This window comes from Stenella coeruleoalba (genome assembly GCF_951394435.1).
Source record: "Stenella coeruleoalba genome assembly, chromosome: 7".
Lineage (NCBI taxonomy): Eukaryota > Metazoa > Chordata > Mammalia > Artiodactyla > Delphinidae > Stenella > Stenella coeruleoalba.
Window position 1 is genome coordinate 108287095 of NC_137153.1, and position 72089 is coordinate 108359183.

Below are 72089 nucleotides of genomic sequence, written 5' to 3' on the forward strand. Positions count from 1 at the left end.
AAATAGGAAGCTTTAATTACTATAATTAGCTCAGCCTCTGGCTCCTTAACAAGAGTGGTCACACCTGACTCTCCAAGGCAACTGACTCTGAATCTGGCCATCTGAGCCCTTGGAGGAAAAAACATAAAAGTAGGAACGATGGAGGGAACTGGGTTGATCAGTGTTGCCAAGTGGTCAGGGAAGCAAATATCTGCCTCCAGCTGGGGGCAGCACAACAGGGTGGAAAGGCAAAGCCCACCACTCAGTCATTGTTGATAATTCCTCATGGCAGGGGACACCTGATGACTGATAAGACATCTGGATGACCGCAGCACAAGTTTCATGCTGCAGGAGATGCCCAGAATCAAGCAGTTAAAAGCTCTGGGTTCAGACTTGCTCCCAATTTGCATACAAGCTCTGCCACTTACTAGCTGCGTGTCCTTGAGCACGTCATCACTTCTCTGAACATTTTTCCACTGCATGGGGATGATAAGAAGATTCAATGAGAAAATGGATGCAAAGGGCTGAGCACAGCACGTGGTCTCTGGAAATGATGTTGTGCATCACTTTATTTAATCTTCACAGCAGCCCTCTCAGTGGGGACCATCATTCCTATTTTACAGGCTAGAAAACAGGCTCAGAGAAGGTTGTAAGTTCCCTTGGCCACAGCTTGGGTAAGGTTCCAGTATCCACTGGGCATGCCTCCAGGTGATGGGACTAGAGAGGACAAGGACTGAGAGTAATGACCACAACAGAAAACACTAATGCTAGTTATAACCACCATCTGGGGGTAGTCCTCTCTGTACCAACCTCTGTTATAGTTGCTATATATAACTGCATCATTTAATCTTCCCAACTACCCTATGAGGATTATAGCACTTAAATCAGTACCTCTCTAACTTCAATGTGCAAATGAATTACTGGATATTTTAAAATAGAGTGGGTCTGGGAAGGACCTGAGGTTCAAAATCTCTGATAAGTTTTCAGGTGATTCTGATACTGCTGGTCTGAGGACCACACTTTGAGTAACAAGGGCTTTAAGTGACTAACCCAAACTCACCCAATTATCAACAAGCAGAGACAAGATGTGAACCTAGGTCTGACTCGAGTCTATGTTTTTTTCTCTACCTTAATAATCGTGGTAGATTTTACAGAGGAAGTGGCTCTGGAGACGGCCCTTGAAAGATTGCCCAAGAAGATAGGTCCCCAGCCCCCAAGACTGCTTTAATGGATAGACAAGACTTATTTTTAATGAAGAGCATCCATCTACTTTCTAATCATGTGCTCAGTTTCTTAAAAGCCATTGGTTTATGTCAGTGGGTGAACTGTCTCCTTTGCCACTTTCTTTACACATTTGCTTAGCAAGTCCTTTTACTTGCAGTGTTTACCAGAGTGAAAAGAAGGAACTTTTACCATACCCAGTGCAGGCTTGCTGCAACGCTGATGTCGGATCCCCTGTCCTAGCTCAGGACTGTGGGTGAGCTCTACAGGTCCAACCTAAAAGGTGGCATTTGATAGCTTATGATTTCAAGAGACTACTTTCTTAGTCAAAATCAGGGTGAACTTCACACAAAGACTGAAGCTCAGTCAGCCTTAAGCTCTTGTGCTTTTGTACCTTGCACACCTGCTGTGTCAGAACCAAGATAGTCTTTAAATAAGAGAATGTTAAACCAAGAATGGGCTTTAAAATGTGCCATCTATAAGAGGTATACGGTAAGCCCTAAAGCAAACACTAAGAAAATAAGAAAAAAAATTAAGAAAAAATACTTTAAAAATTAGAATATTCACTAAGTACAAAAGAAAGCCATAAAACAGGCACAGAGGAACAGAAAAGCATGATAAATAAAAGAAGTGGATTTAACCATGGCAGTGCCTTCATGGACTTACCTTGCAGTGATCAGGAAGAAAACTTTACCTTCTTTTGTTCTGATTTTTTGAGGAAAGTCTTATTATGCACGCTATCCCACTGGGATAGCAAACATAATACGTTCATCACTAATGAAACTTTATAAGAATAATCCTAAAGGTTAGTTGTACCCCCTAATATTCAATATGATCCTGAAAGATATTAGCCAATGCAATACTATGAGAAAAATAAGAGTCAAATGTTGGAAAGGACGAGACAAAATAATAACAGAGAAGCAAAGTGGCCTAAGTGGTAAACAGAATGGATGATAAAGCCACATTTATCAATAGATTTAAACCTTTGCTCTCCCACTTACTATCTGAGAAACCCTGGGCATGTTTCTTAACCTCTATGTCTCACCTGCTCCACCTATAAAATTATTATTTTGATGATGATAATAATAGGACCCACTCGTAAGATTTGTGTGTGTATTAAATACCTATAAAATGCTTGAAACGTAAGTGCATGCATAAGCATTTGCTCTTACTCAGAAAATGATTATCTTCACAATTCACATGAAAAATCCAAAGGATGCAATAACCTGATCACTAGAACTAATAACAAAGGACCCCAGCAAAATTTCCTGATACAACATCAACACGAAAGGACTGACTGTGTTTCTTTACGCTTGCAATAATTAATGCAATCACAATGCAATAACAAAAAGGACAAAAAAAGAGACATTGACCTGTTCATACTGGAAAGATGCTGGAAGAATCTGATTCTGAGTAATCAGAGAATGAGTTAAACTAGGAAGTGAGGAGAGAAAAACGGTGATGTTGCAGAGGTAGGTGTTCCCTGTTTATTCAGTAGAGACAGAAAAGGGAGTCCAGAGGGTCTGGACTGCATCTAACTTCTGAGGCTGTTTACCGGCAAGCCAAGCTCACATGGCCAGTGAGTGTGTCAATAACTGGAAACTGTCCTCGCCATCCCCAAGGCAGAAACCATAATAGGAAATGTGTATGTCTTACCTCGCTGCTTTCACTGTCCCCATAACCTCATCCTATCCATCCCCCACACACCACACATCCTTCTTCTTACCCTGATTGTTTCCTTTTCTCCTTGGCCATCTGACAAACTCCTCCTTATCTTCCAAGATCGCAAATGACACCTCCTCTGCAAATCCTTCCCTGGCTCGCCCATGCAGAGTCCAAAATGCTCTGCCTTGCTCTATGCCATATTATATTTGTATTTGGCTGAAAGAGGAATTAGAGCCTGAAAAACCTGAACAGACATTTCTATTCACCAACTAATTGCTCGATTTATTCCCTGACTTTCCTTCTTCAGATTAAACCAGAGAGATCCAGAAAGCATCTCCTATTTCTCCCAGAGAAAGCATAAGTATTTGGCGTGAGGCCAATCTCTCAATACCCCAGACAAGAGAATTCTCCCCTGAATTCCTTCTGCAACCAACTCCCAAGATGAGGATTTGCAGAATGTTCTTAGCTTCATGGGAACACAATGGGAAAAGTCTTCAGTGAGGAAATGATGTAAACACAGATATAGAGACACAATATTGTCTTAAGTCCTGTTTCCCTAGGAATTTGGATTCAGAGCAGATGTTTGCAAAGTAATCTTCAGCTATGAGAACAGGAAAATGATGAACTATTCCTGCGCAACCCAAGGAAGACATGAAATGCCAAGGGATGTGCTCAGCTTATTCTCATGCTGCAGACGCTTGGGCCACGATTAGCAAATCCAAAATAAAAACTGCTTTGGCTTCAATAGTGAGAGCGCTGAGAATGGTGCAAGATAATGATGCTTTCAGCACCAAAAACTGAAATCACCTTGCCCTTTGAGTTAAATAATTAATCTACAAAGATCTGGATCCCAATATTCAGCTGTTCAAAAAGTTTCTCTTCTCCCTTCATTCACTCATTCAAAAAATATCTCACAACCTTATAATGGTATGTAAGGAGATGGGGATACAACACTCCTCGCTTAGCTTACTTACAGCTTAGTAGGGTCAGAAACAATGAAAGATCTAAAAAATAACTGGAATTACAAATATGATCAGTGTGATGAAAGAGAGGTACAGGGGGCAATAAGAGTGTACAATTAAGGGATTAGCCTAGTTCAGAGGTGGGGAGAGACTATAGAGGGACAGAATCCCTGGGAAATGATATTGAACCTGAGATTGCAGAATAAGAGGATTCATGCAGGTCAAGAGTGTGGTCAAGGTCATTCTAGGCCATGAGTAGCATGTAGAAAATCTCTAAGGTAGGAGGTAGTATGGCAACTTCAAGAAATAAGAGAAAGTCAGCATAGCGATAACAGCAGGTACTCGGTGTAGTGGCACAACTGAGGTTGAGATTATACCCATCAAAGCCTTAGAGACCTTGTTAATGATTATGGACATTATCCTTAGAGCACATAAAGCAATTAAGCTGGAAAATGACATGGTCAGAATTGCATTTCAGAATTTCTTCTTAACAATGTCCTATTGCAATGCTCAACTAGGGATCCCCATTCCTACTGAAGCCCCAAAACTATTCCTTTTCACACGTATATCTCAGCTTTATCACCTTCCATGGCACCTTTTTTTTCTCTTTTTCACTCCTCAACCCAATTCTTTAAATTATTCTATCTTATATTGTGTTATTTTTCAGTGTAATAGTTTTGCCTTTTTGTGAGATGTGAAATTTCCTTAAGAACAGGAACAACTGACTCTTTGAGTTAGAAAATACCTAGCAATCATTTAGCCCCAATACCCATGCAATTTTAAAAATGACCTTGAAACATTTCTGAGAAGAGATGACGTTTTCTCTGCTTGAATACTTCTCAATGATGGGACACTTCCTGCCTCTGACATCTCTGACTGAAACACTCCTTTTATGGTTTTGCTTTGCCATATTAACATTACATGAGAACACTACCCCATAATGCTATCTTCAACCCTTCTCCCATTGGAAGATGAAAAGATCCACTTTTTTTATATTGGAGTATAGCTGATTAACAACGTTGTATTAGTTTCAGATATACCACAAAGTGATTCATATACATGTATCTATTCTTTTTCAAAGTCTTTTCCCATTAAGTTTATAACAGAAAATTGAGCAGTTTCTCTTTGCTATACAGTAGGTCCTTGTTGCTTATCTAAATACAGCAGTGCGTATATCTATTTTAAATATAGCAGTGTGTACATGTCAGTCCCAAATTCCCAATCTATCCCTCCTCCCCACCTTTCCCACTGGTAACCATAAATTCATTCTCTTAAGTCTGTGAGTCTGTTTCTGTTTCATAAATAAAGTCATTTGTATCATTTTTTTTAGATTCCACATATAATAGATATCATATGATATCTGTCTTTCTCTGTATGACTTACTTCACTTAGTATGATAATCTCCAGGTCCATCCACGTTGCTGCAAATGGCATTATTTCATTCTTTTTAATGGCTCAGTAATACTCCATTGTATATATGCATCACATCTTTTTTTTTTAATTTATTTATTTCATTTATTTTACTTTTGGCTGCATTGGGCTCTTTGTTGCTGCGTGCAGGCCTTCTCCAGTTGTGACAAGCGGGTGCCACTCTTCACTGGGGTGCACGGGCCTCTCACTGCGGTGGCCTCTCCCATTGCAGAGCATGGTCTCCAGGTGTGTGGGCTTCAGTAGTTGTGGCTCGCAGGCTCCAGAGAGCAGGCCCAGCAGTTGTGGCACATGGGCCTAGTTGCTCCATGGCATGTGGGATCCTCCCAGACTTGGGCTCAAACCCGTGTCCCCTGCATTGGCAGGCGGACTCCCAACCACTGCGTCACCAAGGAAGCCCCACATCTTCTTTATCCATTCATCTGTCAAAGGACATTTAGGTTGTTTCCATGTCTTGGCTATTGCAGACAGCACTGCAATGAATATTGGGGTGCAGGTATCCTTTTGAAGCATGTTTTTTTCCAAATATATGCCCAGGAGTGGGATTGCTGGATCATATGGTAGCTTTATTTTTAGTTTTTTTTTGGAACCTCCATACTGTTCTCCACAGTTGCTATACCAATTTACATTCCCACCAACAGTGTAGGGGGGTCCCCTTTTCTCCACACCTTTCCAGTATTTACTGTTTGCAGACTTTTTTGGGGGAGGCATGCTACTCAGCATGCGAGATCTTAATTCCCTGACCAGGGATTGAACCCGTGCCCTCTGCAATGGAAGCTTGTAGTCTTAATCATGGACCGCCAGTGAAGTCCCTGTAGACTTTTTGATGATGGCCATTCTGACTGATGTGGGATGATATCTCATTGTAGTTTTGATTTGCATTTCTCTAATAATTAGCAATACTGAACATCATTTCGTGTGTTTGTTGGCAATCTGTATATCTTCTTTGGAGAAATGTCTATTTAGGTCTTCTGCCCATTTTTTGATTGGGTTGTTCATTTTTTTGATATTGAACCCCATATTTTGTAAATTTTGGAGATTAATCCCTTGTTGGTCACATCGTTTGCAAATATTTTCTCCCATTCTGTGGGCACTTACTCCGCAATGGGAGAGGCCACAGCAGTGAGAGGCCCGCGTACCGCAAAAAAAAAAAAAAAAAAAAAAAATATATATATATATGCTTAGTCGATTCAAGGTCTTTTGTGTCTCCATACAAATTTTAAGATTGTTTGTTCTAGTCCTGTGAAAAATGCCACTGGTAATTTGATAGGGATTGCACTCAATCTGTAGATTGCCTTGGGCAGTATAGTCATTTTTACATTACTGATTCTTCCAATCCAAGAACATGGTATATCTTTCCTTCTGTGTCATCTTCGATTTCTTTCATCAGCATTTGTTTTTTTGTTTTTTTTTTTTTTTTTTTTTTGCTGTACACAGGCCTCTCACTGTTGTGGCCTCTCCCGTTGTGGAGCACAGGCTCCGGATGCACAGGCTCAGCGGTCATGGCTCACGGGCCCAGCCGCTCTGCAGCATGTGGGATCTTCCCGGACCGGGGCACAAACCCGTGTCCCCTGCATCAGCAGGCGGACTCTCAACCACTGCGCCACCAGGGAAGCCCTCATCAGCATCTTATAGTTTTCTGAGTATGGGTCTTTTGCCTCCTTAGGGAGATTTATTCTTAGGTATTTTATTCTTTTTGTTGTGATGGTAAATGGGATTGTTTCTTTAATTTCTCTTTCTGATCTTTCGTTGTCAGTGTATAGAAATGCAACAGATTTCTGTGTATTAATTTTGTATCCTGCAACTTTATCAAATTCATTGATGAGCTCTAGTAGTCTGCAGGCAGCATCTTTAGGATTTTCTATGTGTAGTATCATTCATCTGCAAACAGTGACAGTTTTACTTCTTCTTTTCCAATTTGGATTCCTTTTATTTCTTTTTATTCTCTGATTGCCGTGGCTAGGACTTCCAAAACTATGTTGAATAAATATGGTGAGAGTGGACATCCTTGTCCTGTTCCTGATCTTAGAGGAAATGCTTTCAGCTTTTCACCATTTAGTAGCTGTAGGTTTGTCATATATGGCCTTTATTATGTTAAGGTAGGTTCCCTCTATGCCCACTTTCTGGAGAGTTTTATCGTAAATGGGTATTGAATTTTGTCTGCATCTATTGAGATGATCGTATGGTTTTTATTCTTCAATTTGTTGATGTGGTGTATCACACTAATTGATTTGTGGATATTGAAAAATCCTTGCATCCCTGGGATAAATCCCACTTGATCATGGTGTATGATCCTTTTAATATATTGTCGGATTTGGTTTGCTAGCATTCTGTTGAGGATTTTTTTGTCTACGTTCAACAGTGATATTGGTCTGTAACTTTCTTTTTGTGTGTGTGTGATCTTTGTCTGGTTTTGGTATCAGGGTGATGGTGGTAGCCTCACAGAATGAGTTTGGGAGTGTTCCTTCCTCTGCAATTGTTTGGAATAGTTTCAGAAAGATAGGTCTTAACTCTTCTCTAAATGTTCGACAGAATTAACCTGTGAAGCCATTGGTCCTGGACTTTTGTTCGTTGGGATTTTTAAAATCACAGTTTAAATTTCAGTACTTGTGATTGGTCTGTTCATGTTTTCTATTTCTTCCTGATTCGGTCTTGGGGGATTGCACTTTTCTAAGAATTTGTCCATTTCTTCCGGGTTGTCCATTTTATTGGCATATACTTGCTTGTAGTAGTCTCTTATGATCCTTTGTATTTCTGTGGTGTCTGTAGTAACTTCTCCTTTTTCATTTCTAATTTTATTGATTTGAGCCCTCTCTCTCTTTTTCTTATTGAGTCTGGTTAAAGGTTTATCAATTTTGTTTATCTTTTCAAAGAACCAGCTTTTAGTTTCATTGATCTTTCTATTGTTTTCTTTGTTTCTATTTCATTTATTTCTGCTCTGATCTTTATGATTTCTTTCCTTTCACCAACTTTGGTTTTGTTTGTTCTTCTTTCTCTAGTTGCTTTAGGTGTAAGGTTAGAGTGTTTATTTGAGTTTTTTCTTGTTTCCTGAGGTAAGACCGTACTGCTATAAACTTCCCTCTTAGAACTGCTTTTGCTACATCCCATAGGTTTTGGATCATCATGCTTTCATTTTCATTTGTTTCTGGATATTTTATTTCTTCTTTGATTTCTTCAGTGATTCATTGGTTATAGAGTAGCATAGTGTTTAGCCTCCACGTGTTTGTGTTTTTTTACAGTCTTTTTCTAGTAGTTGATTTCTAATCTTGTAGCATTGTAGTCGGAAAAGATGCTTGATATGATTTCAATTTTCTTAAATTTGCCAAGGCTTGCTTTGTGGCCCAGCATGTGATCAGTCCTGGAGAATGTTTCATGTGCACTTGAGAAGAATGCTGCTTTTGGATAGGATGCGCTATAAATACAAATTAAGTCCATCTGGTCTAATGAGTCATTTAAGGCCTGTGTCTTTATTGATTTTCTGTCTGGATGATCTGCCCACTGATGAAAGTGGGGTGTTAGAGTCCCCCACTATTATTGTGTTACTGTCGATTTCTCCTTTTATGACTATTAGTATTTGCCTTACATATTGAGATGCTCCTATGTTGGGTGCATATATATTTACAATTATTATATCTTCTTCTTGGAATGATCCCTCAATCATTATGCAGTGTGCTTCTTTGTTTCTTGTAACAATCTTTATCTTAAAGTCTATTTTGTCTGATATGAGTATGGGTATGCCAACTTTCTTTTGATTTCCATTCCCATGGAATACCTTTATCCATCACCTCACTTTCAGTTTGTATGTGTCCCTAGATCTGAAGTGGGTCTCCTGTTGGCAGTGTACACACAGGTCTTGTTTTTGTATCCATTCAACCAGTTTATATCTTTGGGTTAGAGCATTTAATCCATTTATGTTTAAGGTAATTATTAATACGTATGTTCTTACTGCCATTTTGTTAATTGTTGTGGATTTGTTTTTTAGGTCTTTTTTCTTCCCTTTTTCTTTTGTTCACTTCTCTTATGATTTGATGACTAACTTTAGTGTTGTGTTTAGATTCTCTATTGTGTATGTATCTACTGTAGCTTTTCGGTTTGCAGTTACCATGAGGTTTTGATATAGCAGTCTATATATAAACAAGATTGTGTTAAGTTGCTGTTCTTTTAATTTCAAATGCATTTCCAATACCCTGCATTTGTGCTCTCCTCTTCTCAAGATTGCTGGTTTTGATAACGTATTTGTGTGTGGATGACTTCCTACCTTTACTGTATGTTTGCCTTTACAGGTGAGCTTCCCATTCATAATTTTCTTCTTTCTAGTTATGGCCTTTTCTTTTCCACCTAGAGAAGTTCCTTTAATGTTTGTTGCAAAGTTGGTCTGGTGATACTGACCAACTTTTGCTTATCTGTAAAGCTGTTGATTTCTCCATCAAATCTGAATGAGAGCCTTGCTGGGCAGAGTATTCTTGGTTATAGGTTCTTCCCTTTCAGCACTTTAAATATATCATGCCACTCCCTTCTGGCCTACAGAGTTTCTGCTGAGAAATCAGCTGACAACCTTATGGGAATTCCCTTGTATGTTATTTGTTGCTTTTCCCTTGTTGCATTTAATATTTTTTCATTATCTTTAACTTTTGTCAACTTGATTACTATGTGCCTTGCATGTTCCTCCTTGGGCTTTTCCTGCCTGGGACTCTGAGCTTCCTGAACTTGGGTGACTATTTCCTTTCCCATGTTAGGAAAGTTTTCAGCAATTATCTCTTCAAATATTTTCTCAGGCCCTTTCTTTCTCTCTTCTTCTGGCACCCCTATAATGCTAATGTTGGTGTGGTTAATGTTGTCCCAGAGGTCTCTTAGACTGTCCTCATTTCTCTTCATTCTTATTTCTTTACTTTATTCTGAAGCAGTGATTTCCACCATTCTGTCTTCCAGCTCACTTATCCATTCTTCTGCCTCAGTTATTCTGCTAGTGATTCCTTCTCCTGCATTCTTCATTTCAGTTATTGTATTGTTCATCTCTGTTTTTTAGTCCTTTTAGTTCTTTGCTAAATATTTCTTGTTACCTTCTTGATCTTTTTCTGAGGTCTCAGATATCTTTACTATCATTACTCTGAATTCTTTTTCGAGTAGATGGCCTATCTCCACTTCACTTAGTTGTTCTTCTGGGGTTTTATCTTATTCCTTCATCTAGGACATATCCCTCTGCCATCTAATTTTTCTTTCTGTGACTGCAGTTTCTTTTCTGCAGGCTGCAGGGTTGTAGTCATTCTTGTTTCTGCTGTCTGCCCCCTGGATGAGGCTTGTGCAGGCTTCCTGGTGGGAAGGACTGGTTCCTGTGCACTGGTGGGTAGAGCTGGGTCTTGTCCCTCTGGTGGGCAGGGCTGTATCAAGGGGTGTGTATAGCAGCCAACTTTGTGCTCAGGAAGACTTTAAGCAGCCTGTCAGCTGATGGGTGGGGCTGTGTTCCTGCCCTGTTGGTTGTTTGGCCTGAGGCATCCCAGCACTGGAGCCTACAGGCTGTTGGGTAGGGCCAGGTCTTGGAGAGAAAATGGCAGCCTCCAGGAGGGCTCAAGCCAATGAGTAGTCCCCAGGACTACCACCGTCAGTATCTTTGTCCCTGCAGTGAGCAACAGCACCCTACCGCCTCCACAGGAGTCCCTCCAGTACTAGCAGGTAGGTCTGGCCCAGTCTTTTATAAGGTCACTGCTTTTTTCCCTAGGTCCTGGTGCTCACTAGACCTTGTGTATGCCCTCCAAGAGTGGTGTTTCTGCTTCCCCCCATCCTATGGAATTCCTATGATCAAACCCACCTGACCTTCAAAGCCAGAGTCTCTGGGGGCTCCTCCTCCCAGGCTCCCAGGCTGAGGAGCCTAACAAAGGGCTTATAACTTTCACTCCTGTGAGAGAACTTCTGTGGTATAATTATTTTCCAGTTTTTGGGTCACCCACCTGGGGGGTATGGGATTTGATTTTATCATGATTACACCCCTCCTACTGTCTTGTTATGGCTTCTTCTTTGTCTTTGGATATACGGTATCTTTTTTGGTAGTTTCCAACATTTTTTTGTTAATGATTGTTCAGCAGTTAGTTGTGATTTTAGTGTTTTCGTAAGAAGAGGTGAGCTCGCATCCTCCTACTCTGCCATCTTGTCTCTGTCTCTGAAGATATCCACTTTTACCCCACTCTAATCACATCTCCATACTGCCAGTAGTATAGCATTTCCTATACTCAGTTCTGATAAACCTCTCTGTGATGGATGTGTATTATGCCAACTTAACTGGCACTACATTTCCCAGAATTCCCTTTACTGGATACTTCAGGATGAACATGGGCCAGAAGACATATCTTGCACGATTTGGGAGGCAGAATTTAAGATGTATCCATATTCTTTTTATATTTGCAAGATCATTATAGGGTCCAAGGTGCTCTTGCAACTTTTGATAGTTAATTTTATGTGTCAACTTGACTGGGCCACAGAGCACCCAGACATTTGGTCAAACATTATTCTGGGTGTTTCTGGATCAGCAGACTGAGTAAAGCAGATTGCCCTCCTTAATGTGGGTTAGGCTTATCCAATCAGTTGAAGGCCTGAACACAACAAAAAGGCTGACCCTCCTGTGAGTAAGAGGGAAATCCTCCTGCCTGATAGCCTTAAGCTGGGACATTGGGCTTTCCCTGCTTGCTGGCTCAAACTGAAACATCAGCTCTTCCTGGGTGTTGAGCCTGCTGGCATTCAGACTGGAACTATATCATTGCATCTCCTGGGTCTCCAGCTTGCTAACTGTAGATCTTGGAACTGTCAGCCTCCATAATCCCATGACTCAATTTCTTATTTTATGTGTATATATACACACGTATGGTTCTGTTCATATACTCCTAATGGTTCTGTTTCTCTGGAGAACCCTAATACACAGCCCACTAATGTTGTGCTTGTCACCTCACCTGGTTAGTGTACGGTCACAGACAGGCTCCCACAAGCTCCTCCTGCTTTCATGGATTTCCTTCTCCAGCCTCTCCCATTCCTGGGACAGGTCTGTGTTACCTGGGACAAAGAATGTCATCCTCTCCCATCAGAGATGGAGACTAGGGGCTGTGAGAGGCTAACATGGTTTCCACCCTCTCCACTGGAAGCATCACTCATTCTCACAGGTTTCAGTTTGTCCTTGCCTCTTCTATTTTATGTTCATCTTTACTTCCCTGCTGCCTGCCCTATCAACTTCAGGCTCCATCAGCAGACACAAAAGGAAGAGTTTCACACAAACTGTTTAACCAGCTCCCAAGATTGCATAAGGTCCCATCCCTATAAGAAATATTCTGCTTCTCTGATCAAATCTTGACTGATATTTTATCTTAATGCATAAAGGCCAATATCCTGAATGTGGTCTAAAGAAGGACCTGCATGTGATGACCCCCATACCCTTCCTGCTTCATTTAATACTTCTCTTCAGCCATAATGGCCTTCTATTTTTCTGTTCCTTAAGTATATATGCCTCAACGGCCTCTGTGTTTCTACCCATGCTGTTCCTTCTGCCTAAAATATTCTCTCTTTTGTCTCCTTCTGCACCCTTCAGGTCTTAGCATAAACATCACTTCCCAGAGCAATCTCCAAAGAATGTATAGAATTAGGGGATTATCTCCTTATAACACTCTATAACATACCACCTTACCACTGTAATTACTTATGTAAACATATATAATTTTATTTTTTTATATCTTATAATAAGAAAAAGTTTTTGATGTATCCCCAAGTGTCAAAAAAAATGTTTTCAAACAGTTATAATTGGTATGTTTCATATAAGCACTAAACACACTTGAATAATGTGTCAATCAACTTTATACACACTCTGCTTTGTAATAATCCTACCAAAAACAATATCAAATACATCACTTAAGAGTAGGTACGTTAATATATTTTTTCCCAACTAGATATCTGACAGATGCTTCTGTTTAAGGGTCCTTCCCTAGATAAACAGGAACATGCCACAGTCCACCACAAAAAAAAAAAAGTTGGGAGGGAATTTGCACTCCACAAGGGGCAGCGTGCTGAGAGATAAGGGTTTTGTTCCACCCTCACCAACTAGCCCATTTGGAAAGAAAATGCTCCCAGCGGAACGGGAAGTACAGCTAAGATAAGTCTCACAAGCTGTTTAATTCCCACCTTCGCATCTTCAAATCCTTCAGGTATTACCTTTTAAAAGATCCAAACACACTTCCGAAATGACAGGATGGGTGAAAGAGAAAGATCCATTATGCAACACTTCCAAACAGACTACATGGAACAAGATCCATGAAGATGGAATCACACCCAGGCAGGAGTCCCCGCAGAAGGGGATGGCTTCCCAGCTGAGCCAGAAAACCTTCTCCATAAGGTTAGGCCTCTAAATGAAGATTCGCGGGCTGTGGTTCTGACTGGCTAACTGGGTGATCTCAGGCAAATCACCGAAGCTCTCAGAACCTCTGTGTCCTTGTTATTTTTAATGCAAGACAGCATCTATTTCATAGTGCAGACCTTAAGTGGGAATGTGCAGTAAGCCCAGGTGCTGGTCCAAATCACTTAGTCGCCAGTACACTATGGACAGCGTTCCTGCTGCAGACCGAGCAGTTAAAGGGCAACCCAAACCCCACTCCGCACTGGCTGAAATGCCAGTGGTCCCTATTACACGGCCAGTGCCCCATCACCAACAAGCAGAAAGAGTGGTTACTGGCATCAGAAATCCGGATCAAAAATACTCTTTGGACAATCTAAAAAGCCTCAGAAAAAGATTCCTAATAGGATCCTTTTCTACCGCAAGACAGTTTTCACTTGATAAAATTCTGACATATTCTATCACATCGTAGAAGTGTGGACTTTCGGCCAACTTCTCCTGTTGGGACCATCCTTCCTGCCCCGACACTGCCTGCTGCTGTCTGGTCACAACCTGCCGGGCACAGCTGCCTTTAGTACTTAACTCCTCTGTCCAGAGCCAGAACAGAGAAGGAAGTCCGAGCAACCAGAGCCAGAGGGGTCCGGCGTCCGCGTCCTGCCCAGTACCCTGGCCAACGACACAGAGCCGTCCCCTCCTGGCCCCCTGGGCGCCCCGCGCAGTGTCCCTGGTGCAGCCGGCCCCGCATGAGGGCCTGGACCCACTGCCTCGCGGACCAGCCCCAGGAACAGCCCGGACCCGGCCGAGGCCTCCCAGGAGCCGGGACTAGAGACCCGGGGACGGGAGGCAGCGGCCTAACGGTGGACTGCCTCCACCCCCAGTCTGGAAGGGCCGTACCCGCAGGAGACCCACATCTGACGGCCGCCCCCACCACGTCTAGCTGTGACCTGCCTGAGACGTGCACACTCACCGTCCGGCGGCCGTCTTGTCACAGAAATGCCTGAGGGGCGGCAGAGGGCGGGGCATCGGATCTGAGGCACGAGGGCGCTGGGCGCTCGGGCCTAGCGGGATCCGTCTTGGCCCCGGAGCACAGCTTTACGGGTGTCGGCGACGCCTGAGGTCCGGTTTACGTCTGGCACCAGGGTTTACGTCAGTGGAGGGGAATGACGGGAAGGCTTACCACACAGGTGTTTACGACTGGAGGAGTTTACGACTGGACGCCTGGGTTACGTCTGAAGGGTTTACCTCTGGGGGTGGGGGGGTTATGACTGCGAGGTTTACGACTTGCCCCGTGTTTACGACTGGCGTGTTTGTTTACGTCTGGTCTCCAGGTTTACGTCCGGAGGCGGGGTTTGCCTGGGAGGGTTTATGCCTGAGTGGTTTAGCGTTGGTTACTGCTGGTCCCTGTGATTAGCTGTGGGCCTGGGTTTACCTGTGGGCCTGGGCTAACTTCTAGTCGTGGGGTTACGTCTGGGCCCAGGGCCTATCTGGGGTGTTTACATCAGGCCCGGACCCGCTGGGTTTTGCACTGCCACCAGGGGCCGCTTGTAGGTCATCCAATTCTGTTGGGCTCGTGGGACTCACGCTTCTGCGTCCCTCGGCATTGTATAGATTTACACACTTTAAAAGCTCTGCCTGAGGATCCAGCTTCCAACCTGAATCTTGCTGCGGACTGAGATCCCCTTTTGAGGTGCTGACGGGACTTTGCACACCCTCAATCACTGGGCGCCACCGGAGGTGAAGTACACTGCTTACACAATCACAAAGCTTTTTTTTTTTTTAACATCTTTATTGGGGTATAATTGCTTTACAATGGTGTGTTAGTTTCTGCTTTATAACAAAGTGAATCAGTTATACATCTACATATGTTCCCATATCTCTTCCCTCTTGCATCTCCCTCCTTCCCACCCTACCTATCCCACCCCTCCAGGCGGTCACAAAGCACCGAGCTGATATCCCTGTGCTATGCGGCTGCTTCCCACTAGCTATCTACCTTACGTTTGGTAGTGTATATATGTCCATGCCTCTCTCTTGCTTTGTCACAGCTCACCCTTCCCCCTCCCCATATCCTCAAAATCACAAAACTTTGAGAGACACCCAAGGGCCAGGGCAGGGTGGAGCAACAGGGTTCATCTCCTACATCTACTCCTTCCAGATTGGGAAAAGAGCTGTTTCACCTAATGCACAGAAACCAACACAGTGAGTCCAGCAAAGTGCAGGAGGAACAGAGCTGCACTGATATCTTGGATGCCCTGGGAGTAAGACCCTGACCAAAGTGGGTGTAACTGCTTGTTCTTGCTTGCACTTCTGGGCCCACGAGCACGTCTTGACATCAGAATCTTGTAACAGCTTATATTTAACCTTTTTGTGTATAATGCAGGTGCTGAGGTCCTTGGGTCCAAGATGCTTCCAGTGACATCTGATGGATTCATCTTTGTGCAAGGTGAGGCCTGCCCCCACTGAGAACTGCTTCCTTCCGAGCTCAGTATCTTGAGCTTTTCATTGAGGAGTTTGAAGCTGGTAAAATGAGATGTAAATGAAAGGATATAACTCTGGAGAAGCCAGATGGAAGGGATGCATAGGACAAAATGTGGGGAAGGGACTCGGTGCTTCTGTGCTCTCCAGGTGCACCACTCTCCCCAAATCTCCACATGCTCACCATCCCGGAAGCACTCCAAACCCCTTCTTTTTGGGGGGCTTCATTACAAAAGGAAGATTGATTACGTCATTGGCCCTTGCTTATTGATTCAACCACCAGCTCCTCTCTAAATGTATATAATGTTACATATATATCTTCCTAAACAGTCATGTCTGTTCTTTCTTACTGCAGCTCTTCACATCCCCCTAAACACTCAGTACCCAGCACTGATGGAACAACTGTGGATGGCTAGCGCATTCATTGTTAGTCTTCTCCTTTGCTGGATAAGCTAAAAATACACCCTACAACTGTTCATAGTGAATTTTATTTATCATTTTTCTTCCATCGTGAACACATCATGGACTTACTGTTTACATTTTGTTGTTAACAATTTCATGATGAGAGTTGAACATTTTGTTTGCCAATTAACTTGGTCTTCCAATCAGTCCAATTTCTGAACTTCTGACCAGAAAAAAAAATTGTTGATTTACTCAACCTTGAACTCACAAGTTCATTGACCACTCTCCCCTGTACATCCTACCTAACCTTGAATAGTAGCTGTGTTGACTTCATCAGGAATGTTATGAGAATAATATTACTGCATTGCCTGTTTCTCTAGAGATTCAAAAATGTGTTTTATGGAGGAACATGCAAGAAATATGCCTGTGGCTCCATTAGCAGCCATTTTAATAGTTTATGATTATTCATAACAATTATATTTTCTCTATTTTATTTTTTAATTATGATCATCAGTAGAATGCCCAGATTCCATATAGTTTAAGTTATTTATTTTTTTTAACTTTGAGAGTGCTACTGGGAAGAGTAGAATTCAGTAGACAGTCAATGATTTCAGATATTTGGAAAGAAGAAAGAATTGTATAACCTTTTCAGCACGTCTTCAACTTTTTGTTTTTCCCTCACCTCGATTTCTTATACTCACGTTTCAAGGGATTTCTTTAAAAAAATAAAAAGCAATTGCTTTCTAAACGTTAACCATTGGGGAATTTGAAAACCCTTCCAGATGGGAAATATATATGAAAAATCTCATCTCAGTGAAAAATAAATCCCTCAAATAGAGGCATGTAATGAAACACCTAATTCACTCCAGCTATACCGGTCATATTGCTGCGGTATTATAATGCCAGATGACTCTTTTAGCACCGTGGACAACAGCTGGCCTTCCATCAGGAACGTCTGAAAATGAATGCAATACTATCATTTTCCTATAGAAATTTGGCTAGTATTTGAAGTCCACTTCATGGCATACTCTTCATATTCATGCCAGCAATTAGTGATTTTTAATAAGATGTTTTAAAAGTATTTTATTGTGTTTATTCTCCAGATATCTAGATTGCTATCAAACACTGAAAAACTCCTTCAAGAGTCATCCAATTGCAGCAGCAAAAATCATTTTCCCAGTCTTTTTCGTGACCTCTCTGAAACTTTGCCACTAACAATTGCGTCCCTTATAGCAGAATTTTTTTCCCTTTAGCTTTTTTCTCCCACAGCCATAATATACATTGTTAATCTGCACTCCTTCCTTTCACCCCAACTCCCTCCTCATCTTTTTTCATTCCTTTACTTATTTTAACCTCTTAAATGCATTGCCTTCCCCAAAGCATGTTATTTTTATTATTTTTCTCCTTCTAAGTACTCTTTTCTTTGGAAATCTCTTCCAGTTTCATGGTTTCCATCATCACCTCTGTACTGATGACTCTGAAATCTCCTTCTCTACCTTTGGCCATCCTTCTAAGCACCATTGTTACATTTCCAACAAGCTGCTGGATCGCTTCCAGCTGGGTGTGGCTGATACTGCAAATATGTCTAAACTGAAGCCTATCATAGTCACTAAAAAACCTGCACATCTTTCTCTGTTTCCCACTTATTTATTTGTGCTCTCCTCCTTTGATTAAACTCATTTTAGTGGCTAAAAGTTATTTTTTACTTTCTTCTCTCACATCCAAACAAATGTTAAGTCTTTTTCATGTGACTCCATAATAAGACTGTCCATGCTAACCAAAATAATTCATTAGTGACCTAGATTTCATTTTCCATAGGGAAAAGCATATATGCTTTACCATACTGTTATTGTTCACTGGGGGTTGTGTCTAGCTCCAAGGTCAGGGAACATCTCTGTCTCACAGAAGAACTGCTATATGCCCATCTTAGTGTTTCTACCTATTTCAGAGCTCAGTTCCTTTTGCCTGTTCTCTTTCAGTAAATCAGTATAGTAGAAGGAACTTAAGACGAGAACCCCCAATGTGAGTTCTAACCTCTTACACTGACTACGACTGTGTGAATTCTGTTGGCATCAAAATTGTCCCAGATATAGAAGTGGAGATGGGAATAAAAATATCATAGAATTGTCATAACAATGAAACGAATGGACACAGCAAAGTGATTAACCAAACGCCTAGTACATAGTACGGCTTCTACGAATATTACTTTCCTTCCCTTTCCCATTCTAACATGGATCTCTGTTTCCAGTCTTTGTATTCTAATCCATATTAAGCAGTATTGCCAAACTGATCTTTTCATACTGCTCTTCCAGTAGTGCTATTTTGGTCTCACTGGCTGCTGAATAACATTCAAATTCCTTAACTTCATTATCAGTCGACTAGCCCCAATCTGCACTTCCAACCTAACGTCCTATTCTATCTGGTTGAAAGTAAAATAAATACTAGCCTAAACTTTGCATTTCCTAACATCAAGCCTTATTCATGCTGCTTTTGTCTGTTTGTTTTCTTAAAACCAGAGATGCCCTTCACATCTCCAAATCCGTGTTTTAAGTCCGAGTGCAAAAACTACCTCCTTCATTATTATATCCAGGATCCTTTTGCTAAATAAGATCTCTTTTTATTCAAAATTTCCATAGTGATTCAAGTAAGCTTTTCACATGGCACTGAGTCTGTTTTACTTTCCTGACTTCATATTTATGGTCATCATTCATATTCCCAACTGGACTGTATGTTCTTGAAGAACAGGAAGCATGTGATCATCATTTCCGTATTACACACTCTACGTAACATGACACCCTTGCATTGTAAGCGTTCAGTAAATACTTGATATAACATGAATATTCTGTCAATTCTCTTCATACTTATTTATACCATCTCATTAGAGAGAAAGTCTTGCAATCAAGAAAGGGCCCCGAAGATGAAGACGCCTTTGAGGTAAGATATCAGTAATCCTGTAGACCCATACTTTTACAAGGAGCTCTAATAGCTTGAGGAATGGACTCTGAACTGCTGCCCTTCTCAGGTCAGGATGACTCTGGCTCAGACTGGTCATATATATACAAAAACCCTCCCTCTGATCCTTCCTTTCCCAGCTAACTGAATAAACTTCTTCCATTAAATAGACATGTTCCCCAACCTTAGAGCCAGATACAACCCTGGTGAACAAAACAGTGTGGTAAAGGGGAAGCGTGCGTGCTTTCTCCTATGGGGAACGAAATCTAGGTAAGAGATGAATTGCTTTGGTTAGCATGAACAATCTTATTTTTTTTTTATTGGGGTATAGTTGCTTTACAATGTTGTGTTAGTTTCTGCTGTACAGTGAAGTGAATCAGCTATATGTATACATGTATCCCCTCTTTTTTGGATTTCCTTCCCATTTAGGTCAGCACAGAGCACTGAGTAGAGTTCCCTGTGCTATACAGTAGGTTCTCATTAGTTATCTATTTTATACATAGTAGTATATATATATCAATCCCAGTCTCCCAGTTCATCCCACCCCCCCCCACCTTGGTGTCTATACGTTTGTTCTCTACGTCTGCATCTCTATTTCTGCTTTGCAAATAGGTTCATCTGTAGCGTTTTTCTAGATTCCACATATATGCATTAATATATTTGTTATTCTCTTTCTGTCTTACTTCACTCTGTACAACAGTCTCTAGGTCCATCCACGTCTCTACAAGTGACCCAACTACTTTCCTTTTTATGGCTGAGTAATATTCCATTGTATATATGTACCACATCTTCATTATCCATTCGTCTGTTGATGGACATTTAGGTTGCTTCCATGTTCTGGCTATTGTAAATAGTGCTGGAATGAACGTTGGGGTGTATTGCTTTTATTTTTGAAATGTCATTGGATACAATAGAATAAAAAATTATTATCCCAACTCTCCTTAGAATTTTGCCTTCTCCACTCCCATCTTTTTGTCTTCAGGAGCGTGCTAGTATTTTGTCTCGAGGAAGATTAAATTGGAAAAGGGGCCTCGAAAAGTTTAATTTAAGAAATCATGGTAAAGGAATGTCTCTTGAGACAAACTTGGACTAGGACCCAGTCTGGTTCTACAGAGTGGGAGACAAATAAAACCAGTAAAATCCCCTAGGATTTTGTTCAATCTGTATTTTTCAAGTACAGTCAGCCCTCTGTATCCACAGGTTCTCTATCCGTGGGTTACACATCTGTAAATTCAGTTAGTGCTTGGTTGACTCCGCGGATGCAGAACCTGCAGATGTGGAGGGCAGATTTACTAAGCCATTTTATATAAGGGACTGGGGCATCCACAAGTTTTGGTATCCATTGTGGTCACGGGACCAGTCCTCTGTGATTTCCGAAGGTCCACAGCCACAGGGATGAGGGTCCTAGTTGCTATATTATCAGAAGGTATTAATAAAGGTAGACGTAACCATCAAGTAAGTGCAGGGCAGTCTTCACAGTTGGAGGAGGAAGAAGAGGAGAAAATTACCTCATCCTTGGGCTAAAGGTTTAACCAACATTTTTTCCTTTCCTGCTTAGGTGCAGGAAATAAGACTGAGAGGCAGGGCCTATGGAACAGTAACTGAGAGCATGAGACATCCAGAAGCAGATAAGAAGTTCTGAAATACTTTGTTGAGATATTCTCAGCTATATATTCCATGGTACTTAAAGGTCTCTGGACAGGTCTTTTCTTTTTCTTTGTGCTGCCTTATTTTGGTCCAGGAATACCTTCAGTTTAGGAGGTACATTTACTTAGGGATGGGTGGAGACAATGCAGCTTTGTTTAGAGGACACAGGGAGCTGTATGCTGGGCTTATTGTGGGCCACAGATGGGGAGCACCTTGCCTTTAGGCTCCTTCTAGATGGCCCAGAACTGTCCCTAGGAAAGGAAGCCAGAATTGAAGTCAGGACTATGAAATGTTTTGTTTTTCTAACAGCATAGCCTAATGTTTAGAAGATAGGTTCAGAAAATAGCCTGCTAGCGTTTGAATTCTGAATCTGCCACTCATTAGCTGTGTGGCCTTGGTCAAGTCAGTTAGCCTCTCTGTGCTTCAGTTTCTTCAGGTGTAACATAGAAATAATAACAGTAACCTCCTTCTGTGAGTTGTTGTGAGGCTTAAATAAGCTACTTCATGTAAATCATTTGGAACAGCGTCTGGTCCTTAGTAAGTTCCATTAGATTTGTTTTCATTAGTTACTTTCCTCCTCATTATTCTTTGATGGTATATGGTTGGAGTTTAGCAAAACCAGGCTACAAAACAATCCAGCAGAAATTCTTATTACACTTGAACAATCATTACCAAATTTTGTGTGAGTATGGCTTTTCTATAGGTATATTAAATCAGGATCTGTTTGCAAATTTTCGACCCCTCATATCTTGCATTTTACTCAAGAGATGTGTTGATGTCCTCTCCCTTGTAATCAACACCAATTAAACGATGATCCTTGAAAACAGAAGCATAAATGAGACCCTCATGCATAAATTGGTAACAGTCCATCCATTCTGTGGACATATGGGCTTTAGTTGCAATCTAGTTCTTGGAAACTGATTTATAATTAAACCATTTTACTTGCCTAGAAAATATTTCAACCTGTGTTGACTTGAATCACAATATTTGGAAAGCACCAGTTAAAAAACAAACTGTGTTGTATGCAAGGGAAACTAAGTCTCCCTGGCATAAAAACAACACAGGGGTGGACAATTAATCTAGGGGTGTGGTCAGTTATATGCTCAGTATGACCCCTCTGGTGCCTAAATCCACATTTCCTGAACCATCATGGTAATTAGGCTAGTCTCTGAATTTGGGCTAAATGATGTGGGTAATGGTGACGGAAGCCTTTTCCTGAGGGCAGATTTACACTCTCATCTTGGCAGAATCAACTATTGGCTTTGTGATTGTGGAAACATTTGGAGAGAAACATTAATTTTCCATCCATTAACTTTGGTGGATATGAACACCCCAGAGGGAAAGATGTGTGAAGCCGCTTAACAACCTTTTGGCTGTTGGGAAGGTAAAAATGTTGTGAAAACATTTTTTCTTTGCAAAGGAAAAAATAGAAAAGGAAAAACAATGATTGAATCAGGGGATATTTTGTCTTTTAGTGTTTTTTTGTAAATGTTTGCACCACCTCAAAATGCATCACTTTTCTATAGGCATGACCTATTTGGTTTATTTTCTACCTAGGTATAAATTAACCCAATGGTCAGTCCAAGTACTTAGTAACAGGTCTGCTCTTTTTAATTATACATTTTTCTCCTCCCTAGGCCAGATACGTTATGTTAATAATGACTGAGCAAAGGAAAAAATGGTGGGTTGAGAAGAAAAATAAGTGGATAAAATAATAAAATTGATGTTATTTTTGCACTGCAACCTTTAGTCTAAGTAAAGCTGAATGCAAATCCATAGGGTCCTGGAACTGATTGTATGTGTATTGGAAAAGAAGATACTACAGTGAGGGAAGATGGGGTGATGGAGGCAGGTCAAATGATCTCTGTGCTCTGGGATGGAATGAAAAAGTCAAGGTAAAGCTGCATAACCTGAATATTTGTTCATTCCACCAACAAATAAATACAGCATCCTCAAACCGCCAGTGTATACTAAGCCCCATGCCCGACACGAAGGATGTTTTAGTTGAGGGAGACAGGTGTGGTCCTTCATCTCCCTATGGCTTACAGCTTAGTGGAGAAATTAAACAAATAACTAAACACACAGTAAAATAATAACCATTATGACAAGTGCTACAGAGAAGAGAAGACGCTATGTGAAAACATGGACCAGGGCGGCCTGGCCTAGCATGGATATTGGGAATGCTTCCCTGAGGAAGGGGTGTATAATTTGAGGTCAAGGGGTTCTTAAGTGTGGTTGAGTGTGTGGATATGGGAGGGGGTTGGAGAGGGTTGATGGGAAGAAAAGAATCTGAAAACTCCAGGGAAAGGGAGATCCACGCAAAGGCACTGGGGCAGAAAGGAACTTTACATATGGAAAAGGGCAATGGGAACGGAGACAAGAAGGACAAGAGAGAATTAAGTGGAGTTTGGGACCTGGTGCTGGGAAAAGGGTGTAAAAGCCCCCACCTGAACTCTGCTCCATTCTCCCAGAAATAGAACTAGGTTTTCCTTTGAAAACCCAACATATTACTGACTTTTACCCAAACCCTTTCCTATCTAAGTCACTTTACTCATCTGCCACCATGATATACCAGGAGGCTCACATACTCACTAATAATTCACTTTCAATTTTGTTTTCCCTTTATTGGTTTGTACAAAATTAGAAGTAAACTCCCTGTTTTCAGGAATGGCTAGGGAATACAAAGCTCTGGTTAATAGGGAAATGCAAAGCATGCCATATGAGTCTTACTGATTTTCAAAGACGTGTCAGAGAGAGAGAGCGAACAAAAGATTTAAAAGTACCAGGGGGCAGACTGATGGGTCTCGCTTGCAGCTCTGTCATGATGCTGGATTGAAACCTCGGACAAGTCACCAGTCAGGTTAGAAAGAAGTTGAGAACACGGGTTTGTGGAGTTCAATGATCCTGAGTGTGAACCCTGCTCTCCTAGTGAGCCTGAGCCTCTACCTTAACTGCTTTGAGATTCAGTAACGTCATCTGTGAAATGGAGATAAAATGCCCACCTCACTTGATCACTACAGCAATTAAGTGCAATCACGCATGGGAAGTGCTGAGTAACTTACCTCTAGCAATTATTTTTCTGTGAATTTTGTTTTCTTACCTGTACTCTAAAGATAGTAACGCTTTTCCTGCTTCGGGGAGTTGCTGTAAGGGTCTCAAAAGTGAATGCATGTAAAATGTTGTATAATTTTTAAAAGACATTATGAGAAAGTCATCCTTATTAGTATTGTTATGCTATTATTGTGTGTGTGTGTGTGTGAATAGACTCTAGAATGTTGTGGTCCCTTTAGTTTATCACATAGCACCACTGTACTGTAGAGGTGGCTACGGAAGGTATGTGGAATTGAGTTAAATGCACGCTGACCCCAGGGCATATCATGAAATCTATGTTCTCAAGGCAAATCCAGGTTATCAGCTTGTTGACTTGTAACTTTTTTTTTCTTTTCATTTTTCTATAAAAGCAGAATGTAGACAACGGCAAATGCATTCTTGCCAGGTAATAAGGGGTTTGGGTTATGGAACAGCAGGTGAGCTGGCTTTCACTGTACTGTCCATGTGCAATTACGGTCTATAAAATATCACTACTTAATATGTACCTCTGAATATGGACTTGTCTCCTTTATGATTCAGTCTATTCAAAGATTTGTGGAAGGATCTTTCTTGACAGTTAGGCAGGGTTGGGGGTCATCTTGTGAATTGATTTGAAAGGCACTGACCATGTTCCCCAATTATCCCTCCCACGGCTTTACGGTCCCTAGAATTTAATCATGAAAATTGATTCCTTTGGGTCTTGACAGGATTTCAGTGATAGAAATAAAATGCAAGAGCTAGAAGTACCTTAGATATCATTTGATGCAACTTCCTTATTCTATAGGTGAGAAAACTGAGGCCTTACAGGAAGATTCTTCCTTCCCTCCAAGGTCAAACATTAAATTACAGACTGAGTCCAGTCTAAATGTCCAGTCTCTCAGCGTCCTGTCTGGCAAGCATCCTCCTGACCAAACAACTTTCCTGATGCTCGGAGGTCCCAGGAACCCAAGAGGAGCCTCCGTCTGCATTCATCCCTGAGAAAGTAAGAACTTCAGCTTATTCTTTGACTATTTTTGGCGCCGACTGTCCTCAGGATGAAGTAGAGATGCTGATGTTTTATGTTTCTTTTAAAGAGAGAGCCCGACTTGCTGAAACATAAAAATTAAAAAATCACGAATATAACAGCTTTTTATAAAGGAGATTATCTAGCAGAAAATTCATTCCCCTGCAGGGGAAATGGGATTAAACAAGTGATGAGGCAAAGGCATGAATCAGCAGTGATCGTTTTTAAACTGAGAAGTGGACGGGTTTGTGCTCTGCAGAACAAAATTGCAGGTGAACTGTTATCAAATGCAAAAATACATTTCCTCTGCAAGTGCAGAAGCGCAGTCTTGCCTGCACATTGAAGATGAAATGGAGAAATGCAGAGAATCTGTCAGTAAGGGAGTGGGGAGATTGTACCAAATAATAATGGTTGAGATGTTGCACACCTACTGTGTGCTAAGAACTCCGTATGTGAGACCTTAATTATTGCAATAACTGTATTGAAGCCTATGTCCTTATTATCCCCATTTCACAGATGAGAACACTGAGGCTCTGAAACTTGACCAAAGTCACAAAGCTAATGGTTGCCAAAAGAGGATATGAAACCAGATCAATCTGATTTCCAAAACCCCAGTAATCTGAAAAGCTTCCAAATCAGCTTTCTTCATCTCTTAAACGGGTATCGTGAAGATAAAAATGAGTCTATGAGGATGAAAACATTGATAAGAGCATGACACAAACCACTGCTATCATACTACAATATTTGTGGGCACGTCTCACTAAGAACAAGATTGACATAGAAAATCATGTTTGTGTGTACATTTGGAGGAAAGATTAGAAAATCCTTTGAAAGGCTTTCTGTAATGGTCATTAAGTAATATGAGTAATGGCTTCTGCAGGAAGAGAAGTTGCATTTAGGTATTATTAAATACATTTTAATCACATTTAACTCACAGGAAAAATATCCAATTTGTGAGATAGAACTGCATTAAGGGAAGGAATTTTTGCTTTCTTTGGTTATACAGATTGACCAACAAGGTTCAAAGGAGAGAGACATGGGCCAAAAAAAAGAGCCCTGGGCTAGGGGGCACCTTGGTTCCGCTCCCAACCAACTGTGTGACTTGGAGCAAATCCCTTTGCCTCTCTGAACCTCAGTCTTTTCATCTTTCATCGGGTTAAATGCTTGCTCAGGTCCATGCAAGTCAAAATTCTACAAAATGTACCAGCTCATTCTGCTGATCTCTACTTAGCCTGAAAGAGGTAGCCAGCAAGTGGTCTCATACATTTGTGAAAAAGGCACCACGCCAAGCTCTGAAGGGGTCCTTGAGATAAAGGAGGCAGCATCCAGCTGTGTTGATTGCTGGAGCAGAGGGAGTGCAAAGCCCCACAAGAGACCCGTTGACTTGGAAAAGTTTCTTGTCCATGGTCATTTTCAGTAAAAATATAAAAGAATCTCAATTCGTCTTCTCCCTTATTATTTTCTTTCTTCCCAAGGAATTGAAAGGCAAGACCAAGGAGCAGCGTTTCCAGGAGCGAGTTGTTACGCAAGAAGAAAGAAGTATTAATACTTCTCACCTGTTCCGACCTGCAGAGAGCATCGCTGTCTTCCCAGCAGGTACAGGGGAAGCAGGCAGGGGAGCAGAGTACAGCTGGACCCCCTTGCTTTGAAAAATCATTTCTGAAGTTATAAATCAAGGTGGACCAGACAAACCGCAGACCCAGTTATTGCAGGAGCCAATCTGGCAACAAGTCCTGATCTCCTTCCCTCCTCTTTTCTTTCTCTACCCTTTCTTCTGTTCAACTCCCTCCTTTAATTCCCTGCTCGGCTGCGTTTTTACTGTGTTTCCATCTCACTGTCCCTGATAGGACCCTCCTCTCTCTTCCTGCTTCCCTCTTCCTCTCTTCTGTTTTCTCTCTCTCCCCCACCTTCCTCTTTTTCTCCCTATTTCTCTTCTCTCCCTGAACTCTGCGTCTCCATTTGTCTCCTTTTTTATTCCTCCTATCTCGGTCCCCTCATGCTCAAATTTGCCTTTCTTCTTTTCTCCCTCTCTCCACCCCTTCAATGCAATTAACACTATTACCTTGCTGCATCTCTTTAAGTGATGCTTAACCTAAGACGTGTATCACTGATGGCAATCAGTGAGTCAATATGGTAATTTGTTAGAAAGTCTTTCCTTTATCAGTAATACTTTAACCAGCACCCTTTGTATTCCCTGAGTTACTTTCATCCCTTAAAATTTCACAAAGCTAAAGCATCTTCACTCTCCTTTACTTACAAACATCACACATTGTGAATATCACACATTGTGAATGCAGACATTTCATAAAATATGGCCACATCGAGTCTCCTAAGGCAGTAGGGAAATCCAGGGGTTCTCAAGTTAGGAAATATTCACCTGGTCTACACTTAACTACTTTAATTGTGGGCAGTGGTGTGCAAATGCATGTGTGGTTTTGCTATTTCCTTTCTGGAAAGTAAGTTTGGGGACATCTTCTCTTCGGACTTTGTCAGCAGAAAAGGAAAGTGATGATCAAGAGATTTCATATGACACCTATTCATTACTACGCTCTGGGTTAGACATTAATAAGTAAGCCCCTACAGATTATTTTATTTAACCCTCACAATTACCCCATGCATAGATATACTTATTATTTCCATTTTACAGATGAGTAAGACTTGGGGAGATTAGAAACTTGCCCAAGGTTAGACAGTTGGGGGATGACAGAACAAAAGACGGTCACTTGTGCAACTGAGACCAAGCATACCTGAAGCAGTATTTAAATTGAGTCTAACAGCCCTTTCTGTGAAACCTATACCTAAGGGGCGACACAGCTTAACTGTGTCCTTCTCTTAGGTGGAGCCAATTAGTCTTTCCAGGGTTTAGTTTTTCATCGACAGCATGGAGTAAAGAGAGCTTACGTTACCCCACGATAACATGGACTGTTGGCTCTTAGCTCGTGGCCTGCAATTTCTAGAAGTTCCTTCCTTTGGTCACAGAAGACCCACAGGTGGATTCAGACACACAAATCTTAGCTGACTTGGCCAACAACCAAAGAAATCTTGGAAATAGCACAACCCAAAAATGTTGACGCAGAGATTGAATCTCTCCTCTCTCTCTCTCTCTCTCCCTCTCTCTCTCCCTCCCTCTCTCTCTCTCTCTCTCTCTCTCTCTCTCTCCCTCTCTCTCTCCCTCTCTCCCTCTCTCTCTCTCTCTCTCTCTCTCTCTCTCTCTCTCTCTCTCTCTCTCGTGTGTGTGTGTGTGTGTGTGTGTGTGTGTGTGTGTGTGTGTAGAGATGGATACAGAGAGAGAGAAAACAAATCATCTGTCATTTACTGAATGATATGTACTAAGAACTCTGCTAGAGATTTTTAAATCCATTATCACATTTTATCATTTTGATGACCCTGCAAAGTAATCATTATTCTCCCCATTTTATAAATAATAAAATTGAGGTTTAGAGAGGTGAAGGAACTCTCCATAGGTCAAAGAGATAACCATGGGGTCCCAGGGTTCTCCCACTCTTCTTCCTGCCTCAAAGGCCCCCGGCAGGAAGCTCTTCCTCAGGTTGGAAATCCACCCTTATAACCCTTTGTGTTCTCATCCTTATTTCAGTCTACAGGCTTGGGATTCAGAGAAGTTAACTGAGTTGCTGAAGTTCATGTGGCAGGTGAGGGCGAGCTCACATCCCTACACACACACACACACACACACACACAATTTTGATTCCTATGGATTGAGGAGAAACTGGAGAGAGATTGAAAACAAACTTTGGTCATTTTTAATTTATCATCTTTGAGAATTTTTACAACATTATATAGTATTTTCCCCTCTTTCTTAGAGGGGAAAATACTAGAATTGCAACAAGTCAAGATCAGGGGAATGGGAGAAAAATCTATTAAAAACAAGATCCTTGCTACTTTATGGTACTTAAAAGCAATAAATATTCTTGCCCACTATGCTAAAAATCTCAAATAGCCAGTGGGTCAATACTGTTTCCCTGTTTAGGATGGTAATAAATCTTTATTCCTTCTGAGTCAAAATAGGGAAGGGGTTTTATTCATGAATTCCATGACCTGGGACTGCGACATTTTCAAAACAAACACGGCTGGAATGAAGAGTTTCTCCACCAAGAATGTTTATGTGCCCTCCTCCAGCCTGCTTGCCTCCCCAGCAGATCGTCTGTGCTTGCGTGGTCTTTTTATTAATGCGACAGTGACCTCCTCTTCCTGCGCCACAGTGACAGGAGGTGTCGGGAGTCACTCTTCTCTTCACCATCCCTGCAGCCGATACATTCTCTCTTCTGGTGGAAAACAGAAGGATTTCACTCCAGGCCTCTCAAACTCATCTTCTTTCTCAAAAGCTGTTGCTTGACGTGGAAGACATTGTTATCACCCATCATGACTGGTTTTTTTTTTTTTTCCTTTTTAATCCAGTCTAACGTCTTCATTATTATCCTTTTGAAAATGGGTGTTTTTCCAAATTCAGATCTAGCATTGACTTTGTGTTCATCTGTAATCAACACTGCTTCTTTTGGAAGCTGGATTGCCTCTGGCCCCTTTGCAAGTAGGGATATAGAGTCAGACTTTCACACAAACCCAGGCGAAGGCAGAGCTCACATGTTGAGCCTTTCCCTTTGGGGGCTCGTTCAAGGGAAGCTGTGTGACCTTCATGAAGTCATTTCATTCTCTGGGCCTCAGTTTTCTCATTTCTACAAACGAGTGGATTTTCAGAGCTCTGCTATTTTTCAGAGCTCCACTGTCCCTGTACACTTTGTATCAACTCCTTTTTGGTTAATCAGTCCTGGGGGAAAGTGAAGATATGGTAAAAGCAGCAGCTTCTTGAAAGTTGAGCCGCTCTGATAAACCCACTCTCCTCCCTGTGGCAAGAAGCATGATCTTCTTCTGCCTCTTTAGAATTGATTTGATACGTAAAGCTTATGCTAAGTTCCATTTGCCTCAAAAACACCACTCTTGTTGGGGTGACTCCGGGGTGACTTTAACATTTAGCTAACACAGCGCAATGTGTATCAGGCTAGCTTAGAGATAAACACATGAATGTTCATAAGACAGACACAAAAACAGCAACATTCTGAAAGATTTCTAGTCCAAGTTTCTTCTATGCAACAATGCACATTTTATTTTCTATGGGGGAAAAACACCTCAGAGAATAGGCTTGCTGAATAAGATAGACCCTTTTCATGCTTATTTATTGAATCACAGGTAGGCTGTGGGATGCTTTATGCTAAAAAGGGCTCAGGGTAAAGAGTGAGGAATGTCAAGAGTAGCTGCATACCTGTGAATAACACTAGAGAAAAATTGCTGGTTAAAATGAAGACTATATAGCAAACCTCATTGCTTGTATGTCGCTATATTCCCAATTCATTATTCAGTGCCACTCTTGTAAATTTGTACTACACTGCATTATTTTTCTTTGGGAAACCTAGGCTGGATGAGATGGGGTAGGGGTATACTGAATTTAGAATTCATGAACAATGGTGGGTCTTTACAATGGATAGAAGGCCAAGCTAGGACTCAGAGGCAGTGCAAAACTCCTGCCCTGGCTTCAGTGGACAGACTGAACCTGGGTGAGAGAATTCAGGATCAGTTGCGAACATTCACAGTGGATCCCAGGACTTGTGAAAAGTGATGGGTCTCAGCAACTGTCAATAGGTCGAAGGCACAGATCTGACTACCCAAAGCAAAATCTCAGTACTTCTATTTAGCGGGGGAGGGAAAAAAGAAACAGGTGAGGGAGAGATGGATGGGACAAGTGAGCACAGTGACGCAAGCCCACATCACATTGCTTTTGTTTCTGAAATTACATCCTGATGGAGAGGGATCCTAACTCATCATCTGGCCTCAATTCCAATGAGCTTCTACCTTATTCTAAAGAGTCAAGAACGGCATTCATGGTTATATACATAAATATTGTATCAACAAGCTAAAGAAGAAATATGATCAGGTGCAGAAAAACATTTGACAAAAATCTAACCCCCATTCTTGATAAAAGCTCTCAAAAAGCTAGAAATAGAGGGAAATGCCCTCAACTTGGTAAAGAACGTCTGCAAAATCTTACAGCAAATATCATACTTAATTGTGAAAAACAATGCTTTCCCCCTGAGACGGGAACAAGGAGGCAGTGTCCACTTTCACCATCCTTATTCACAATAGTACTGAAAGTTCTAACCAGTGCAATGAGGCAAGAAAAAAAATCAAAGGCATACAGATGGGAAAGGAAGATAAAACTACCCTTATTTACAAATGACATGAGGGTCTGTCTACATAGAAAATCCCACAAGAAAACTAGAACTAATAAATTAATTCAATACCATCACAAGAGACAATGTCAGTGCACAAAAATCATTCTCATTTCTATGTATTAACAATGAACATGTGGAAACAGAAATTAAAAACACAATACTTCTTACCATTTGCTCCAAAGAAAATGAAATAATTAAATATGAATCTAACAAAAAATGTACAGAATCTGTATGTTGAAAATTACAAAATGTTGCTGAAATAAATCAAAGAAGATCTAAATGAATGGAGAGATACTCTGCTCTGTGAATGATCCAGCATAGAGAATCAAATGACGAGGTATAGACTGGGAGAAAATATTTGCAAACAATGTATCCTACAAGAATATTTTGTCTAGAATATATAAGGAACTCTCAAAATACAATGGTTAAAACAAAACAAAACAACCCAATTAGAAAATGGGCAAAAGACACAGACACTTCACTGCAGGGTGCAAATAAGTACATGAAAAGACATTCAGCATCACTATTAAGGAAATGCAAACTAAAACCACAATGAGATGTCTCTACACACTTACCAGAATAGCTAAACTTAAAAATAGTGATAACACCAAATGCTGTCAAGGATGTGGAGAAACTAGATCACATGTACCTTGCTGGTGGGAATGAAAATTTTACAGCCTCTCTGGAAATGAGTATGGCATTTTCCTGTAAAGTTAATCATGCACTTACCAAGAAACCTACCAGTCGAACTTGAACATTTATCTCAGAGAAATGAAAACAATTTTACACAAAAAGTTGTACATAAATGTTCATGGCTGTCTTATTCTTAATATTATTATATATTCAAAATAATCCAAACCTGGAAACAATCCAAATGTCCTTCAGCAGATGAGTGATTAAACAAAATAGAACAAAACAAAACTCTGTTATAGCCATACCATGGCTATACCATAGCAATGAAAAAGAAAAACTATTTGTTCACAAAACAGCTTAGATAGATCTCGGGGGAATTGTGCTGTGCAAAAGAAGCCAACCTCTCAAGATTACATACTGCATGATTCTATTTATATAACACAAATTGACAAAATTATAGCACTGGAGAACAGATTAAGGGTTGCCAGGATTTAGAGAGAAGGGAGGGAAGGTGGGAGGAGGGGAGAGACAGAGGAGGCTGGTTTTTTGGAGAGTTTTCCTTGGAGATTGGTATGTTCCACTGGTGATGGCAGGATTTCAGCTTGGGAGAAAAACAGTTCTGAATGCTACAGCCTTTAGGGACTATGGATCATGCCCTAGAGGAAGGACAGATGGCATCCTGGAGAGTGAAGGAACGTCATGTAACCAGATGGTGTGAACTTTAGAGGTTAAGGAAGGTACCTTAGAGCAAAACAGAATTCCAGTCCTGTCTCCCATGTGATAAGAGGCAGACCATGTCAGATAGAGCAGTGTTTCCCAAATGACAGTGATCCCTACACAGTCATCAAGATACTTGTCCAATCTACACTCTACCTCTACTATTTTTTTAAATTTATTTATATTATTTATTTATTTTTGACTGCATTGGGTCTTCGTTGCTGCACGCGGGCTTTCTCTGGTTGCGGTGAGCGGGGGCTGTCTTTGTTGTAGTGCACGGGCTTCTCATTGCGGTGGCTTCTCTTGTTGCAGAGCATGGGCTCTAGGCACACGGGCTTCAGTAGGGCTCTAGAGCACAGGCTCAGTAGTTGTGGTGCACGGGCTTCATTGCTCCGCAATATGTGGGATCTTCCCAGACCAGGGCTCGAACCCGTGTCCCCTGCACTGGCTGGCGGATTCTTAACCACTGCGCCACAAGAGAAGCCCACTCTGCCTCTACTATTATATCTTCAGTGTCTTTGTTCACATTGGCTCAGATCTAAGATAATAAATATTTGCATAAAATAAGAATTCTGCCTGTGTACTACCTAAAGCCATCTGCTGCCCCATCAGTTGTACATATAACACACTTTGTGATAAAAAAGAGAGAGAGAGAGAGAGATTCAGAGAAAGGGCAAAGGGCATTCTGAGCAGAGGAAACAGCCTGAGCTAGAGCACAAAAGCATGAAGGAGCTTTTGTATTCAGAGCCAAGAGTGACTGGAGCGCGCTTACAGGCGGGGGAAGGTAAAAGATGTGGTGGGCGGTGGGGCTGGAAAAGAAAGGTCAGGGCGCATTGGGGAGGAAGGGGTCGAAAGAGTCAAAGTCCACTCCACTCCTTTTGTTATATCTCGCTCAGGCAGAAGGACTGGGCAAGGGTCCTGGGGACTGTGTGTTCTCCTTCTCTCCCTGGACTGCAGGAGTGTGGGCAGTCATGTGTAACTGTGTTAACACTACATGAGTAAAACCAATCCCCCAGTCCTTGCCGGCTGCACACTTCGCCGCCTCCACCGCTTCCATATGCTGATTTGCATCCAGGCAGGTTGTGTAAACAAGGCTGTTAGGGGACTATAAATAACCACAGTCTGGACTGTGGTTCAATAGTCTGGTCTGGGGAAATCAGAATTTCCAGTTATCTCCCATGCCAGGATGGAGCCTCTTAAGTGCTCATGGGGTTCGTACCCTCTGGCTCCCAGGATGCTGATGCTGATCCTTAGGGCTGGATGGCTTCCTCCTAATCAGCTCCTCCTCCACTCCTGCCTGCACAACCAGATGCTAACTTGCTGAGCTGTCAAACAGAAACAAGCTCTGTGCTTACTTTGCCTGGGAGGGCTGGGCAGGCAAAAAATAGGCTGTGCTCCCTGAAAAGAGATTCCTCATCTACACGTTGACCTTCTCAAGGTCATGAACTGAATCTTGTTCCCTCGTGTGTACCCCTGTGGCTGACCCAGTCTCTGCTCCGTGTAGGTGACTATCAAAGTTGTTCAGAGTCTATTTAGCCTTGAGTCTGAGTTCAATTCCAGCTTCACTGCTTTGTGACCTTGGGTAAGTTACTTAAACTTTCTGGGCCATCATTTTATTTTTATCTGTAAAGTAGAGATGATAATTACACCTACCTCTTAGAATTATTGGGAGAAGGAAATTTAGTGGTGTATGCTAAGTGCTTAGCATGTTTCAGTAAGTGCTAGATAAATTGTAACTATTTTGAGAACTGTTCTAATGATGTTGAGGAGGAGGCGGATGCCAGGGCCGACTCACTGAGTTGATTCAGTGTGTTCATTCCTACACCCGTTGTCCCTGTAGACCCATTTATAAGGCCAGTCTAAAATGATAGGAGAGTAGGGCACAGAAGAATTGAGAGGCATCTTCAGTGTAGTGGCAGAAACTCAGGGCCTGGATTGGCAGGTTCAACTCCTAACACAACCACTTAAAGTTACAAGATTTCTATCAAGTGCTCCAAATGGTAGATCTGTCAGCCATAAAGCAGAAATCCCAATAACCTGCCTCCTGAGGTTAATGTGAGGACCAAGTTAGATGTAGTTTTTGAAATCTCTGCAGTAGGAGTTATACCATTCAGGACTTTAATGGTAGCAGACTTGTAGGGAACTCTGGATATAAGAGGTGTAGGAAGCACCTTGAAATTTGAACTTCACTCTGCAAAGTGGAGGGACCTGTAGCCACGCAATCTCTTTTTGATGTTTGTAGGGTCCTCTTCATAGTCAGCTCTGGATTTGGCCTCTGCTCATCACACTCCTTCTCTCCCTAGCCACACACCAGTTACATGAGCCTTCTCTCTACTCTTTGAGTACTTCAAGCTCATTCTACCTCAGGGCCTTTGCCCTTGCTCTCGTCTCCCTGTCTGGAACACCCTCCCCCAGATCATGGCACAGCTGGCTCCTTTACCATTTATATCTTGGTCCAGTTATTACCTCCTTGAGCGTCCTCTCTTGATCCCCAAGCCAATAGGCTTCCAGTCATTTCTTTCACCTTGGCCCTTTTGATTGTCTGCATGACTTGTCATCTGAGATTCTCTGCATGACTCTTGTCATCTGAACCTGTCGTGTTTATTCATTTTGTTACTCCTTTTATCTGGCTTTCCCACTGAAAGTTAAGCTTCACGAGGGCAGGAACTTTATTTGCTGCCTAGATCATACCAGGCTGCTCCAGATATGGGTGTTGAAGGGATTGAGCTTGGAAGTAGAGGGAACAAAAGAGAAGGCATTGTCCTTTCCCTGGAGAAACTTGCAGGGTAGATGAAGTCCTAAGATTTACTCAAATTAAATGAGGCGTGATACCATGCAATGAGAAATGGGTGAAATTATATGTGTCTGAGCTTTATTGTCATGCGTCACTTCTGCAATCACACAATCTTTTTGCATTTGGAGAAGGGCACTCAAGAGGGAAAAAAAAAGGGACCTTCATTACCAGTGGTGCTATTCATATTTAACAGGACATGAAAAGAGGAAGGAAGGGAGATGGTGTCAGTGAAAAAGGGCTCTTTGAAAACAATGCTACTTTGTCACGGGAGTGCAGTCAGAATCCCTCCAATTTGGAGATTTCACTTGTGAGACAGTTGTTCTGTGGCAGCTGCTATGCTAAGCACATTTTTGTTCATCATCTCATTTAATCTTCACAGTATCCCTGTGATGTAGATATTATCATCATCATCACCATCATCACTACCATTGTCATCATCATCACCATCTCATCATCATCATAAGGACCATCATTATCATCATCATTGCCACCATCATCATCATCACCATCACCATCATCTCCACTCTACAGGTAAAGAAGTGATTCCTTCACTTCTAAAACCCATTATATTAACCACTAGTCTGCACTGCTTCTTCTGCCTACTGAGTCCTTCTACCCTAACTTGATCATTCTGTATCCCTGCTTTGACCACATCCCAAATTTTAGGCACACAAATACAAAAATGTATCAATCAAAGAAATTTGTTTTAAGAGGAAGCACAAGGAGGAGGAATTAACATTATTTACCTCAAGATGTCTTATGTAAAGTTTTAATAAAACAAATTCCTCATTGAATTTCTTGCCATGCCAAAACCTTATTCATTCAGATAAATATATCTTTTCTTTAGTAACATGATATGAACTATATTGTATGTTGTATTTCCCTTTTCCCCCTAGCTACTAGGGAACTCAGAATTAAATTCAATATCTGATCCTAGAAAGTATATTCAATCATTTTTTCATTCATATATTCATCCATTTAATACCAGCAAAACAAAAGCAACAGCTGTAAATCAATGTATAGATATAGATATATAGCATAAACAACTTGTTAAGCACTGTATTAACAAAATAGGTCAACTAGAAGTCTGGCAAAAATTTATCTTCTGCTCATTTTAATGTGTTTAACTCTGTCTTTACATTTATTTCACCTGTTCTTCTATTTCTTAAATTTGTCACTGAAATACTTAAAAGTTGGTAGAACATCAACCCTAAATGAACAAAGTCATAATATTATGTTATAATGACATACAAGTAAAAATAGTTTAACCTCATAAGTCCTAGTGTGACAGAAGCACATGTGTAGCATCCTATGTATGTGATTTTATTTTTTAACATTAACAGCCATTTCTTAACAGCAGTCTCATTAGTCATAGAAGCCTAGAAATTCGTGCTTCTTCAGAGATGGAGCCAATTCACATTTCTTAGTAAAGTGAGGATGTTGGCTGTTGAGTAAATACTGACCAATCATTAGAAGTGTATTTGCTGAGAGGCAGTGTGTAGCTGGATGTATGGGAATGTGTATTTCATCACTAAATAACAACAGGCAGCTCTTTCCGTACCAGTTGGTTGCCAAGTCCTATCAACTCTATTCTGAAATGAGTCTTCTGTCTGTCTTCACCACCACAACTTTGGTTCACACCTGCTGAGCTATTCCTGTGGCTTCCTGTGCTTAGTCAGTACCACCCCCAGCCCCCAGTTGTCACACTCTGACCTTTGATCTCTTGCATGCCATTTCCTTATTCAAACAATATCTTTCGTTCCCAAGAATAAAATCTGGGTTTCTTAGCTTAGCATCTAAAATTCTGCGCAACCAGTCCTACCGTGTACACCACCCTCAACTCACCCACCCTTTGTGGACCAGCCAGTGGTCCTTAGCTCTAGAGAGAGGAAGAGATGTCTGGGATCCCAAGCCCAGAATCTTTGATCTTTGAGCAACTACCTAAGGTGGTTGCAGATTCCAGATGCAGAGGAGGCTAAGCACACAGGCTGTACAGTCCAATGGTTTCACTAGCCTCAGATGCCTATATTTTCTCCTCATAAAATGAGGATAATAATAGGGCCTAACTCACAGGATGTTATTGCGAGAATTAAATTAGAAAATGCATATAAAGCACTAGCACAGTGCCTGACATATGGTTAGAACTCAGTATATATCAGTACAATTATCCTTCTCTTATAAGAATTTGCTCCCAGATTCTATGGGCCTTCTACCTCTGGTGAGCTATGCTGGACTTGATACAAAGCATGAAGGTTGAAGTCTACTAAGATATTCACTCAAAGTGAACTCAAGTCCATCCTTGAGCCCTTTCCCCAGTCTGTACCCTAATCCTGACCCTTGACATCCTACAGTTCTGATGGTACTGGGAGGCATGGAAAGCTAAACCTGAGAAAAATCATCCCTGGTAGGTAAAGGGGAAAAGCGTTGTTTCTAAGATATAGAGCCACCCCTCCAGAAAAAAGGTGCCTCTCTATAAGCAGACAGACCAAATCTGGCTTCCCACTGTATGAACCCAAAGAGGGTGTTTCCAATAACCAAATATGCATTCAAGAGCCACGAATTTACTACCTCTGTTCACCCCAAACAGTGCTTCACTTTTTTATATGTGACCAAATAATGCCTTGTCTTTACCCACATTTGAGCTTCTCCTCTTTCTGTGTGGAGAGAGAGCTGTAGCCCACCTTCTCCCCTCCCCCCCCCCACAGTTTAGAAGCTTCCATTAACATACACACCCTTCAGGTTGATGTCAACGAGCTTTCACTGGAGTTTCTCATTCACCTGAAGATGCCCCATTCGTTCACTTGACAAATGATTATTGAGCCCTTCTTGGGTGCGAGGCACTGAAAGAGGTATGGAGATACGGGCATATCCCGGAGATATTGTACGTCAGGCTCCAGACCATTGCAGTAAAGCAAATATCATGATAAAGCAAGTCACACGAATTTTTTTGTTTCCCAATGCATATTAAAAGTTATGCTTACACTATAGTGTAGTCTAATATTAAGTGTGCGATGACATTGTCTAAAAAAAGTATGTACCTTAATTTTAAAGTACTTTATTGCTAAAAAATACTAACCATCATCTGACAGCACAAGGTTGCCACAATTCTACAATTTGTAAAAAAACACAGTATCTGTGAAGCACAGTAAAATGAGATGTGCCCGTGAAGTAAGTCAGACAGAGAAAGACAAATATCGTATGATATCACTCATATGTAGAATCTAATTTTAAAAAGTGATACAGGTGAACTTATTTACAAAACAGAAACAGACTCACAGATTTCAAAAACAAACCTATGGTTACCAAAGGGGAAACGTGGAGTGGGGGGAGGGATAAATCAGGAGCTTGGGATGAACATACACACACTGCTGTATATAAAATAGATAACCAACAAGGACCGACTGTATAGCACAGGGAGCTCTACTCAATATTCTGCAATAACCTATATGGGTAAAGAATTTGAAAAAGAATGAATATATATTTGTGTATAACTGAATCACTTTGCTGTGCACCTGAAACTAACACAGCATTATAAATCAACTATAATCCAATAAAATTTAGCAAAACAAAACAGAAAAAGAGATGTGCCTGTACAGTACTAAACAAAATAGACCCAGCTACTGATCTCATGGAGGTACAAAACAATGTAGAAGAGAAACAAACAAACATATAAAAATACAGAAGTCAAAAGCATGAGATTTGTGGGCTTCCCTGGTGGTGCAGTGGTTCAGAGTCTGCCTGCCGATGCAGGGGACACGGGTTTGTGCCCTGGTCTGGGAAGATCCCACATGCCGCGGAGCGGCTGCGCCCGTGAGCCATGGCTGCTGAGCCTGCACGTCCAGAGCCCGTGCTCCGCAACGGGAGAGGCCACAACAGTGAGAGACCCGCGTGCCATAAAAAAAGAAAAAAGTATGAGATTTGCTATAAAAGAACTTATCAAAATGTCATGAGAAGAACAGTGTGGGAGATTGAGCCTATATTGGGTGGAGGTTATCAGGTTAGGCCTCCCTGAGGAGAGACTTGAAAGTCAAGTAAAGTTAGAGAGATCAAAGAAGGCAAGGGTTTCAAGCAGAGGAAACAGCACATGCAAAGGTCCTGAGGGTGGAGCCAGAGAGAGAAGGCCACTGAGGGCAGAGAGCAGTGGGGCAGAAGAGGACCCTGGGGAGAGAGGCTGGGAGAGATTTCCTATTCACATGCAAGTTGCAATTTGAACGTAACTTCTTCTGTGGAACTTTCCCAGGCTACAACCCTGTCAGAAATTACTTTGCCTCTTCTGTGGTTCATATCTCAGTTTTATTTGTTTTCTAGAGTGTATGGGCAGTGTTTTGCATGTCTACCTCCTAGTTACTAGAGTGCAAAAGACTTAAGGCAAGGAATTAATCTGCCTTCTCCAGTCCCTCTTACCTAACGCCTAGGACAGAATGTTCAATAAATGTCTGCTGCATTTCTTTTTTTTTTTTTTTTTGTGCGGTACGCAGGCCTCTCACTGTTGTGGCCTCTCCCACTGCGGAGCACAGGCTCCAGACACGCTGGCTCAGCGGCCATGGCTCACGGGCCCAGCCGCTCCACGGAATGTGGGATCTTCCCGGACTGGGGCACAAACCCGTGTCCCCTGCATCGGCAGGCGGACTCTCAGCCACTGCGCCACCAGGGAAGCCCTACTGAATTTCTTTTTGAGATACAATGTCAAAGTACAAGTGACTGAGAACATAGAGAGATTTTTAAAAATAGTGTAGATCAGAGTTTTTGCCACTCTTACGGGGTGAAATGTGTTCCATGTTTCCTTATAATTGCCCATCACTCACTGTTCTTCTGTTTTCTTTCCAGCTGTGTTGCCTAATTAATTTCTTATTAACATTTTTCAATCTGAGTAGCTACTAATCACAACCACACCACAAATTACTTGTTTCCAAGATGGCCATTTTATAGGAGGGATCCACTGAGTACACTGAAGGTTAATAAATAATGAATGACCACAGGGCATTTAGAAGCTAGTAATTTAAAAACAAAATACGGGCCATAAGATAGATGGAATCACCTTGAATCATCAGCACTGATATCTTTCTACAATGAAATTCTTGTGAATATTAAAATCCTTTTTGCCAGTCACTGAGTCTGGTGAGAGGATAGCTACGGTGTGGCAACCTGTAGCCAATATTGAAAAATTCCTCTAACTAGCCATCAGCCTTGCCTGAATACTTCCACTGGCTGTGTGACAGTCTATGGAGAGGATAAATTTTGATTCTGAAAGGTCAAGGGTCAGAATATGGGATGAGGCCATATTTCCCCAGTGTTTCATGCAACACCGGTATAACATTTGATAAAAATGGATGCTCATATCAATGAATGACCTGTGGTCTAACAAATGAGAAAATTCTAATTTAAACAAAAAGTAGAGTTTCTTTTCCTGTAAGACTTTTAAGAGTTTTTGATATCCCACTATGTATTATGAATTATGTAGATGGGGATACAGTATTCAGTGTTTCACAAATATATCTGAACCATAGTTTATTTTTCCAATGTATGTAGATCTATCATAGTGACTCATAATATTGATTGGAACAGTCGCAAGGTCTGAGTATTTTAATCTCTAAAGTAACGACATAAAGTAGAAACATCACAGGCTTTGGATTAGAAGGCCTGGGTTCAAGTCCCTGATGAGCCATTAAAAAATATGTCCTTCAGCATGTCACTTAACCTTGAAGCCTCAATTTCCTTACCTGTAAAGGAAAGTGAAATCATCAGTTCCAATTTCATTGGCTTAATGGGATGATTAAATATGTTAATAGACATTAAAGGCCTTTTAAGAGGTGTGAGCACCATATATTTTTTGTTTTCATTATTAATAAAGTTTGATATAAAGACCAGGCATCCAGAGGAGGATAATAGCAAGCTTACCAGAGTAGGAAGATTTAAGGGAGAACCTAGGAAATGAGCAAGGCAGTGTTAGGGCTATGAGCACACATGGGCTCATGTGTACTATTCATGTCAGAGCCATGAAGAGCTCCAACTGGTGCTACTGCTCTCCCAGACACCTGAATTCCTCTGCTGGGTTCTGTCCTAAGGGAGCCCACCCCTACCTTCTTGGTTTACTCTTCTGGCCTTAATAGAAGATGAGATTTATCCAACAAGGAACTACCATGGCTCACATGGAAGGTCAAGTCTACCTAAAAGAACACAAAGTTTAGAAGGCCTGTCAGTAACCTTTAAGGATCTGGTTGAGTCTGGTGATTGACTTTTCCATACCTGGTATTTGGACCTCTAGCCACATCTATCATGAGTATATCTGCTCTCCTTGAAGTCTTTGGCATGAGGATTGCAAGAAAGTTTGTTCTTTGGCCTCGTCTTGAATCTCCAAATGCTTTGCTCCTTCTCTCTTTCTTACTCAGAAAATTTACTCTCCCACGTTCATCTTGGCCTCATGGATACTTGAACTACTGCCTGTATTTCAATCTCAACACTCATATCTTTGGTTAAGCCAACCAGAATGGTGACAAGGCCTCCCCATTCCTAAGTCCCATTAGATCGTGTAAGTAGTAATCCTTGTCCTGACATGGATCCTTAAAAAACCATCAGGGAGATGTCTGGAATATGCATAGGATTTTAGTTCAGTTAAGTCTGGATGTGTGTGAAATAGCAGGATCACTGATATACAATTTCAAGTATATTGAATAGTTCCTTCCAAACAGATAAGGGAATTCCTATTATGTTCTCTTTATAGACAGCACTAAAAGGCATAGTATGGAAATTATTTACCAAATCTACCTTTATATACTCTCTTCTGTGATGTCAGATCTAGGGACTCTACAAACTACATTTCCTGGACTCCTTTGTCAACTCCCTGGCTTTTTGCTAGGATCTGACAATGGGAGGTACTGGAAGGAGATTGGAAGAAATAGGGAGGAGGAAAGGAACCACTTTCCTATTTGTGCGGTGGCCAAAGTCATCTCAGTGGTATTTGCTCCAGCATCAAGCTTCTTTCTTCACTTCTTGGGGCAGTCTTATCATGCTTCTTCAGAGGTTGTATGGTACTTCTATTTTCAGAGGTCTGACTGCCAGCTCTGTGGAGCCCCTCCAGAGAGCTCCAAGATCCTGGTTATGCTAGCCTCTTTCCTTCAGTTCCCCATCCCTAAACTTAGTAGCTTCTCTCAACATTTACTGTCTATGAAATATTCTTGGTGTTCCCTTGTTTCCTTGTACAGCTCTCTAAAACTGGTAGAACTAATTCCCCATGTTAGATAGCCTTTGTTGAAATACATAGTGTGGTTTCTGCTTTCCTGACTGGATCTTGACTGATAAAGTGTATGAAATTATCAATCCCTTCAAACCGTAGCTCAGTATCCAAGGCTATAGGATTATACAATTTAGACCCTCGGTGCTTTTTAAACTTTTTTATAGTCATGCACTCATTTTGGAAATACAGTGAGTGTTATGGACCCTCCCCCCAGAAACCAAATATAAACAAAATTTTGAATGTAGTACCAAGGGGTTTATGGATTCTTTAAAGTGCCCCCTGTTAATTTCCAGATAACACCCAATCTAAAGAAAAATAAAGGTTTCCAAGAAGGTCATGAAAATTTAAAAAAGAATCATCCTTAATTTTCAATGTAACATTTCTTTAGGCATATATCAAAATTTCCCTACTTAAGAAACTATATAAAGCCCTTTACAATTGAGTCACAGTAGTAATTTCATATTTTGACTGATCACTTTGCTTGATCTTATTTGCTCTTCATGACAATTATATAGGTAAGTCACAGAAAATGTTATATTATTTTATAGTTTATAAAATTCTAAGAAATGTTATGTGAGCTACCCATACTCATAAAACTAGAAACAATGGCCAAGCCAGTGTTAGAATTTTTTTTAAAAAAAAGACAATAGTTCTGCTTTTCTAGAAAACTGTATTACCATAAATACATAGGTAGATAGATATAGATAGATAGATAGATAGATAGATAGATAGATAAAACTGTTTATTTTAGATTTCCAAGTCTTACTTCATATATTCTGGTGTCTGTAGAAAGTATTAAAGATACTGGTCTACAATCCTGAAACTAGACCTAAACTAGGTCCCCCGTAGGAAGACCTGAACTTAGAAGAATGGGTGGATTTTCAGGAAAGGAGATTCCATCATGCAATTTTTTTTTTAAACATGGGCTTTGGGATTAAATAGATCTGGATTCAAATCAAGGTACTGATATTTATCAGCTGTGTTTCCTTATGCAATGTTTCTAAAGCTGTGTTTCTAAGTCATTGCAATGATAATTCGGGGATGGGGCTGGGATTCAGTATATCCTCACATTAATAATAGTCTCTGCAACTCCAAACTATGCCCTGTTGTTCCTTTGTAAAATCAGATGGGCAGTTCTCTCAGTGTGGTAGTCATTATAATGCAGACTTTAATCTTGATATTTTAGTTTCTTTCTTTTTTCTGCTGGTAGCACTGGAGCCTCTTCCAGGGGAATGACTAATGCAACTCAATTCAATATGGAAACACTTCCAAAATGTTTTTCATTTCCCTGATGAGACTCTTACTCAGCTTTTCGTTCCCACCCTCTTTTGCAAGACCCTCCAAGGGGCCATCCTTAATGGAGTCACTGCAGATGTGGTGTTCTGTCAGGGGATTCTTTCAAGTGCTTCACAAATAACACAGGAATGGGTGAACAGCTCAGCTTTTCCAGTCATTAAACATTGCTTAACTATTTTTCAGAGGTTTTGGCATCACTGAAAACAATCTCAAATGCTTTTGGGGCCAAGGACTGGTTCCATTAATATTTTACACCCTGAATGTTTTAAGGGATTCATTTATTCTGAAGTCATCTGTCAACTTTTCTCTAAGAGCTTTTTGATGCCCCACAAGCTCCCCCAAGCTCTCTGTGGAAACTTCTAAATTTCTTCATCCATCCCCACCTATCCCCTAGCTTCAGACACTATAGATGATGCCAGGAGCTGGGTGTCTAGACTTAAGAATAAAAAAAGACCCTCACAGCAGGACTAGCTCATGGCAAAATTGGTTTTTTTTTTTTTTTTTTACATCTTTATTGGAGTATAATTGCTTTACAATGCTGTGTTTGTTTCTGCTTTATAACAAAATGAATCAGTTATACATATACATATGTTCCCATATCTCCTCCCTCTTGCGTCTCCCTCCCTCGCACCCTCCCTATCCCACCCCTCCAGGTGGTCACAAAGCACTGAGCTGATCTCCCTGTGCTATGCCGCTGCTTCCCACTAGCTATCTATTTTACGTTTGGTAGTGTATATATGTCCATGCCTCTCTCTCGCTTTGTCACAGCTTACCCTTCCCCCTCCCCACATCCTCAAGTCTATTCTCTAGTAGGTCTGTGTCTTTATTCCCGTCTTACCCCTAGGTTCTTCATGACATTTTTTTTTCTTATATTCCATATATATGTGTTAGCATACGGTATTTGTCTATCTCTTTCTGACTTACTTCACTCTGTATGACAGACTCTAGGTCCATCCACCTCACTACAGATAACTCAATTTCGTTTCTTTTTATGGCTGAGTAATATTCCATTGTATATATGTGCCACATCTTCTTTATCCATTCATCCAATGATGGACACTTAGGTTGTTTCCATCTCCTGGCTATTGTAAATAGAGCTGCAGTGAACATTTTGGTACATGACTCTTTTTGAATTTTGGTTTTCTCGGTATATGCCCAGTATTGGGATTGCTGAGTCATATGGTAGTTCTATTTGTAGTTTTTTAAGGAACCTCCATACTGTTCTCCATAGTGGCTGTACCAATTCACATTCCCACCAGCAGTGCAAGAGTGTTCCCTTTTCTCCACACCCTCTCCAGCATTTATTGTTTCTAGATTTTTTGATGATGGCCATTCTGACCAGTGTGAGATGATATCTCATTGTAGTTTTGATTTGCATTTCTCTAATGATTAATGATGTTGAGCATTCTTTCATGTGTTTGTTGGCAATCTGTATATCTTCTTTGGAGAAATGGCAAAATTGTTAAGAATATTGTTGAGATCTTTATAAATGAAGAGATGTGAATTCTGTTTGATTTTCCAGGATGAAAGGATGGGATAAATGGACTGTTTCCCTAATAAGATTGTTATCTTTATGTAGGAATGTGCCTTTTTAATACCAGAAGGACTTTGGATCCTAGCCCAGAAGATCCTACTTCTGAGAGCTCCCTGGAGCAAGCAAGTCTAATAGATGAAACCGTGGGGTTCTGGCCAAAGTGAAAATTGCAAGGGTCTCTGGGCGGAAGGCTTCTTTGTTCCCATTGAGGATGTAATCTGTACTCTTATTGCATGTGGGCTATCTGTGTGTAGGCTAATTTTTGGCTCATGTATCAGATATAAGGACTGCTCAGAAAATCATGTCCAGGTAAAAGTGCCCAATTACACATGGAATATTTCGCCATCATTTTGTTCCTCCTCAGTGAGTAATTACCTTGAGGAAAACTGAAGGGGGGACCCAAACCTTCCAATTTCTCTTGTACCTTCTCCTTAAAGGAGAAAATATTTTTACACGCACACACATACATGTGCACACACAGCTTTCTAGGGGGCCTCACTAAGCCAGCATCCAACTTTCATCATCTCTCAAATGCCTTAACCCAGTAAGAAAGCACATGTCTCCAGAAAGCTGATCAAGATTTACTGCTAATATAAACAATGGCAGGATGATAAGAAAACACTTTTGAAGACAGCAATGTCATTCCTCAAATTATGTAGCATGGCAGCCCTGTACCAAGAAAAGCACTGTACTAGAAACTAGAAGACCTGGATTCTAATTTCAGCTCCCTTGTTTGCTAGCTGTGTGATCTTGAGTATGTCACTAAACCTCACTGAGCCTTGGAATTTTCATGAGGGAGTTGAGAAAATAATTTCTGAACCAAAATTGATGGTGGATCTTTGGAAAAGCTTTGGAATTGAGAATGTAAACTACAGTAATAATAATCTTGTGACACCAGTCAGGCAGATCGTTTTATTCCCATTTTACAGATTGAAGAAATCAAAGCTCAGAAAGATAAAATTATTTTTTAATAATTCAGAACTACCAAGAAGCAGAACTGAGACTTGTAACCACACATCCTGAGTTTCTTTTGAATCTTTGCATCGTAGCATGCTACCTTTCTCCCACAAAAGAAACAAATTAACTGCGATGTGACTTCCTTATTTTTGTTTGTTACTTGTTTTTATTGTCATAAGAACACATAATATGAGATCTACTGTCAACAAAATTATAAGAGTACAATACAGTATTATTAACTGTAGGAATAGCATTGTACAGCAGATCTCTAGAATTTATTTAACTTGCATAATTCAAACTTTATACCTGTTGAATAGCAACTCCTCATTTCCCCCTCAACCCCGACCCCTGGCAACCACCATTCTACTCTCCGCTTCTATGAATTTGACTATTTAAGATACCTCATATGAGTGGGATCATACAGTATTTGTCCTTCTGTGACTGGCTTTTTTCACTTAGCACAATGTCCTCAAGGTTCATCCATGTTGTCACATATGGTAAGGTTTCCTTCTTAATTTTTAACCACCTCTTTGTTTCATTGATTTTTCTACTATTTTTCTACTCTCTATTTCATTTATCTCTGCTCTAGTTTTTATTATTTCCTTCCTTCTACTAACTTTGAGCTTAGTTTGTTCTTCTTTTTCTAATGCCTTGAAGTATAAAGTCAGGTTGTTTATCTTCTTTTTCAATGTTGGCATTTATTGCTATAATCTTCTCTCTTGGTACTGCTTTTGCTTCATCCTGTAGATTTTGGTGTGTTGTGTTTTCATTTTTGTTTGTCTCAAGATGTTTTAGAATTTCCCTTTTGATTTATTTTTTGATGTATTGGCTGTTCAGAAATGTGTTGTTTAATTTCCACATATTTGTGAATTTTCCAGTTTTTCTTCTGCTGGTGATTTCTAATTTCATCCCACTGTAGTCAAAAATGATACTTGGTATGATTTCAACATTCTTAAATTTGTTAGGACTCGTTTTATTACTTAACATGTCATCTGTCCTGGAGAATGTTCTTTGTGCACTTAAGAAGAATGTATAATCTCTTGCCATTGGGTGGAATGTTCTATATATGTCTGTTAGGTCTTTTTGGTCTATAGTGTTGTTCAAGTCCACTGTTCCCTTATTTTCTGTCTGGATGTTCCATCCATTATTGAAAGTGGGTCAATTAAAGTCTCCTACTATTATTGTATTGCTGTCTATTTCTCCTTTCAGTTTTGTCAGTGTTTGCCTTATATGTTTAGGTGCTCTGATGTTGGGTGCATATATATTTATAAATGTTATATCTTCCTGGTGAATTGACCCCTTTATTATTATACAGTGTCCTTTTTTGTCTCTTGTGAAGTTTTTATCAACTTAAAAATAGGCCATTATAACTGCAAGATGTTTTATGTAAGCCCCATGGTAACCACAAAGAAAATACCTGTAGAAGATACACAAAAGAAAAAGAGAAAAGAATTAAAGCATATCAATACAAAAAAATCAATAAAACACAAATAAAGACACAAGAGAGGAAAGAAGAACAAAAGGACTACAGGGAATATAGAAAACGATTAACAAAATGGCAATAGTAAGTTATTCTCTATCAATAATTACTTTAAGTGTAAATGGACTAAACTCACAGATCAAAAGATATAGAGGGGCTGGATGGATTCTTTTAAAAAGATTCAACTAAATACTGTTTATAAGAGACTTACTTTAGATTTAAGAACACACATAGGCTGAAAGTAGAAGGATAGAAGAAGGTATTCCTTGGAAATGGTAACCAAAAGAGAGCAAAGATAACTATATTTATGTCAGGCAAAGTAGACTTTGAGGCAAAAATTGTCACAGCTTCCTTACTGATGCCTCCCTTGCAAGATTCACATATGCTAAGAAATACAGAGTAACTCAGTTGCTTCAGGTAGATAAAAGCTTTGGGAAATGTTTATTTGCCTTATTCATCTCAGCATGGCTATAAAGGAATCTCTGTTCATGCAGGTGTTGCTCTTTAAGCAGCAGGCCTTTTCGGCACAGCCAGTTGGAGGTTTGGCAGCTACAGGCTTAGGGATGAACCATGACATGGGGATGTGGGGAGACCTAAAGACATGATGAAAAAGGGGGTCGATCTTATGCATGAATCACGGTTTAAGGAGAGGATCAGAAATGGGCTGAGGATGATTTCTTTTCACATTACTGTGCAATCGAAATAAAAGCGGAAGGTTTAAAGGTTTCTATTTTAGACCACATCAAATTGTTTGCAAACTTATAACATCAAAACAGTCACATCAAAGTGTCCTATTCTCATTTTTCAATACTCTTCTACAGCATGTGAGATTTTATAAACCTCCATAGATGTTACTTCTCCACCAGCCCGTCCCCTTCCACATGCCCACACTTTCACAGAACCACCCCACACTTCTGGAAACCTACGAACATGGCCTGGATATTCTGTGCAGCTGCTCCCTTTGTTTTTTCCAGAATGCATTGCAAAATCCATCCCATTTATCTCTATTTTCTTCATCCCCTGATCTCTTCACCTATTCCCAAGTATCCTTATTACTTCTGGTATGAAGAGAGCTACACAATATTTATGCTTTAAAAAATTTCAGTATAGTCTAAGCACACAGTAAGCAGTCAACTGGTACTGAGTTAAAACAAAATTGAAGTGAATTACAAGATGCCCTCTCTATGAAAACACCTCTGCTCTTGGAACATCTGCCTGGGTCTCTCCCGGAGTCTGCAGTCCTTTTTGTACCAGAATCGCATACAAACGCACACCACGTACTCCATTAGGAGGACACAAGGTGTGTGTGAGTGTGTGAGGGATAGTTTATTTCCAAAACAAGCAGAACCTCAAAATTGCCTCAGAGCCTATTGCAGCAGGAGCTTCAGCTGCAAGATAAAGGACAAGCAAGCAGGGATGTGAGTGAGAAAAGAGAAGAACAAATCCAAAGAAGTGAGAACACAAGTGAAAGAAGAAGGGACCCCGGGCTGGGCAGGAGGATGGAAGGAGAAGGACACAGATGAGGCTCCCCGCATTTCCACGTCGGAGCAAGCCACAGACGTTGCTGAAGAAAGAAGGCAGCTCAAATCCATAAATCAAAATCATAACTGGAGAATGTGTGTTCAAAAAAGATTAAGGCAAATTTGTTAAAAAGGTGATGAACCTGTTTCTTCCTCCAAAGTGGAAAATCCAGGGAGGAAGAAATTCAGGACTGGGACTGGCACCACGCTGCCCATCACGTGTGAATGGCAGAGAGGCTGGTACGTGTGTTAGAAGCTTAGGAGGTATTTATCAGCTTGGACTATCCCTTCGGACAAATCCAGGTCCAAATCTCAGCTGTGTGACCTGGGGCACATTACTGGCCTTTCACTTCACCTGTCTGAGTGCCCCCAGCCCTAAAACAAAGATAAAATGTCTTCCTTGTGGGATTGATGCCATAATCAAAGGCCATCTTGCAGAGCCTGACACTTAGAAAATAAATACCCAGTAAAACTAAGGCAAACCTTAAAACAAATGGGAAAGCGTTTCAGAGCCTTCTGAAGAGATGAAGAAGAAAATAGTAAGATAATAATCTCCATTCATGAAGCTTTCTGGGTTTTAAAAAGCCCTTTGATAGCTAATGCTTACAACCGCCTTGTAAGGCGAGGGACATAGGGATTATTGTTGGTGGTGATTATGAGCAGAGTACAGAGCTGGGCTCTACCTGAGCTCAAAGCCTGCACCTGAGACCTGTGGGCTGCAGGGCCTTGAGCACCTCCCCACCTGTTCAGATTCTCATCCATGAAGTGTGGTTAACAATAGTTCTCACCTCATAGTATTGTTGAAGGGATGAACTGAATCAATACTAACATGCTTAGAATAGTGCATGGAATATATTAAGAGCTCAATAAATATTAACTCTTATTATTATCTTTCACATTTTATAGAACAGGAAAAACAACTCTTGAGTCCCAGAGAGAGTTAGTTACATGCCCAAGGATTCCCAGGGAAGAAGTGGGGATCTGGGCTTAAACCCAGGGCACTCAAGGGCCTATCTGTCTGCACAAGGGTCTCCCTGGACTCCCCTCTGATTCCGTTGTGGACAGGACATTCAATACCTGGAGGGCCGGGAGTTGCATCAAGGTAGCTGCAAGAAAGGTAAATAGGCAGATTTTCTGAGGAATTCGAAAAGCAGAACCAGGGGCCGTTGGAGGCATTAAAGACAGAAGTGTGAAATGGTAAACAGGACTTTCACAAGGTCATTCCCTCTGCCTGGAACTCCTCCCTCAACTTCTCTTCACTCTTCACCTACCTAAATCCTACACATCTTTAGACGTATCAGTTGGGATCTCCAAAAAAAACCAAAACAAATTGGCAATTGTGTGCATGTGTGTTTGTATTTTTTCTGTCTATCTATCTTTCATGGAATTGCCTCCTGCAATTGTAATCTGGCAATTCCAAAATCCATAGGGCAGGCTGACAGACTGGAAACACAGGCAGGGGTTGATGCTGTAGTCTTAAAGCAGCATTTCTCCCTTTCTGGAAACCTCAGTTTTTGTTCTTAAGGCCTTCAACTGATTGGGTGTGGCCCACCCACATTATTCGGGGATAGCTCCTTTACATAAAGTCAACTGATGATAGATGTAACCACACCTACAAAATGCCTTCACAGAAACACCCAGAGTAACGTGTGTTTCAGTAACTGGATACTTGAGCCTAGTGACGTTGGCACATTCAGTTAACCACAGATGTCAACTCAGACGTTCCTTCCTTGTGCGCACCTTACCTGGCCCCTCAGACTAGGTCAGGTCCTCCTATTGTACTTTGATGGAAGCCTGTGGTTCTCCTCCAAGATATGCATTAAAATAATCATAGTCATTTATATGATTATTTGCTTATGGTATAAGTACCACTATGGCAGGGACTGTCTCTGTCTTCAGAATTCATGGAGCCTAGTGCACTGTCTGGCTCTCAGTGCTGATTCACATTTAGCTGAATGCATGAAAGTTCACCTTTTTGGAGAATTGCTCTATAGAGGTCATGATGGCAACTTACAAATGGATGCATGGGTCTCTCTCATTCTAAAATCTCCATTTATTCTCTTTAAACCTGCTCATCACCTTCCAAAAATTTTGTAAAACAGATAGGGAGAAATGTTGTTTCCTTCTTAGAAAAAAAGAAATCTGGCCAATCGTTTTCTTCCTTGCATGGATGGGAAGCTTGGCCTTTGGGGAGTTATCAGAGCATGGAAAGAGGGGTGGTGTCAGAGTCTGGACAGAAATGTTCCTACCAGTTTTTTTCCTTCCTTTTTTCCTCTGCACTTGGATAACTCCTCTTCATGTATTTATTGCCTGATTGGTTCCTTTGTTCCTTGAACATTTTTAGATCCTCAGTTCAGAGTAAGTTCCTGTGTTATCAGTGTCAGCCGGGCCTGAGTCAGGGTTTAGTGCAAGTTTGGATGACTTTAATCCTGGCTTCCTGTGGGAAACGGCTGAACGGTGCTCTGTTTTCAGTGTTCAGGATGATATTTCTCCATTCTTCAGGGAGCAGAATTCATAGATGTGATGGCATCTCACCAGGCAATAGGAAGAGACCGGGAGTGAGGGTTATTTAACTGAACACGAATGTGGGTGAAGTAACATTTATAGAAAACCTAGTCAGATTTTATAGACTTACAAGTTAGCTTGGGGGACGATCGAAAGGGGGCTTGCTTTATGTGGAAAAGTCTCTTAGTAAATGCGTAGGGTGGAAGGTGGGATCACACACTTGAACATCAGCCGGCACCAAAACAGCAAGTGAGGAAGAGAGCAATTGCTCTTTATAAAAAAGAGAGTAATTTGGGATTTCCTTGACAATCTCGGTGTGAGGAAGGCCATATACATGGTGGGAGGCTGAAAGCTGTGGATGTGGCTTTCCCCATCCCCCAACACACACACACACACACACACACACACACACACACACACACACACACACACACACACTCACACACTCCTTCAAGTCATTAGCAGTGTCTACCTAATTCACAAGTACCCAGAGTGAGGACTAGTTGTGATTATTTTAAAAATCAAAGAAGCTGAGGCTCACCTCAGGGTAGACATGATGCCAAAGAACGTCAGTTCTCAACAGTGCAGGAGCTCTGAGTCCCAGGTGGTGCTAGGGACGTAAGCGCTCCAGGAATTCCCAGGTATCTTGGTAAAGGCTTGGGTATCCACAAAATGAAGAATGAGCGGGGTTCTAATGACCTTATCTGAATCTCAGAGCCGTTGACAACTAGCTAATGAACAGGGTAATGTATTTACCTCATTTAATCACCATAGCCATTCCATGCAGTGCATCGTCATCCACGCATTACGGATGACTTGGGACAAGCACTCATGGAGATCAACTCACACAGCTAGTTAGAGACACACGCAGGGCTAGAATCCAGGCTGCCTGACCACCAGTCCCATCACAGACATAACTTACATGCCATGTGCTGATGTCTTAGGTGCTTTTTATGCGTTAACTCATTTAATCTCTAGTTTCTATATAGGAAACTGGATGGTAGAGAAAGTAAGTGGCTTTTCCAGGGCCAGGCAGCTGGTAAGTAGTAGAGCTGAAATCACAGTGCAGGCTGTGCCAGCCTGCAGGAGCTTAACTGCTAGGATGTCCCCCCCTGCCTTCCTACCATGTCCTGCCACCTCCAACTAATCATTCTGTTGTTTGCTGCTTTCCAGTATGAAGCAACATCCCTGTCTTCCCCCTGACTTAGCTGTTATCTCCCTGCAGCCAGTTATCAGTTTATATCTCCCTGCTGCTGGCTGCTCCTATATTATTACACTTTCGTATCTCGCATCTCCTTGCACTCCGTTTTGATATGCATCCAGTTTATGAGAGGCCAGACCCATGGCTTAGTGCTTTGTATTTCAAAAATATTTGCATTAGAAATTCCAAAACCCCAGCCAGAGGAAAATAAATTAGCAGCTAAAAACACCTTAGGTGTCAGGTCAATAGCTTCTAAAAGATACTAGACAGAACTGTTTGAAGCTTTTATTAGAAATTCAGCCAACCGTTCATCTACTGATGTATTCATTCAACAAACTTTTATTCAGCTTCTGCTACAATGGGAGGAAGTAGATGAGATACAGGAATGATATGGACACCCAGCCTTGTCTGTAAAGAGTTCATATTCTCCCAGGGAGACAGAAATTGATCTAAAATGGAGAATTTTGTAAGAGGGCTGTTTAAGGAAACAGGCTATCTGGAGAGGTAGTGAGATCCCTGTGAACGGAAGTATTCAAGGAGCCCGGCCGACTCCTTGCAAAGGATAATATAGATGGAATTCAAACATCAGATGTCTGTTTGGACCAGACCAACTTTAAGTTCTTTAGAAGTGTAGAGATTCTTTAAGAACAAAGCAGAACCAGTCACATAGTAGCAGGATCTGTCAGATGTACTATAACACAGATCATGGAAGAGTTAATTCCAACTAATGGAAATAGGGAAGGTTCACAGGGTATGGGGGGCAGTGAACAAAGGGTTGGTTAATTTGAAGCCAGCAGACTCATAGCTTTCAAGGCCCCTTGGCTTCCTTTCTGAAATTTAGTCTCCTAATCTCCAAGATAGGGTTAATTATGCCTGCCCCTACCAATTTCTTCCTGCTGCTGTGAGGATCAAATGAAACAATGTATAAAGTAGTTTGTAAATTAAAAAACATTATGCAGATGTAATGTCAAATTAAAAACTTAATACAGGACCAAATGTTAATGGTGAAATTTCAGGTATTAATAGACAGGATGCATCTTTTAATTGAGAACTTTCCTTGGAGAGTTCACACCCCAAACCATACCACATAACACTGACAATAGAACATCCTTCTTCAATTAACTACAGTTCTGGTATTGGCCTACTGTATTCTTGGTGGCCATGGGCAAGATCATTCACTTCCTTCCTTCAGTTTGCCTGATCAGCATTAATGGGTGGTAATTTTCGGTCTTTCCGAAACCTATTTGCCATCCTGCCACATAAAAATAAATATTTTCCTGTTCACTGATCCCCCCATTGCTTTGACTTTCTACGTTACTGAGGCAGTCGCAATGAAAAGAACAGGTGTGGGAAATAGATGTATTTTCATCTGTGCAAAAATACACTAAGGTTAAAATAGGCACAGAATCTCAAATACCAAGGACACCTATGTGACGTTTCTAAGTGCAGTTAAGCCAATGTCCACTGAGCACTTACTATGGTCGGCCATCCTTGGGGACATAGAGGTGAATAGGACGCAGCTTCTGTTCTCGAGGAGCCCGTATATTGATGAACACTCTTTGAAAGTGATCAAGAGAATAGAATAGATTAAATGGATTGTAAATCAAGATAACTATCACGGTCCTGAAGTTGATGCTGATTTGCTAGTTGACCTCTGTTAAGACATCTTATTGCTTTGTGTCCATCCTTTGTCAGCACTAAATGAAAACCCATAAAACACTGTTTTAGAACTCGTTGGAAATGTTTGCCCCCTACCAACCAACCACTGCAAAGTCCTAATGAAAAATGAAAGGAAAATAACATTCAACCTCTCTGATGAGTCATTTATGCTCTAATTATACTGCAACTTACATAATGAAAAGGAAATACTTGAATAAATTATACATATACATTTTTAATCCCAAATCAACTAATCCTTGCTTTTGACCTTGCTTGGATTTGGAATAATTGTCTGACTGGAACTACAAAATGGAAAGATACAGAGATTCGTGACTAATGGCTTTCTGGTGGGATTTTAATTTTATTTACAATAAGAAGAAAAAAAGATACTCTTGACACTGTAGGGTAATGGATGTTCCAACTACTGTTCCTAGCAGTTGTTTTTCTCATCTCTCTCTCCTTGCTGTCTTTCTCACAGACACACACACACGTGTGCTAACGAGAGTGAAAGGTTCCAGTTGGCTGCTAATTGACTCCTGTGCTGATTCAGACAGGGATGCAGTGGTCTAGGGCAAGGGGAAGTGAGCTGTCAGTAGGAACCTACTTGTGTACTTCCTGTTTGTTGCCTACTCATTATCCAAAATACCACTTCCCACATCTTTTTTTTTTTTCCGCGGTACGCGGGCCTCTCACTGCTGTGACCTCTCCCATTGCGGAGCACAGGCTCCAGACGTGCAGGCTTAGCGGCCATGGCTCACGGGCCCAGCCGCTCCGCTGCATGTGGGATCCTCCCGGACCAGGGCACGAACCTGTGTCCCCTGCATTGGCAGGTGGACTCTCAACCACTGCGCCACCAGGGGAGCCCCACTTCCCACATCTTACCAGAACCCACCATACAATTAAGTACATGCTTCGTGGGAAGTTGGCACCATCTCAGCCCTAGTCATGGTATCCTGAGTAGCATAAGTCAATCAGGAGAATCCTATGCCTCTTGCCCATGCTTAGTTAACCAAAAGACATGTGACTCAATATTGGTCATTGATACATGAAAAGGATGCTCTGCCCTGGGGCTTTTAGACAAGGCTATCTTATTCCTAAGAAGGAAAGAGCAGATGATGATACTCTTGTGCCTCTGACTGTGTCTGAAAGTGACACCTGGAACATCTGTAGCCAATAGATGGAGCCAAGAGCATCATAGAGAAGTGGACCAGGAGCACCTGCAACCCACCCTACCTGTGGGCTTCCCATTATAAGATGGGCTAAGACATGCCCTTTGGCCTCAAGCCATCCTTACTTATGCTCTCTGTCACTGGCAGCCCAAATGCCTGTCATATACTCATAATGAGATGGCTCCTTGCTGTCATTTTGAACCCTGGCTATCAATAGTAATGTAGGCAGAAGCATCCCACTAGTTGCACAGCAAAGCCTTCCAAAGGCCCACCCGAGGGGGTTATTTCAGATGTTTGAAATCTACTATACCCTGTTTGTGGTAGTGTTTACAAGAATCTATGCATGTGTTAACACTCACAGAACTGTATACCCCCAAAAAGTGAATACTATGCATTTAAAAACAAAAAGATCGCACAAGGGTAGAGCATGGATTCAAGCCTACATTTGCCTGACCCCAAAGACAACTGCTTCTAAGTGCTTGTCAAGTCCAATATAAATAGCTCCATACTTAAAGCCAGGAGGCTGAAGTTTAAAGCCTAGCTCTGCTACTTGTTAGCTACGTGACCGTATGCATTTCCCCCAGTTGAATTTATTTTCTCAACTACCAAATGCAGATTATAATCACCTCTGCCTATTCCATCTTTTGCGGGAGTGGATTAAATAAAATGATTTGGAAAACATCTTTCAAGTTGTAGTGAAAAGCACAAATATTTGCCATCGTGACTGTGTGAAAATACCTACCCTTCCAATAGTACTCAGGCTGAAATCCTGTCACTCCTCTGGGTTAAGCTGAGGAGAGCAAACCCATGGTATGACTACTGTCACCATCTTCAGCCTTCACCCAGGGGGCCACCAGACATGGCCCTGTTCCACAGGGTCCTTATTTATGACTCTGGTAGCCCACTCACCCCTCTGCTCCAGCTGGAGTTGGTCCCTGGGTTAAAACCTCTTAACAACTGCTGGGCTATACTTCCAGTTTCCTCCAGTCTTACTCACTATCTTCCCTTAACATGTCTTTTCTTATTTCTTTTCAGTTAATAGAAACCCAACTTTTTAATTTGGCACATTGAAACCCATAAATAAAAGCCTACATTTCTTAGACTCCCTTGCAGCTAGTTGCAGCCATATGACCAAGTTCTAGATGCGAGTGCCATGTGAAAGTTCCAGAAAGTGCCACTTAAGGAGAGCTGATTCATCTTACAAGCTTTCAGCCTTTGCAGTTTTTACAACTTGCGTTACGAATGTAATGGTCAAAGACCTAGACACTATATATAACTGTGGACTTGCCTGGGGATGAAATTAATATCCCAGGATGGTAAAGGAGAAGGGTAGAAGCCTGTATACTTGATCATACCTTGGCAGCATTATACCAGCCATAAAAACCATCTATCTTCAGATTTCTTTTACATGAAAGAGAATAAGTAATCTAATTTAATTTAAATCACTACTTTGTGGGTCTCTGCTACTCATGGTTAAATCCAATAAATGGTGATATGTAAAGGAGTGTATATATTGGTATTCATATTGAAGCACTCAGCACACAGAATATTGTTCTGAAATATTTTGACGATGTTATGAGCAAAACTCTGCATGATTGTTTATAGCATAAGCCTTATAATATTTAGCTGTTTCAGCATTCCACTCTCTAAACGGGAGAAGAGAATAATATATCTATGGATATCTATAGATATTGATAGACACATATCCTAGTATCACTATTCATTGAATGCCTACCATGTGCAAGTCACTTTGTGCTAATTATGTCCAATTATTACATAAATATAGCAAGATACGTGTCATTACCCCCATTTTGTGGGTAGTGACACTGAGGCTCAGGGAGGTAAAGTAAATGGCTCATTTTCAGATACGTAATAAGGGTTGAATCCAGGATTCCATGCCACTCTGTCTTATGCCAAAGGCCATGCCTTTTCCGTGACACCATGGAAACTGAGTTAATTACAACTTTGGTTGGACAGCTAGCAAAACATCCCAATAAGTGTTGAGAGAATACATAACAAATGACAGCGCTGGATACAATTAGTCGGTAGGGATTTTTTAAGCACTAGATTGGAAGAGCATGAAATGCATGAGTTATGGCTTTGAGGGAACAGATGGTTAGTGGTCCGTGTTATTTCAGTGACAAAGTTTTAAGCCGACTAAGGATAACAGTAACACTTGGTCTCATGACGTTTTTCGTCTTCAGTGCCTGACTCCTCCTCGTAACTGCTGCTTCAGCATCTCTGCTCCAGGATCACACCCTGATGGTCATTCAATCTAAATTGTCTTTTCATCAGATCGTTTTTATGAAAGGCATTCCCGGTGATTTTAGTAATCCCTAACATTCCACGGATTTCTTATAGCCTGTATCCTAAAACTGTTTCATCAGAACTGTGGGGGAATCATTTAAGGCCATTTCTCAGAATTGTTGACTCTGAGTTTTGAAAATCATCAGTTATGGAGTCTCGGAGTTGGAATAATTTTGGAGATCATAATGAAAGCTAGCATTTATGCTGTATTCACTTTTGTCCAGATATTTTGCATGGGTTATCTCACTTAATCTTCAGTCAACACCATAAACTGAAGGGTATCGTTACCACCAATTGGCAAATTATAGAGGGGCTGAAGGACTTGCCACAGAAGGGAAAACGTTAGCTCGGAGATTGGTACCCAAACAGGGATCCTTGGAAGAGATCTTGAAAGCTGAGGAGGTATAATTGTTGAAGGCAATTTAAAGGCTGTACAAATCACCCTCAAATATCTCTGGCTTAATGTAATAAAGGTTTACTGCTTATTCCTCTTACAGTTCATTGAACGTTGACCAGGATCTGGGCTCCATATAAACATTCAAGTATCCAAGCCTATTCCATTGAATGACTCCACCATCTTCTAATGCCTTAGTGTCCTCCTCTGGATCACCTGCACTGGGCCCAGAGACAAGGGAAAAGAGAAAGTTAGCGAAGGTTTGCACAGAAGGTTTTAGCATCCTATATAGCAAACATTACTTGCGCTTACGTTCTATTGGTTAGAATTCAAACACATGACACCCCCTAAATGCTGGAAGGCTGGGAAATGTAGTCTCCCAGGGGTAGAATGAAATTGGTGTATTGAAACATCATATATTCTCTGTCACAGTAGATATTTGATGTTGTTGTGAGGGTGGAAAAGGGAAGGGATAAGGAAATGCCAAATAAAGGGAAAATTTGAGAAAAAGCACAGTGGTCTGAAAAACACAGTCAAGTTTGGGGAACCACCAATAATTTGATATGGCAGAAACCCAACCTGGTGATTTGAGTGATGAGTTGAGGGTCCTGATAATTCAGGGACTTGGAACATATACTAAGAAGTTTGGACTTTATAGCTAAAGGGAGCTTTTTGGAGGAGTTTTAACCAGTGGAAAACATGATCATGTGTTTAGAAAGACCCTGTGATTTAGAACAATCATTCTGTGAAAAGCACAGTTGGTGGTTGGAGAGAACAAGACAAGAGGCCAAGAGTTCAGTTAGGGTAGGATTAAGTCAGAGATGTGAGATGTCTTAAGGATGTTTGCAATGATGTCTGAAAGAAGAAGATAAGTGACATGAATTAGCTTAAGGAGGTAGAGGTATAAAATTATAGGAGTTGACAAGTGATCACATTCTCTTTATTACTCAATTCAGCTTTGCAATGGAGATAATTATTATCTCCATTTAATAGATGAAGAAACTGGTCTCAGGAGAGTTGAAGGACTTGCCAAGGTCACACACTTCATGTCTGAGCCAGGAGCCCATCCGTATCCAACTCTACAGCTCCTGTCTCTCACTTTACCATCTAGAAACCTCAACCACACCCTCCCTACAAGAGCCATTTGTACGTTTATGAACACCCACTCCTTCTCTCTTTGCATCTTCAACTTCTCAGGAGAAAATATCCCAAATTTCCCCAATAGTGCCTTATATCGCCTACCCTAAGTTTCTTCAGCCTTCTGGTCACATGCATCTAGATGAATTTCAAACAGCCCAGTCACACTTGGGTTAAAGAGTTCCTCCCTGAAACCAACACGTTAGTTGTGAGGTAAAATACTGAAGCAGAAGTTCCACTATTTTTCCAACTCATCAAAAATACATAAAACCCAAATGGCTCACAAGTACTCTCTAAATTATGTTTATTATTTTGTTTATTCTACTACCCAAAGGTACAAGTGACCTCACGTACAAAACTTGATGAGCCATTAATTGTTTCAAAATATGGCTAATGCTTTGTTTGTACTGGGCTAGCGCCACCAACCCATTTGTGGATAGATACGCAGTTGTATAAATAGGCTCTTTTCTACGTATGGAATCCAAATTCCTTTTTATATATTGTGCTTTATATACGGACTGGTAAATTCTTTAAACAAGTAAGTAGTAACAGCCCCTGACAAATGGTTTTGAAGAGGAAGAGAATATATGACTTAGACCCCAGCTCATGAAATCCCCAATATTAAAAAACTGTTCCTCCTCTGGTTTTGCCATTATCAATGAATGGTGTCTATCAATTCTCACCCAGTTGTCAGACCACAAAGCTGGGACTCATATTTAATTCATCTCTCTCACTCATCTCTTCCATTTAATTAATCATCAAATTGATTCAGCTTCCTTAAAAAACTCAAAGCCAAACAGTTTTTTATTCCCACTATCATTGCCCTAGCCCATGACACAGTGGTTTCTTCAGTGACTATAGCAAGCTCCTAATTAGGCTTCTTGAATTTTGTCTTGCCTTAATCTGGCATCCCCTCTGCAGCCAGAACGTAGATCTGGTCAACCTGTTCTAAAGTGCCAGTCCGTTCTCATCATATACCTGCTTGAAACTCTCCAGGGCCCTCCCTACCAGTGCCCACAAATACACCCAAATGAGGCATGCAGTTCACTCTGTTATCAGCTCAGGGCTTATGGCTCCAGCCTTCTCACCTCCTCCTTCACTCTCTCTACTCCAGCCATATCGAACACCTTTGAGTTCCCCAAATGTAACTTGTTTTTCTCACACTCAGGATTTTCTGCCTGCTTTTCCTTCTGTCTGTAACACTTCCAGTTACCTTTTTTTCTGGTTAACTCCTATTTATTCTTCAGATCTCAGTGTAGCCCTCATTTCCTCCATAAATCCTTCCCTGACCTCCGAGACTGAGTTTGAATTCAAGCACCTTTTCTTCCTCTATTTACTTCACTAATCGTCATGTCCTCGGTACCTAGTATTATTTTCTGACACAATGTCGTCCCACCAGATATATTTTTTTGGATGGCTTCAATTTCGTAGAAACACAAACAAACGAATCCTTCCTTAGAAAAGGAGACACAGCCAGGAAAGACCTTGCCTGTCCTTAGGATCGATGTGTTACTGGAAAATATCTCCAAGGTAAAATATGGCCCCAGGAAAAGTTAAAAACAAAACTGAAAAATAGCAGAAGACTGTGGGATCCAGAGAGGACAACTGAGTTAAAAGCTGGCTAGGGCTCAGATAATCTGGCAAAGTTGCTTTGATCCCGTTCCATGTCCCAGGCAGGGACAGTGGAGACATGGCTTTAACATGTTTAGAGTTCCAATTAGCATTTTATGTATTTGTTTATTTGTTCATTCATTCATTCACTCATCCAGTCTCAAAATGATGCTGAGTATCATCTATGCGCCAGACATTGTTCTAAGAACGCTGAATTCTAAAGGGATATCTAGAAAATGCATATATTTAAAATATATAATTTTAAAAGAACATGCAGAAGAGCCTCAAAAGAGATATATGTACAAAAACTGTACCTAACTCAACCTGGGAGAGACAGAAAACCCCACTCTGGACACACAAGGGCTGCATTCTATCCTAAGCCTAACTGTCATTCTTGCCCTGACCCTACCCTATATCCAAGATGGTCTTCCTCAATGAAGGCTCTTGAATGAATGAATGAAGGCTCAATGAAGGCTGCTCAATGAGGCAGCCTTGGACCTATTAGACACTGAAATACAGTTTTAAATGTAAATGTGGCCACATGGAATAGATAGGCCATGTGGTTCTCCATTGTTTGTAGGATAAAAACTGTCAAAGAAAGGAACTCCTATTAAGATTCTAAAACCGGGTTTAACTACCTGTTCGTGTGTGTCTTTGATCTGGTTATTTGTTCTCTCTGTGTCTCAGATTTTTCTTATCTGTAAAAGAGAGTCACCCCAAAACAATAAATATCAGAGTTGGACAAGCTCTTTGAGATGCTCTACCAATGAAAGCTCCACAAAACATCTAAAGGATGTCAATGGGTTTTTCTCAGAAACAGAGTCCTTAGATCATATACATTTTGGTAACAGTCGCTACCAAACAGATTTCTTTCCTTCTGGCCTTTTAACAGTCTTTAACGTACTGGAGTGTGTTGTGCATCTCTTAGAGATGGGTGTGGTTCACATCTTTATCCAAACATCCCTAGCCACAGAGCCCTTTTATCAAGAAATATCTCATGGGACCAGTGTTGGGTGGGACACATTGAATCTAGTCTGACCCACTCCTCCAGATAAGGAAAATGGGGATCACAGCAAAGGAGACACTTGTTCAAGGACACCCAGCTAGTGTGTGGCTAAGTCAGAACTAGACCTCTAATGTCCTGGTTCTGCTGCCAGGTATATTTTCCAGTAATTATGAAGAAGCCTGCCCCACAGGGCTCCTGGTTTTTGGGAGGTTAATGAGATGTAAGTGAGGGTGGGATTAGTAAAGTCTCAAATGTAAATTGTCTATGTGAATCTCTCTGCTATTAAAAAGTTCCCAGTTGGGCTTCCCTGGTGGCGCAGTGGTTGAGAGCCTGCCTGCCGATGCAGGGGACGTGGGTTCATGCCCCGGTCCGGGAAGATCCCACATGCCGCGGAGCGGCTGGGCCTGTGAGCCATGGCTGCTGAGCCTGCGCGTCCGGAGCCTGTGCTCTGCAACTGGAGAGGCCACGGCAGTGAGAGACCCGTGTACCACAAAAAAAAAAAAAAAAAGTTCCCAGTAAAAGATGTTTCTATATCCTAATGCTGGCAGAACCTTTAACTTCATCAGTATTTATTACAAGGTCATGGTATAGATATGCTTGATGAGTGAGGGCCAATCTCCACCTTCCAGAAGCTGGGCCAGCCTGGATAGACACATACCAGGAAATCGATCTGCTTTCATTTGTTTGTCATTGTTCTCAATTTGCTTAACCTCCCTCGGCTTCAGATTCTTTGCAGGTCATTTGTTGGCTAAACCTTCCATTTGACTTTCTCAAAGGAATTCACTAATAATTCAAAACACTTGCAAAAACAGAACCTACACAAATGCTAAACAGTAATCTCTGTGATCTACTGGTTAATATGGAATTAGAAGTGAGATGCAGCCCTTTCAAGCCCAGGAAACTCACTCTGAATCAGCACATCTAATAAACTGGGAGAAGAGAAGTCCCACAAATTAAAAAGCAACATTTGAAATCTAATCGGATATTCTCCCAATTTACTCACCACCCCTGCGGTGCTCTCCAACTTTATTAGGATTCTATTCTGTATTCTCTTTTAAAGTGACATTTACATTAATTTACAATACTAACACAAAATTCTATTAAAAAGGAAAGAACCTTTATAACTTTATTATTTTATCCTGGTTACTGTCCTTAGGTTTTCAACCCAATAATAAGGAATCTTTTGTTTTACTTCATGTCTGAGAGAGGAACTGTGAAGTCTCTTCAAGGCTATTTCCTGCTGGGTTAAACACAGCGGAGACGCCTGACTTGTAGGATATGTGCTGTAATTGGCTGCAAGGGCCAGGAAGTTAAACTTTCTCATTTTTGCTCAGTCTCCTTTTATCCTGTATGTCTCACAAGTTTATAATCATTCTCTAGTCTGGCTGTGACTTCGAAAGAACAATGAGAACTCAGCTATGAGAAAGTGAAAATGCTGGGTCATCTCCACCTCCCAACTTGAATGACCTCATATTCTAATTCCCCAGAAATGAGCTGACATGTGTCCCATCCCTCAGAGCCAGCTGGTTGTCCAGAGGTAAGTCGTGCTCTTTGTGGGGTGGAAGGAAACATGGGTCATCACAACCCCCTTCATTTTACATGTGAGGAAACTGAGGTCCAGAGAGAGAAAGTCATCCACTCAAGATCACAGAGAAAGAAAGTACCCGGGTCAAAACTGAAATCCAAATCTTTCAGCTCTCAACCCAGTGTTGGTTCTTCTTCCCCACTGTGTAAAATCCTGGAGTTCTTTCAAGAGCAGAAATCAGCCCAGGTAATATCTCTGAGCCAAGGTGAGTACCAAATCGATCCATGGCGTCAGTGATCAGAAGCACTTTCTGCTTCTCCTGTAATTTTCTTTAAAATTTCTAATTAAACACCGACAGTGAATTACATACGGCCTCCACGTTTACTTCTCTGTGTGAGTTCCACAGCAGCTGCATTGTTTATCAGTTCAGTATGTTTAAGACAGGTGCTAGTTCTGTGGATAAATCAGCCAGTCCTTCTCTTCAATATTCTACCCCAGCTATCCCTAAAAGCCACCCATTCCGACACCAAGCCAACGTTGCCCCGATACTGAATTGTCATGTACCAAAAGGTGAAATTAGAAAATTTAAGAGAATTTCTTTCACAGAGCCTGTACCTTTCCCCTAAACATATGAAAACATATTTTTTAAATATACCAAGGGATATATTGGTATACTTATCCCATTGAGATCCATTTTGCACCTACTCTATGTCTGGTAGTATGCTGGGTACAGGGGTTACAAAGATGAACAGCCCAGACTCTGACCTTGAGTGGCTCCAACCCTCATGAGCAAAACCAGTCTCTGAGCATTTAATAACAGCCCTGTGAAAAACTCAAATTGAGGGACATTGTTCAAATTTCCTGACCTATAGTCTACAAAACTTCAAGGTCATAAAAGTCAAGAAACGGATTCAGACTGAAAAAGACTAGAGTGACCTGACAACTAGATACAACACATGATCCTGGACTGATCCTTTCTATTAAAAAGGAAGATATTGGGACAATTGGCAAAACTTAAATGGAATCGCTAGACAAACGGCATACGAGAGTTCTCCATACTATTCTTCCTGTTCTTCTGTGAGTGTGAAACTGTTTTAAAATAAAATAAGTGTTATTTTTAAAATAAAATTATGATGATGGTGATGATAATAACCCCATGACAAATGGCATTAGATGAATGGCAGAAAGAGAAGGTCCAATCCTACTTGAGAAATCGAAAAAGGCTTCCCAAGGAAAGTGACTATTCACACTAGTCTAGCGGATATATTAGAACAAAACAGGACCCCATGAGAAAACACAATTGGAAAATATGATCCCATTTTGCAGACAAGAAACATGAAACTCAAGAAGACCGTGCAATTTGGACAAGGTCACTTTGCTAGTGATATAATTTCTTCCAGTTCACAGATTCTCTTGCTCTTCCTCACTCAAGAGACGCAGCACCCTCCAAATGTGTCAATAAGGTAAATAACACCAAAGAAATCCTCCAGGACCCAAGATTTATGGAGATCATATGTAACCCTTGCTCAGTAAAAGAATCCACCTCCCCACTTGGCTGTGTTCCCATCAGCAACCAGAAATTGTTGCAATCTAATGCATTTATATGTTTTTGTTTCCTTAATTTATTTCAGGCACCTCATTTTCCTGGAACAAGTGCTGTTATTTATGATACAGCAGCAAACACTCTGCATTTATAGAGGTTATGAATTTTAGTAATGGTTTTGGTGGCAATTTAATCTGTCCTAACTATGAGGCATTTTACAATGACAATTAAATTATTAAAAAATAAACCTCAAATGACATCCTTATCACTTATCAACATATCAAAAGTTTTACTGAGTTGCGTTCTGGGTGGGTTGTAAATATCCCAATGTAGTCTTAGTGAATCCATGCCATAAACTTCAGTGAACTTAATTAACTTCTACAGTATATTTAAAAGAAAACTCCTCACACATTTTGATGTCGGGGAATGAAACATTATTTGAAAAGTGGGTTTATTACATTCCATGGTGCACACTGATATTTAATATTTAAAGATTCTTAAATTTGATGTACTGTGCTGATTGCTGAAGGGTTTAGTCCCACAGTAGGGGAGGGTGAGATGGCAAATTTCTCTCTCCATCTCGGAGATGGCCAAGCCCCCCGTACCCTCATCTATTAAAATCTATGCTCAGAGAACTGTCAAGGGTGCTAACGTATACTTTATCAAATTAATTTTAATGCAAGCTGGCTGAATAGCTCATTCCCAAGCTATGTTCTAAATCGTTGCAAAACAACTCCACTCCAAATTAGCCAGGGCGCTGCTGCATTGATTTCTGCAGATAATATGTCAGCAAAGTATCATTTGATACAAATTTAAAATGAGGGGTTTTATTTTTTTTTTCATCACAGAGAATCTAATAAAGACAAAGAAAAAGTCAGTCTTCACCCACTTCCTGATCTGAACTTACAGGCTCTGGATGAAATAAAATTACTTTGTTGGGATCCACATTTTGATAATTACCTCAGACAGCAATAGGTGTTTCCATTTCAAAAATCAGACTTGACATTTGACTTCAATATAATCTTCTAAGCCCACATTTCCATGTGCTTAAATGACAATGGCCAAACATAGATAGCAGATGATTCTCCCTTGGAAGGTAGAGTTAGAGACAATTTTATCAAAACAGTGGAAGGCAACCATCCAATAAGAAAATACAAGGTTTGCCTGTACTAAATCACTTTAACCAACATACTCAAACTCACTGCAAAAGAAAAAATGTGGAAGAGTCAGTCTGCTCTTATACTCTTCCCAGGACACCAGAGGGCACATTAGGGAATGCAGCTTCCTCTGCTTCCTGGATGATTTACTCAAAATTTCCTTCAATAACTCCCAAGTGTCCTTCATCCGTGTTCTTAGGTAAAATGATCTGCATGGATGTGTACTTGTATTTCTGAATATTTATGTACCTACATAAATAGGTATTGTACACCTATTTTTACACTTGTAACTTCGTAACAAAGTCTAAATCGTAAGGCTTTTTTTAAGGTTCTGTTGTCTGCTTATTATAATCTGCTTTCAGCAATAACCCAACAAATATAGACCACAGTTTTCTCATTCATAAAATAAAAGGGTTAAATTGGTGATCTATAGTTCTTGGTTCCAGCTTTAAAAAAGGAAACAGCACTAGAGGGTTCTAAGTTCCAACCATTGTCTCTTGCAAAAAATACTTGATGAGCAGCTGCCACGTGTTGGGCTCTGTGCTAGCACTGGATGTAATTGTGGAAAAAGAGTAGCCAAAGCTGATGTGCTTGTAGACCCTGTAGACTAGTGTATTGGCTACTGTTATGAAAGTGATATTTATTTGTACTAAAATGGCTTGTTTGATACTCTTCAATTTCTGTGTCAGGGAAGTAGAAATCAAGGCGGTTTCCTTCTCCATTACTCCATCCCCCATCCCTTTAAATTCTAGCATGACATATTTCTTAAAGAATGTCTCCCATCTCCATCACCGAATTAAAAGGCAGGTCTGGGTCCCCTCGATTAAGTGGAAGGATGGTTTCTAGGCGGAGAATAGAGGAACACCTGGCAGATGTGGGGTAGAACACGACTCCAATACTGAGCTTACGATTCTGTCTCTCCTCATCCCAAGTTCATTTTGCTTTCCCAGATCTGAAATATTTTTTATAACTATGGTATATTCCTATAGTTTTAAGGGCTTAATACATTCCCTTACTTATACCAATCCTCATAAATTCTATTCTGGGGCCATAACTGCCCAATTCAGTGCGAAGATACATATTTCCATTTAAATGCAACCAGAGCCTCTGCAATAGAAAGTGACTGAGTGAAAGAAAGCTAAATAAAGATTTACCAAAAAGTGCTTAGGAAGGGAATTCTGCTTCTGGTTATGGAGGACCAGTTTGTTTCAGACCAACAATCCTATGGAGAACAACTAGAAAATTATATCAATTTGATCAGTTATAAAAACAATAATCATTTTTGAAGACATCTGAGAACTACCAAGACTTGAAAGGCTAAGATTCGAGAGAAGGAAAATCTAGAGATTTTCCTAAAATACCAAATCCTAAAATACCAAATCAACCATTTGGTACTGCTTTACTTCTGGAGGCATTTGATAAATCTAAAGAGGTATCTGAGTGGCTTAGAAGCTAATCACAAAGTGGCGATTTAGAGGCCAAGAAACGGGACAGAGTAATCTTACGGGGCTGGAGTAATTAAAAATTGGGTTCAGGACTTGCCAAGAAGGAGCTTTCTCTTGGAATTTTTGAAAGGCTCTATCCCAGGAGTAAGGATAAACCAGAACTAAAGAAGCCCTTAAAAACAATGAAACTTCTCTGTATAAAACTTTAATGGCGGATACATGTCATTATACATTTGTCCAAACCTGTAAAATGTATAGCACCAAGAGTAAACCCCCATGTGGACTACGGTCTTTGGGGGATAATATGTCAATATAGGGTCATCAATTGTAACCAATGTACCACTCTTCTGGGGGAGATTGATAGTGGGAGAAGATATACATGTGAGCAGGGTATATGGGAAATCTTTGCACCTTCCTCTTAGTTTTGTTCTGAACCTAACATTACTCTGAAAATAATGCCTATTTTTTTTAAAAAACAAGAAGCTCTTAGAATGACTCAGACCCAGCTTGACTCTAAAGTTTTGGTAGTTAAATTCCTCCTAACTTCAGGATGCAGGTAATTTGAAATGAGCCATTTTGGACGCACCAGATTGGCTTTGCCATCCTGCTAATTCCATGCCAGTTTTGCAAAAGGAGTATGGTGAGTGAGCACTGAAGTTGGAGACAGGAAGCCTGAGTTTGAAGTTCAGATGAGACACTGACCCCCCTGAGTTATTGTGGACAGTATTCTTTAAGCCATGCCTGCTGCACCTATAAATGAAGCATGATGAACACCTTCCAAATTTTCCCCAAAGGGTGCTGGGAGGCTCCAAGGAAAGAAGAGATACAAGACTTTTTTTGTGAGGAGCTATGAAATGCTTATAATTCAAGGAATGAATACTTCCTCCCAATAGGCAATCCTCAAATACGTCAGAGAAAACGAAAGTCATGTTTGTATTAGTAAGAATAGTCTAGACCAGGCTGGAGTAAGTGATAAACCCTGATATCTCAGTGCTTCCACGCTGCAAATGTCTGTTCCTTCTTCAGCCTGTACTGATTGAGTAGCTCTCTTGGTGACTGTTCCTCCAGTAATGACTCAGGAATTTCCACCCAGGAGTGCCCCCATCTTCCACATGAGACCTCTGTTGTCACCAAGAAAAGGAAGAGAGAGGAAGAAATTGCATGAGATTTCAGAACCAAAACTAAAGTTGGGTACCATCACTCCTACCCACACCCTATTGGCCAAAACCAAATCACGTGGTCCCAAACAACTTCAAGGGAGGTTGGGAAATGTAGTCTTCCTTTGTGTCCAAGAAGTGGGATTGGTTAGCATCAAGCCTGTCTCTGCCAAACCATTGATGTCCAAGTTGCATCCATTGCAATGTACTTGGACTTAGAGAAGAAGATGGTGATTTTCCCATTATGCTTTTTCTTTCATAAAGGATTAAACTACACTTTGAATTCCTCCCATGGACTTTATTAAAACACAATTAAACAACATATTACTAAAAAATCAGACAAGTAGTTCATGCTCTGAAAGAAAAATTTGTTTAGACAAACTACAAATGCAGGAAGCAGATGAGACAGAAATAAAACCTTCAGTCCTCAAGACATTTTATAACAAGAGAGTCCCAGTGCAGATTGGTTACTTAGAGAGAGAAAAATTCTCCAGCGACTCATACAGTCATAACTAACAGATATCTGTGCTCTTGTGTGTCCTGACACTCTCCCAAATATATCTTTATAATGGAGACTCGGGCCAGGAGACTCAAACTTGGAATATTTTTACAAAAATGAGAATATCCAGGCATTGAACTTGGATTCTCATCAGAGCAGTAGCAGTAACTGCTTCCATAGCTCTAGCAAACTCACAGATCTCATCTGATTATTAGAAAAGTGTATTAATCAGAATGTCCCAAAGTGGGAAATAAAAGAGGTATGTTGTTTCTTAAAAAAAGATGCTGTTTCTGTGGTCATTTAATTTTGGGAAACACTGTGTTCTGTTTTTGTTGTCTTTCCTGCAGAGCCTTTAACATTCTGATGTGAATTGTGACTGTCCAAAGTATAAAAGCCTGTGTATGTATGTATATGTGTATGCGTGTGCATAAGTGGTCACATACACGTGCATTGGGGGCAGGACAGAGTTGGGAATTTAGGATAAAGCATTCCTCACACTTATTTGGCCAGATACTATTTTATAGTGTAAGAGATGTTGGGATGTATGGACTCTGATGCTCTTCATGTATCTAACGGTAATGCATGGCTTTGATTTGTCCCCTGCATAGCCAGATGACTTGAAGACATGTCAGAGCTTCCAGTTCACGTGTGTGCAGAGGCAGAAGTCTGGGGGAAATGTGTGAAGACTATTGCTACCCAAATTGTTCCATGAGAATCTGGAATTAAAGTTCTCTAAGGTCCCAGGCTAGCCTAAATTTCTATAAATTTGTGAATCTAAGCCTTTTGGTGATGGGAAAATTCTGTGTGCTTTCAAGTCTGCACTTGCAAACCTTACCCTTCAGGCTTAAAAATCAAACAGACCCTTAGAAAATACAGAGTAAATTTTTAAAGTAAAAAAAGAAAACATATTCTTCTTTAAAAGACATTTTAAGTCAGGAATATTGCTCCTATGATGGAAAAGATTCATCTTTGACCCTCCCATGCACTTGCAATCAGTGTAATCTTTCTGAAACATATATCAGATAAAATCATTTCCTCTCCTTAAAAAAATAGACAATTATCGTTCATGTGATTTCCCATAAAAGTACAAACCTGCTGTGAGGGATTGTAAGACCTTCATAATTTAACTCTTGCCATGCTGACTCATGTCATCACTGGAGTCTATCCATCTCCACGCCCACATTCCCACCACCGTTTCAACCATGTCGGGGAGGAAGAGATTGTCCGCTATCCTTCTAGGTTCTTCTGGCTGGTCTAAATTGACATGAGACAGATTAACAGGAGGAAATCGAACAAAGTTTATTAATATACATACATGGAAAACTGAGTAACTCACCAAAATGGTGGATGACCTCACTTTAAATACCATGTTCATCTAAAAACGAAACAGAATGTTGGGGGTAGTTGTTTGGGACTCCCAAGGGGAGGAAGACAATTCACGTGGAGACGGAAAAGCAAATGTTTGGTCAACAGATGTTTGCCAGGCCAGACAGAGACAATGGGACACAGAGTGGACTCTAATCTCTAGGCCCTAATTCACCACACCAAGCCCATAGTCTTTGCAGATATGTCTGGGGATAGCGCTATTCCAGGGGTACAGTCTTTTTATCTAAATTCTTTATGCAGCTAAGGGGGAGGTAAAAAGAAAGACTTCCTGAGTCTTCTGTTTCTTAAAAATAATCAGCCTAAATTAATCCTCATGCCAAAGAGACACATTTGGGGCTGGCAAATTTTACTGCCCTATAACCACTAGGTATACCTTATGCCATCACTATACACACACTCCTACTATCATCTTAACCACTAGGTATACCTTATGCCATCACTATACACACACTCCTGCTATCGTCTTAACCACTAGGTGTACCCTATGCCATCACTATACACACACTCCTGCTATCGTCTTAACCACTAGGTATCTCATGCTGTCTCTATGTCCAGCCCACAATCATTTTCTTCATCCCTAGGTACATTACGCTATCACTATGCCCATGAGCTAACAATCTTCACAACCACTAGATATCTTATGATACATCTAGTTCTACACACCCATCGTCACTTTCACCCCTACTTATCCTCTGCCAACAACTAACCTTGGTGTTGCTATCCTTTCCCTAAAGACAGCAAATAAGTTCACCCCACTGTGATTTGGACCATCAGTTTTGCTCCCTGGAATTTTCTTTC

At 40.9% G+C, this 72089-nt stretch overlaps 3 long non-coding RNA genes across 4 annotated transcripts; all 3 read left to right on the top strand.

Annotated features, from left to right (window-relative positions):
* The first annotated feature begins 14944 nt into the window (after nt 1-14944).
* Nucleotides 14945-23427, top strand: LOC307188978. 2 transcript variants are annotated; one of them, XR_013829088.1, is made up of 5 exons: nt 14945-15351; nt 15770-15889; nt 15995-16057; nt 19374-19425; nt 22728-23427. It is a non-coding gene; the product is annotated as an uncharacterized lncRNA (long non-coding RNA). The 2 variants fall into 2 exon arrangements; XR_013829089.1 differs by lacking the exon at nt 22728-23427 and having other exon boundaries at nt 19374-22719.
* Nucleotides 23428-24433: 1006 nt separating this feature from the next.
* On the top strand, nt 24434-29039 carry LOC307188848. The gene is made up of 4 exons (XR_013829075.1): nt 24434-24586; nt 24965-25162; nt 26659-26779; nt 28779-29039. It is a non-coding gene; the product is annotated as an uncharacterized lncRNA (long non-coding RNA).
* A 5238-nt stretch (nt 29040-34277) lies between these two features.
* Nucleotides 34278-46221, top strand: LOC307188849. The gene is made up of 3 exons (XR_013829076.1): nt 34278-34357; nt 35949-36100; nt 45679-46221. It is a non-coding gene; the product is annotated as an uncharacterized lncRNA (long non-coding RNA).
* The last annotated feature ends 25868 nt before the right edge of the window (nt 46222-72089 follow it).